The sequence below is a fragment of the Blennius ocellaris genome (genome assembly GCF_963422515.1).
Source record: "Blennius ocellaris genome assembly, chromosome: 5".
Classification (NCBI taxonomy): domain Eukaryota; kingdom Metazoa; phylum Chordata; class Actinopteri; order Blenniiformes; family Blenniidae; genus Blennius; species Blennius ocellaris.
Window position 1 is genome coordinate 5077363 of NC_137654.1, and position 72089 is coordinate 5149451.

Sequence of the window (72089 nt, forward strand, 5' to 3'; positions counted from 1 at the left end):
CTGAGCCACCCAGGCCTCCCCATAGTTTGCACCCTGTCTGTATCGAGGCTTAGTTTTTTAAGATGCAGTTTAACAACTGCAACCTTAGAGCCGTGCCGTATATATTCTGTTACTAAAGAATGGTTGATCTGAGCTTGTGTTGATGTATGTCCGGTTCTTCCTGTACTAATGAGGCAAAAAAAAATGCCTTTAACAAAATCTAGTCTGGACTAGATCCAACAGACATGTTGTTGGTTTGGATCAGAGGTGGGGGATCTTGGTTTTCAAGGGGCAGAGTCCTGCACATTTTCAATGATACCCTGCTCCAACATGCAGGGTATCTGAATTTAATGAATGTATCACGATGAAGCACTGCAGAAAGCCTGATAATGAGCAATCATCATGATCAGGTGTGTTAAAGTGGGGGCACCTTGAAACAGTGCAGGCATGTGTCCCTCAAGGACCTGGATTCCCCAACCCTGCTTTAAACGAAGCCACAATTGAGGAGAGTTCAGATAGACCCCTCCCGCCCCTCCTGAGCCGCCAGATGGTGGCCCAGAACCTCTTTGAGGCCAAACAAAACTCCCTCTCCATGGCCTCAACTCCTCCTCCTATGCCGCAGACTTTCCTCCTGCATCTGCTGCATCCCTTTTAGCCCATGGATACCAATCTGCTGAGTCCAGAGTCCCCTCAACCAACCAGGCTCTAAAGGTCTCCTACATGACAGGCGCTAGCCTCCTCCTGACCACAGCTGTGTAAAGCCGCTTCCGCAGTGGAGGTCTGAACAGGGTCTACTCGGACTCCATGTCGCCCACCTCCTCTGGTACTTGGGAGAAATTCCCACGGTAGTGGAAGTTGAAATCTATTCGAAGAGAGTCCTCTTCTAGCCGTTCCCAGCATACCCTCACTATGCGTTTGGGCCTACTGGGTCTGGCCCCCAGTCTTCCACTACCTGATCCAACTCCCACCAGACGGTGATTAGTTGACGACTCTGCACCTCTCTCCATCTGTGTGTCCTGAACATCCGGCTTCAGGTCAGATGAAACGACAAGGTCGATCGTCGACCTGAGACCCAAGGAGCTCTGCTACCAAGTGCAGCGATAACTCACTGCTTGGGTTCAGATCCAGCAGGCTGTGCCTCCAACCCCCCCCCCCCTTCAACGTTAACCAGTTCTTACCAAAGTAAGCGTTAAAGTCGGCCAGTAAGACTATGGAATCCATTGGACACACTATCCATGGCCTCACCCACTCGCTCCAAGAAGCCCGAATACTCAGGAGCTGCTGTTTGGTGCATAAGCACAAACGACAAACTCCAGACCGGTCCGCCTTCGGTGGCCCTACCAAGGGCATGTGCTCCAGACGGCAAAGCTCTTGGAGATCACGAGAGCTTTGCACTGATCAACTTTGTTGTGATTTAAAAAGAAAGATGTCTCTAGAAGGAAACTGAAGTGTCTGTTACTCTTTATAATTCAGTCAGTCCTCATGTCTCCATGTTTCCACAGGATGAAGCGTTTGCCTTGTGGGTTGAACAGTGGGCCAAACTTTATGAAGACGAGTCACCTTCAAGGATGATCATCAAGTATATTCACGACAACTACTTCTTGGTCAATCTGGTGGACAATGATTTTCCTCTGGAAAATTGCCTGTGGCAGATCATTGACGAAATGTTTGAGCTGCTCAACGGGTCTCTGGATCACCTCAGAGAGCCGAGGGATCAACTCGTAGAGCCTGGAGATCAGCTCTTAGAGCCTGGAGATCAACTCGTAGAGCCTGGAGATCAACTCGTAGAGCCTGGAGATCAGCTCGTAGAGCCTGGAGATCAGCTCGTAGAGCCTGGAGATCAGCTCGTAGAGCCTGGAGATCAGCTCAGCCACACAGAGATAAGTGAATACAACTAACCTTTTACCTTGAATATGTAGTTTATTGTGGTTTTGTAGTTTTGTATAAGATATTTTATTATTTTGAGATAATGTTGCCATCTGAAGAAGATGTGATAGTTTTTGAAAGTCTCTGGCCTCCAGCTGAGTAGTTTGGTCATTTTCCCCACATATGAGAAGATTTGTTCGCCATTTGAAATGTTTCTGAGGTGTGATTCTGATTCTTGCTGTCTGAGCCTTAAAGCAGTGGACTGGAGGGGACACCTGACTGTAGCACCCAGGAAGTCACAGCATGTTATCAATGAGATCAGAACGACACAGAAAAGCAGCTTTTACTCATCACTGAACCTTTCTCACCCAAGACCTGATGCATATGACTGTCCATTATATACTTTTGGGGATCTATATTGGAGAATCCTCTGAATGAGGAGTGGGGATCTGCAGTGTTCAGTAGACCCCTTAAATAGATAAGATAAGATAAGGCGTATCTTATCTTATCTTATCTTATCTTATCTTATCTTATCTTATCTTATCTATCTCCAATCCAGTTTTGAACTCACCACTTGTTTAATGTGCCTGTTTGCCTTTTTCCAAAGCATCAACTTTAAAACAGCCTTGTTTGTATCACTTAGTAACTAAAACCATTGTACCAGACTGAAACTGTCATAATGTTTATACAGGACCATCAATCACAGTTATCTGCTTATTTATTGGAAATGCCTCCTTTGTTATGAAACTTTTTTTTCTGGAGTGTGTTAACATGTATCGGGAATCAAGTGTGTTTTAATAAAAATCTTGTAGTGCCTCAATGAACATTATTGCTCTCTCATGGAACGTCACAAGTTTTGCATTATTCACATGCCGGAAATGACGTCCTCGCTATACACGTGTGGCAGGGGTGTCAAACATCTGGTCCACGTATCAAAACCTGGCCCACCTGAGGATGCACATGCAAAAGGTAAAAATGACAAAGAACTTAACTGTAATTTCTTTAACTTTTTTCAATAAAAGTAATTTTCAATGCTACTTTTTTTTGTCTGAGTTGGTCTCATAGTTTAACACCCCGTGGTGTCAACTCTTTATGGGATTGAAGCCAAGACTTTACAAACTTCGTCATTTTCAAATCCGCCTTCCTGGGATTTCTCCTGAAATTCCTCCTGAGCACGTTCCTCGAATCTGCAAGATGCTGCAGCAGGGATGTCATGAAGAGGACACTTTAGTTGGACTGACCCCTATAAGTGAGTATGTACAGGGTTAGGGTGGAAGAACTGGGAGGTTGGTGCTGTGAAATCTACCTTTAGGAAGAGAGGCTGTGGAGATAGTATCTATATTGAAATGTCCTGGGGCCTCATTTAGAAAGCTTGCGTACACACAAAACGGGTCCTGAAAGAAGATGTGTACGTCACTTCCCATGCAAAGTTTGTGATTTAACAAAATAAACTTCGCAGGAGAATGTGCTTTCCAGTAAACAAACTTTGAACCTTGTACACGCACATTTTGAAAACCGGGAACTTGGCTGATGGTGAGGTGGAGAATAGAAGCCAGATTCATTTCATACATTTAATATCTTGAAATATCAGACACATTACTACTGAATCAGCAGCACCATGTTCATATGTCAAACCTTCATCTTGAAATGATCCAGAGCGGGGGATAGAACTGTTTGATTATCAAATCAAAGTGACAAAATGTGTAATGATCAGTAGCGGCGGCAGGATTTTGATTGTGGGTTTACCTCAAAACTGGATGGGCCAGTTAAAATAAGCCCCAAAACAACCCCGGGTTCCCCATACTCTCCGTTCCAGCACCCTGAGGACAGCAACACAGTAGAGTTGTCGCCACAGTGTGCCTGTGTGGCTTCACATGCGCTCTGCAGGACTCCTCTGCGGACATTGTGCAGGTCGCGGGCGGTACATGATGGTCCGTGTGAGTTTCATAACAATGTAAAGATCCCGGACATATCTCCACTTCTTCTGCCCGACGTTCTCCACCTTTCCTAAAATAGTTTAGCTTTCATTTCAGAAGTTCTGGGCCATGTGTCTATCTTTGTTTGCTTCTAATTTGTGGTTGCTCAGACGGGGTGACAGAGGATCTTGAGCGCCAGAATGCAGCCTGCGGAAAGGGACGGATGACGATTTTGACCTCACGGCGTAGAAGCTGCTGATTACCTGAGAACCTTTCACTCAACACTTTCCTCAGGTTGCTTATTGGATGAACTGCTTGAATGAAAATCACTCACTACTCACTGTAGGCCTGGGTCAAAAGCAGGGTCAACACCGGTGGGCCTGGCCCAATGAAGGAGAAGGGCCCAGGCCCACTCGCACCGCGGGTGGGAACAATCGGTCTAATGTGGGAGTAAGCATATACATAGCGCCGTAACAGCCGTGAGTAAAGCTGCAGTGTCGGGAGCGCACACTGACTGGCTGTCACTGGAGACGTCTGTTCTGCTCCAGCTGCTTTTATTATGATTAACAGCTTCAACGTATAAATAGACTCGATGTATGTATGTACACAGTAACAAAGTGAGTCTCCAGGAAAGTCTCATGCAAAAAAGAACTCCAATTGAGATGATTTACAATAGGTTCCATGTAAAGTAAAGAAATTATAGATTTTGTATTGCTTGTTTTATTAATATACATACGTGATACATAATAGTTTAGTATATTATTACCTTATGGCTGTAAATCCTGATAAAAGCCGCTTGCGGTATGGTCATGCGCTCTGGACGTACTGGGCTGCAGGCAGACCTCCTCACCCTCCACCTCCACCCGTCCATTGACGGAGGATCAAACACAAAGTCCACTGACATTTTTACAGTCCCTGTTCAAATATCTAATTCATACATTTAATAAACAGATAAAACTGAACTTTATCGGTCTGCTGTGGTCTCCACCAAAATGTCTCTTCCCTCTCCGACACTCTCCCCCATGATGTCACTCTCCTCCATGATGTCACTCTCCTCCATGATGTCACTCTCCTCCATGATGTCACTCTCCTCCATGATGTCACTCTCCTCCATGATGTCACTCTCCTCCATGATGTCACTCTCCCCCATGATGTCACTCTCCTCCATGATGTCACTCTCCCCCATGATGTCACTCTCCCCCATGATGTCACTCTCCTCCATGATGTCACTCTCCCCCATGATGTCACTCTCCTCCATGATGTCACTCTCCTCCATGATGTCACTCTCCCCCATGATGTCACTCTCCTCCATGATGTCACTCTCCCCCATGATGTCACTCTCCTCCATGATGTCACTCTCCACCATGATGTCTCTTCCCTCTCCGACACTCTGACACACGCTGGCCGTCACAACCATGGGGCTGTTTTAGGTCCAGTGGTGTGACTGGGTGCTGCCTCCATGATGTCACTCTCCTCCATGATGTCACTCTCCTCCATGATGTCACTCTCCCCCATGATGTCACTCTCCTCCATGATGTCACTCTCCCCCATGATGTCACTCTCCCCCATGATGTCACTCTCCTCCATGATGTCACTCTCCCCCATGATGTCACTCTCCTCCATGATGTCACTCTCCTCCATGATGTCACTCTCCCCCATGATGTCACTCTCCTCCATGATGTCACTCTCCCCCATGATGTCACTCTCCTCCATGATGTCACTCTCCACCATGATGTCTCTTCCCTCTCCGACACTCTGACACACGCTGGCCGTCACAACCATGGGGCTGTTTTAGGTCCAGTGGTGTGACTGGGTGCTGCCTCCATGATGTCACTCTCCTCCATGATGTCACTCTCCTCCATGATGTCACTCTCCCCCATGATGTCACTCTCCTCCATGATGTCACTCTCCCCCATGATGTCACTCTCCCCCATGATGTCACTCTCCTCCATGATGTCACTCTCCCCCATGATGTCACTCTCCTCCATGATGTCACTCTCCTCCATGATGTCACTCTCCCCCATGATGTCACTCTCCTCCATGATGTCACTCTCCCCCATGATGTCACTCTCCTCCATGATGTCACTCTCCCCCATGACATCACTCTCCTCCATGACGTCACTCTCCCCATGACGTCACTCTCCCCCATGACATCACTCTCCTCCATGATGTCACTCTCCCCCATGATGTCACTCTCCCCCATGATATCACTCTCCTCCATGATGTCACTCTTCCCCATGATGTCACTCTCCTCCATGATGTCACTCTCCCCCATGACGTCACTCTCCTCCATGATGTCACTCTCCCCCATGATGTCACTCTCCCCCATGATGTCACTCTCCTCCATGATGTCACTCTCCCCCATAACGTCACTCTCCTCCATGATGTCACTCTCCCCCATGATGTCACTCTCCCCCATGATGTCACTCTCCCCCATGATGTCACTCTCCCCCATGACGTCACTCTCCCCCATGATGTCACTCTCCCCCATGACGTCACTCTCCCCCATGACGTCACTCTCCCCCATGATGTCACTCTCCCCCATGACGTCACTCTCCCCCATGACGTCACTCTCCTCCATGACGTCACTCTCCTCCATGACGTCACTCCTCTACCTTCAGATCAGATTCTTCTCCTCCACCTCTACAGTCACTGATCCATCTCAGACTCATACTATTTCCAGTGGTGATGACATGCTGGTGATTGCTTGTTTTTCTTTTCTTAGTGATTCCACTACTGTGACACCAAATATCATCTCCTGACCTCCACCTCCTCCATGACTATTTCACGCTCTGTAAAATCTGTCAAATCTTTTCTGTCAGGATTTAGTGTCAAATGCCGGCGATCAACAGGCTGATTGAGATGCAAAAATATTGACGAGGCACTTTGTGTTGACCACTTATGGTAGAAAGTGGGCGTGTTGAGGGTGAGAGGTGAAGAAAATAGAAGGAAAGTGCGTGTAGACATGCGTACGCACAGTTTTGTTGATCCACATTTTTTTGGGGGGGGCACCATTTTCAGTTTAATTTTTTCTCAAGAATATTTTTATTGAGTTTTCACATGTTTACACATCAAAAGTAAATATATTCAGAGATATGCAGTCGATATCTCCGAACTGTACAGATCTGTAGTGTATATAAAGGTCTGTATTAGTTACATGCAGTATGAATGGTGGAGAAGCGTCACATAGTTCACAGTACGCATTCACAGCAGCCGCTCATATTCTGTACCTCACACACACACACACACACACACCCTAAAAGAAGTCATATCACACAACTTTTCAACACTTTCACATGGTTCTTATTTTCACCATTTTTTTAAGAACAATTGAGGAGATTAAAGACTCTTCATCTCTCCCCCCACATATGAACTGTGCAAGTATCAGTGTTCTTTTAAAACCGGATAAAGATCCTACACTACCATCTAGCTATCGCCCAATATCACTAATCAATGTAGATCTTAAAATAATCAGTAAAACATTAGCAAGCAGAGTAGAAAAAATTACACCCCACATCATACACCCTGATCAAACTGGGTTCATTAAAGGACGGCAATACATGTAGATTAATTAATCCTATAGACCACGGCCACCACAATAAACAAAAGGCCATTATCACCTCCTTACATGCAGAAAAATCCTATGACAGGCTAAATTGGTCACTAAATAAGTCTACTTGCTACACTACAAAAATGTGGATTCAGAGAAAATTACCTCTCCTGGATAAAAACATTGTACACCTCACCCAGTGCCTGTATTAAAACAAATGGTCAAACGTATTCAAGCTTCAATCTTGAGAGAGGCACCAGGCAGGGGTGTCCACTCAGAGAGGTAGTGGGAAAGAAAACGCAGAACTGAAGGCGATGGGCGGGGTGGCTTCGCAGCTACGTAGTTTGAAGAACACACTTTAGTCTTAAACCTGAATCACAAGAATTGAGTGAGGGAGGGGTTGAAGACCTTACAGGAAAGGTTCTTTAAGGTTTGTTTGGAAAGCTTTAGGGAAGAAATTGATGCCATAGTCCAAAATCAGAAGCATAAAAGTGCTAATACCTGGGAAGGCGACAGCTAACAGTCGCCCTAATTTACATGTGCTTGCAACATGTAATTATTATAATTAACATGCATTAATCACATGTTCTCAGACATCCCTGTCTGGCGCCTCTCTCCATCTCTCTTTGCATTTTTTATCGAACCACAAGCAGCAACCATGAGACAGAACAATAACATAAAAGGAATACGAACAGCAAATGTAACCCATAAAATATGCCTTTATGCAGATGATGTGTTAGTTTTCCTACAAAACGCACAGGAGGTGTGTGACTTGTGTTACCAGCAGCCAATCTGCCTGGCAACACACGGCTCCTTTGATTGGCTGGACCAGTAACATGATGGTTGACCACACAGTGCTCACACACATACGGTATCTTAGGTAGCATACTTTTCAATGCCTTCTAATGCTGATGCTAATGCCTCAGCATTAACACTTGCTAGCATGCTAATTAACATGCTATAAAGTTTGTTCAATTGAGCGGAAATTTGGAGGGTGGCCTCATGGGGGCACTGCAATCACGGATCACTAGCTAATTAGCCTGCCTGCTAAGCTAGTTAGCATGCGAGATAACACCAGATTCCAAGTCAGTGACACCTGGGATGTCTCCTCTGCGATTTTCAGGCAAATTGCAGGTGTTAGCATAGCATGCTAACAAGTTTGTTCAAATGAGTGGAAATTTGGAGGGTGGCCTAATGGGGGTGCTGCGATCAAGAACCGCTTGCTAATTAGCTGGTTTCCGTGCACTTTTGACCCCGCCGTATAGGCTCACGTTTACGGGACCAACCCCACATAGTATATAGCAAGGGGAGGCCTCGTTCGGCAGCAGGTGGCAGGCACAATCAAATTCCCTGCGGGAATTTTCTAGTTAGTTTCGCAAAAGAATGTGATGGACTCAGGTACATATTTGCAAAAGTCTGGGTTAGATTATAGAAGAGACGCCAGGGTCTATATTCTTTAAGCCTGTTGCATGCCCAGCATGTAGTAGTTCAGCTTGGTTTGTGGGTGGGTTTATTTTCCCTGCTGTGCTTTTCTCTCCCTCCTCCTGTCTGCTCTCAGGTGTGATCAGACAAATCGCCTGCACCTGTGGTTTGTGTTGTCTCCCGAACTGGCCAATCATGGCCAGCAGCCGTCCTTATAAAAGGATTAACCCGCTCCAGCGATGAAGGAGGCTCGTCTTTAGTTTGTCTTTGTTAGGCGTGTGTGTGGAGCGCTGGTCACTTGGCATCTTCCCCCAGTAGTTTGTACGTTTGTGTTGTAGTATGACTTCAGCACTAAGGTAAGTTTACTACACCATTACCAGGTGAAAACAGGAAGTAATCAGATTACTACACCATCACCAGGTGAAAACAGGAAGTAATCATATTACTACACCATCACCAGGTGAAAACAGGAAGTAATCAGATTACTACACCATCACCAGGTGAAAACAGGAAGTAATCAGATTACTACACCATCACCAGGTGAAAACAGGAAGTAATCAGATTACTACACCATCACCAGGTGAAAACAGGAAGTAATCAGATTACTACACCATCACCAGGTGAAAACAGGAAGTAATCAGGTTACTACACCATCACCAGGTGAAAACAGGAAGTAATCCGATTACTACACCATCACCAGGTGAAAACAGGAAGTAATCCGATTACTACACCATCACCAGGTGAAAACAGGAAGTAATCAGATTACTACACCATCACCAGGTGAAAACAGGAAGGTATAAGATTACTACACCATCACCAGGTGAAAACAGGAAGTAATCAGATTACTACACCATCACCAGGTGAAAACAGGAAGTAATCAGATTACTACACCATCACCAAGTGAAAACAGGAAGTAATCAGATTACTACACCATCACCAGGTGAAAACAGGAAGTAATCAGGTTACTACACCATCACCAGGTGAAAACAGGAAGTAATCCGATTACTACACCATCACCAGGTGAAAACAGGAAGTAATCCGATTACTACACCATCACCAGGTGAAAACAGGAAGTAATCCAATTACTACACCATCACCAGGTGAAAACAGGAAGTAATCAGATTACTACACCATCACCAGGTAAAAACAGGAAGTAATCAGATTACTACACCATCACCAGGTGAAAACAGGAAGTAATCAGATTACTACACCATCACCAGGTGAAAACAGGAAGGTATAAGATTACTACACCATCACCAGGTGAAAACAGGAAGTAATCAGATTACTACACCATCACCAGGTGAAAACAGGAAGTAATCAGATTACTACACCATCACCAGGTGAAAACAGGAAGGTATAAGATTACTACACCATCACCAGGTGAAAACAGGAAGTAATCAGATTACTACACCATCACCAGGTGAAAACAGGAAGTAATCAGATTACTACCAGATGCATTCAGACTCTGGTTCATCATGGAGGTTGGTTCTCCAGTGAGAGAGCTAAAACGTTCTCCACTGGCTATGAGGACCTGGGCCTCCAGCCTTGTTCATCATGGAGGTTGGTTCTCCAGTGAGAGAGCTAGAACGTTCTCTACTGGCTATGAGGACCTGGGCCTCCAGCCTTGTTCATCATGGAGGTTGGTTCTCCAGTGAGAGAGGTAGAACGTTCTCCACTGGCTATGAGGACCTGGGCCTCCAGCCTTGTTCATCATGTAGGTTGGTTCTCCAGTGAGAGAGCTAGAACGTTCTCCACTGGCTATGAGGACCTGGGCCTCCAGCCTTGTTCATCATGGAGGTTGGTTCTCCAGTGAGAGAGGTAGAACGTTCTCCACTGGCTATGAGGACCTGGGCCTCCAGCCTTGTTCATCATGTAGGTTGGTTCTCCAGTGAGAGAGCTAGAACGTTCTCCACTGGCTATGAGGACCTGGGCCTCCAGCCTTGTTCATCATGGAGGTTGGTTCTCCAGTGAGAGAGCTAGAACGTTCTCTACTGGCTATGAGGACCTGGGCCTCCAGCCTTGTTCATCATGGAGGTTGGTTCTCCAGTGAGAGAGGTAGAACGTTCTCCACTGGCTATGAGGACCTGGGCCTCCAGCCTTGTTCATCATGTAGGTTGGTTCTCCAGTGAGAGAGCTAGAACGTTCTCCACTGGCTATGAGGACCTGGGCCTCCAGCCTTGTTCATCATGGAGGTTGGTTCTCCAGTGAGAGAGCTAGAACGTTCTCCACTGGCTATGAGGACCTGGGCCTCCAGCCTTGTTCATCATGGAGGTTGGTTCTCCAGTGAGAGAGCTAGAACGTTCTCCACTGGCTATGAGGACCTGGGCCTCCAGCCTTGTTCATCATGGAGGTTGGTTCTCCAGTGAGAGAGCTAGAACGTTCTCTACTGGCTATGAGGACCTGGGCCTCCAGCCTTGTGTGACCTGAGCCCATCAGGATGTTGGTGATGATGTGAAAAACACTGACAAGCTGCATGTAGATGGTTTCAAAAGACAGCACAGTTTGTTTCACTCACCTTGATCTGCTCTCTGGAAAACACAGTGAGGATCCTCCTCCTCCTTCAACAGCCTCAATGATCCTGCAGAGAAAAATACGTTGTGAAAACCAATGAAAAGACTTATTCTAACTTATCATATAAGTATATACATCCACAGCTGGATGACTCGTCCAGATGTTTGTGGGATTTTAAGGCACGACCAACATGCAGCAGCCTTTGCAAAGTTTGCACTGCATCCATTCCAGCATTTCTGTGTCTGGATTAAAAAATCCTGCAAAACAAGAGATGTATTCACAATATTTTTGTTTAATTTCATTTAAAATAGAAGATTCACTCTGAAAAAAGAACAAGTCAATCGTCATCATTTATATTTGTTAGAACTTTCTGTTCATTTTACTGTGTTGATTTCACTGCAGTGTTTACATTATTTATCTTTTTATACTTCTCTTAACTTATCATATTTATATATATATGTATATATATATATATATATATACACATACACACACACGTATATAAGATGTCCTGAGTGGACCAGACTGGTAAAATATTGCTATAATAACCTTTAAATTTATACTTCAAAGTTTTTCTTAGCTGTGGTCGCAGTGTATGTAATGACATTTTCTATATTATTGCAAGATCAAACAATTAGTACTACTTATTAGTTGTTATTATTCCCTCCTGAAGTAAAAGAGATAAACCATGAAATTGTCAATGTGATTCACACAAATGATTATATATATATTCTTTTACCATTTAAGGTTTCTCCAGACACAAATATTCTTGTGTATTTTAATAATAAGATATCATTGCTCTTACCATTGCAGATGTGTTCTAATATGATGAGCAGTGGCCAATATAGGGATGTCAAAAATGTGTCATTTAAGAAAGACTTGCTATTTTGTTTGGTGATTGTGTGATTGTGTTTTTCATGAGCAGTTTTGGAGGAGTCATGGATACAATAGTTGAGAGAACAAACTTGATTTGAACTCTTTGGTATTTAATAAAAGAGGAGTTCTACTAAAAGAAAAAAGAAAAACACAAAACAAAGAAGTTCCAATAACTGCAGGAAAAGACAGCAGCTGGTAACTGAATGAAAACCAGATACCGTTGATGGTGTTATAGGGGTACGGTCAGTAAACACAGAGATCACTGACATGTACACACATTTGTGTTTGAGCTCCATAATGTAACACCTTGCACAAGATTAGAAACTTTGTTTGAACTAAGTAGTGAATGTGTGGAGCTGAGCCCACGGTGAAGGCAGCAGAGACCCAGTGAGCAGTGGGACAACTTTTGTCTGAGCTTCCTGGATGATGCAACACAGGGCTCTCCGTACATACAAGGAGAGTCAGGATGGAAACAAACCAACAAAAAAACCCAGAAGCCACTCCTATCTTAAGTGAGCCTGAAGAAAAGCGTGTGGAAGTGGACACAGTGAAACCACTGCACACTGAACCACCACAGGGGGAAGCAGCACGCCGACCTCTGGCCATGGAAGAAGTCCTGGCTCCAGTGAGGCCGGCTGTGAAGGACCAGGTGAGGGATTCTGCAGCGTTCACATTGGAAACACACTGTGGTTCCATCTCAGCCAGCAGGATTTCACTCTAGCATTGAAAAATAACATTATGTTCTTCTATTCAATCTGGTTTGTTTTCTTCTGATCTCCTTTGATCTGCCATCAAGTTGTAAAACCAGCATCAAGGAGTTTATCCTCGCCTCTGTGTGCAGCTGCAGTCAATTGCAATTGAAGTGAAACTTTCAGCAGTTTGGATTTCCAGTTGCCATATAGATTTCCTTACATGATAAAACCTTATGAAGTGGAGATTTAAGATTGAGATGTATAAGGCTGGATTTTCACTTCATAAAAGTGAAATCACTCTTGTTCATAGTGAATCAACACAGAATGTGTCTGCAGGCGACTTGGTGCATCAACTGAAGGAGAAATGTGCCTCAGAGCAGGAACTCAGCAAAGCCGTTGCAGCTGAAAGCCCGGAAGAAGATTCTTGAAGCAAAGGTCAGGAATGTATACTATTAAAATAATATTAATATAATTCTGCTACTTTTATTTTCAAGAGTATTTGTTTCCTCCATAGGAACTGTCTTTACAGTCCAAGGATGATACAGTGGACAGAGTAAAGATGGAAGACACCCTGAAGAGGAGATTCTTTGGACTGTGGGTGATAATCCACGGAATTGTCACAAAGATGTTAAAGGCACGTATTAAACTAGCAGCTTCATCCAGTTAGGAGCCTTCCAGGTTGTGGTCAATCCAGCCGGGGAAGTTTCGATTTTCTTTTGGCTGTTCAGGTCCCCTCCGACCTCCTCAAATGACTTTCCACAGGGATGCAACCAAACCAAGACATGTAGCCTGATCCGTGTCAATCCCGAGTCCCCTCGCCACCACCAGTCCCGTGCGTAAAGATATGGTTCCAGACTTTTGTGGAGCAGCCTGCATTGTTGAGTGTCAGAAGTCAGACTGGAGCACGGAGTGTGTCCCACTGTGGATCAGCCTGAGAGGGCGTGTTAAAGGCTCCACCAAGCACCTCGCTGAAAAGTGACGATCAGTCATCGACGCGCACTCACAGTAAAGATGGTAGAACCTGAAAATAAATGGCACAAGGCGAGATGGAGATAGAAGAGGAGGCTACCCTTCAAACTCACAACAAGCGCGCTTTCTTTTAACCGCTGCAAAAATACTTGAATCATTTAAAGTCATTTCACCCCCACACACACTTGTACTTTTTTTGCCAGCTTGACGTATTTTCCAGGGACTCTTTTAGATTCTCTTAGTTTAGTTACAGATAATCGTTTTCCAGTCTGAGCTTCGCGCTGACTAAACTTTCCTTGCAAAGTTTTTCCAGGTGAGGAGCAGAGACACCTGAGACACAGTGCGTCCATCTGCCTGCAGGATCTCTGCTGTGGACACTGCGGCACTGACACTAATGGTGATACTGCCATCTAGTGGTGATGCTACAGCGTCGCCATGTTTGGACCGAGCGCACCAACCAAATATACTAATCATATACAGTATATCACCAAAGATAATACTGTGTGTGTGTGTGTGTGTGTGTGTGTGTGTGTGTGTGTGTGTGTGTGTGTGTGTGTGTGTGTGTGTGTGTGTGTGTGTGCGTGTGTTCATTGCTCCATAAAGCCATCATTTGGTGTCAAATTTAATGAGGAATACAACCAGTGTTTAGTAAAAGCCTAATATAGCGGTAATGCAAAGCAGATGGGTGATCATCAGTGTCTCTGCAGAGGGTGTGACCAGGAGCCTAACATAGCAATCTTCAGTCACTATTTGAAACATCACGTTTTTGAGGTACAACAAACGGAATCATTTTCTGCTTTGTTAATCAAAGCCTCATTTCACTGGTTCTGCCATATTGAACGTTCTCTGAGGTTTTGTCCTTGAACTTGACAGCCCCTTTTAAAGGACATGAAGTGTTGGATTGTGTCTGCAGGAACGTTCCAGTCCACGACGGTCAGCCCGTCCTCAGTTCGGAGAAGCAGGCTGGTGCTTCCGGAAGGAATCTTCGTCTCAATGGTACTTTCCTGTTCTGCTGTTGACGGCGGCAACAAACTGGCATATTTACACCGAAGACTCCAATTACATGAAGACTTGACAAGTAGTTTAGTGGGAGAAATAATTCAGGAATATTCAGTACTTTACCCTTTATCGGGCATTTATTGACAAACCTCAACCAGAGTGATATCTAAGGATATGTCAATTCTTCTCATTGTAAATGAAGCCTTGATGTACCATTCAGTCAGGTGAATTGACAGCAAGGAAAACATGAGGATAAAACACACCAGCAGCAGCATCTGTTGTTTAGTGTCACAATTTATTTAGGTATTTCACAATTGTCAGCAACCCACAATGACCTTCTCAGCGGTGTGGCTCTTCCAACCTCTGAATATTTACAGGACATCCACAAGCAGACATAAAAGAAGAAGAAAAAACACTTGCTGCAGACATCATGGTGGCAGGAGGCTCTGTTGGTGACATGATTATTTATGCCTTAAATAAGAGAAACAGAACAAAGTTAGTGATAAAGCAGGAAATAACTCTTCACACATCAATCAGGACAAAAAACACAGTCGCAGAGAACGAATAATCACTGATTTATCAATTTATTTAAAAAGTAAAATGTCTTTTTCTGAAGCTGGGAGAGCGAGGAAGACTTCCAGTCATAATGGTATACTGCACCCGAGGAGCCTCAGCTTGATGGAGTGCTTCTGAACTTTGGTATGGACATTTCCACACAGTTCGGATAATTCAATATCAGGTGTCTAAAAAGAAAAACACCCGACAGAAAAATAAGTCAAAGATCAATCATATGAGACTTTTGTAAATGTGCAGTTCAATCTGAGTTGAACTCACCAGGTCAGTTTGTGTTGTTTTGGCTGGTGTCTCAACCTCAGGAGTCCTCGGTGTCTTCATAGAGGAGACACTGGGACACGCTTCCTCACTGGGGGACACATTTGGGCTCGTAGCAAGTTTGTCCAGTCCGGTGGTGTTGTTGTTTTTGTTTTGAGGCTGCAGGAGAGAAGGAAAGGTCGCAGGCAAGTTACAGGAGCATAATATCAGTTCAACAGGATCACAACATTCCAGGTGACCTAAACACTAAAACTGTTTCATTAAAAGGTTGCTACTGTTGTTATACTCCAGAAGGACCTCCATTTTTAATTTTTTTTAAATTCATGTCCTATCCTTTTATGGGCAGTAATTCTAATTTCCCTACTTACAGCATTGTAGTGTTTGCTTATGTTCGTCTCTTTCCTTGAAATCTAATCTGTGAAATTCTTTTTTAAAGGCAGATGTGAAGCGAAATGCAATTTCAGTCCTCTGTATGTGTGGCACAGACTTAAACATTTAACTTTATTGACAAACATCTAAATTATTCATTGCACTATGTTGTACATTTAAAATTTCTCTCATAACCTTTAATAATTTTCTCATGTGAATACACTGATAAAAGGTTTCATCCCAGATAGATGCTTCCTATTAAGATGCCTGATTATAATTAATTAATTATTAGTCACATTTTAGTACAATATGATATGATTACTGGTGCAGTTCAGTGTCGGCACATTCGTCTCTTAACACACCAAAAGTTACTGCAGTAAGTTTTCACAAGGCAAGAAATGACACTTAATACACCAAAACAAGGAAGGAGGATAGAAAGAACAACTTAAGCTTTCATTGCTCCTAACTTAACCACAAAACTCCTCCTCCTCTCATTAACAGTGATAAACTACTGCTTCTTATTAGAGCAGGATGATCGTTTCTATAGAGACAACAAGGCAAATCTTTACCTGATGAGAAGACAATCCTCCTTCTGTTGACATACGAAAGACTGGAAAAAAGAAACGATAAATGTGCGTCTTTTCAGCGAAGGACTTCTTTTTGGCGTCATATCCGGCGAGTGGTTCCGCTACGCCACTTCTCAAGTGTTCATGTCGTCTACGTACCTCCTGCGTGTTCGGTCGGAACGTAACTTACTGTGGGTCGTAATTCCATACGTCACTTCCTGTATGTCGCTTATGTGAACGTCACTTCCTGTGCGGCATTTTGCGTCATTTCCGGTCACACATACACCTCGCACGATTTCAAGATGGCGGTGACCTGTAAATGAGTATGGTGGGTGACGAGAGGAGAGCATGGGGAGAGGAGAGCATGGGGAGAGGAGAGCACGTGGAGAGGAGAGCACGTGGAGAGGAGAGCATGGGGAGAGGAGAGCATGACGAGAGGAGAGCATGACGAGAGGAGAGCATGTGGAGAGGAGAGCAAGCGGAGAGGAGAGCACGTGGAGAGGAGAGCACGTGGAGAGGAGAGCACGTGGAGAGGAGAGCATGCGGAGAGGAGAGCATGTGGAGAGGAGAGCATGGGGAGAGGAGAGCATGTGGAGAGGAGAGCATGCGGAGAGGAGAGCATGTGGAGAGGACAGCAAGCGGAGAGGAGAGCACGTGGAGAGGAGAGCATGGGGAGAGGAGAGCATGCAGAGAGGAGAGCACCCGGAGAGGAGAGTACCCGGAGAGGAGAGCATGCAGAGAGGAGAGCATGGGGAGAGGAGAGCATGTGGAGAGGAGAGCATGCGGAGAGGAGAGCATGTGGAGAGGACAGCAAGCGGAGAGGAGAGCACGTGGAGAGGAGAGCATGGGGAGAGGAGAGCATGCAGAGAGGAGAGCACCCGGAGAGGAGAGTACCCGGAGAGGAGAGCATGCAGAGAGGAGAGCATGCAGAGAGGAGAGCACCCGGAGAGGAGAGTACCCGGAGAGGAGAGCATGCAGAGAGGAGAGCATGGGGAGAGGAGAGCATGCAGAGAGGAGAGCATGTGCAGTGAGTGATTCCAGTGTGACATAATCAAGTGCAATCCAACATGGCGCCACCAGCTTGTAAAGCAAACTTTTCTGACTACAGAGGGGAAAAACCAACAAACTAAACTAAACAAAGGGTAAATGAAGCTAAACTATAACGCTGGAAGAGGAAACCATAGAAGACCTTCAAGCATACTTGGACGAGAGCTACGACCGTCTGGTCATGTCGAAGACTCCCAGACGTCATCGTGGAAGAGGAGCCGTGCTGAAAGCTCCCCAACAGCAGCTCCTTCACCATCTAAACAGTTGGAGGACATCCTGGACAGCATCAACACCAAGCTGTCCAGCTTCCATGTCCGTCTCGCCCTGGTGGAGGAGCTCCACCGTGAATTCCAAGCTCTTCGGGAGTCGCTGGAATTCAGCCAACAACAGGTGGCGGATCTCACAGCAGAGAACCAGGGGCTGAGAGGTGAAGTGGACCTGCTGAACCAGGGACTGAAGGACTGACCCAGGAGAACAAGAAGATGAAGGACTCCATCCTGGACCTTAAAAGCAGGAGTATGCGGGACAACCTGGTCTTCGCGGGACTTCCAGAACGCCAGGAGGAAAACGCAGAAACATCGCTGTGAGGATTCATGCAGGAGCACCTGAAGCTAGTGATTGTGTTAGAATATTATTACATAAAGTTACCATATTTATGCTTAATTCACATTCATGCCAAATCATCTGAAGCGTTTAATCTTGTATTTTGAATACTTGCAGGAACACGCTGACCGAGACTGATAAAACAGGAGACCAACGTCCTGTCGAAACTGCCACACACATACTGAATGTTCCCACTTGTGCTTGTCTAGTGATTTTCCACTACGGTGCTTTCCTTTCACCTTTCTTCCACTCCCCAGCTTCGAACCGCTAATAAAAGAGAGGAAGTTGGAGAGAGTCTTCAGAGTGGGTTGGAGGTTGTGACTGAAGCACTCTCTTGTCCATTCTCCTCGCGAGTCAAAACAAACTTACCCTTGTTGTCTTGTTCTTTCTTGCAGATTTAATAAATGTCTATAGCCTAAACCTGACAGACGGCCAAATGAAGCTCCAATAAAGCTTCATGAACCACTTTCTATATTTCCTGACTCCACCAGATGGCGCTCTTGGTTTGCAGATCCAGTCTGAAAGACTGGCAATGAAGTGTTTTGTTGTTCAGACAGTGCCGTCTAGTGGATTTAGAAAATAAAGACAGTGGTGCATGAAGCTTTATTGAAGCTTCATTTGGTCATCACTATTAAAATGGAGAAAAACATGCAAGACGACCTAAAGAGGAGCTAAAATAATTAAATCAGCTCAAAGCTGTAATGTGACTTCCCACCACCACATGCTTGACATAGGATGGGTGAATGTGGATTAATAAAGTATGTCTTTCTTCCCAGTAATTAATAAGGGCGGGAAACAACATATTCTATAAGGGAAACAAAACATTTTTTACATATCATGATAATAACAATCCATTACATATCAGTCTGTTCATACAGAGCAAGCATGAGCTGCTTGGTGTTGCTGCTTTTGATCTTGTAACCAACCAGTGGTTCTCAACAGAGATCACAGGGGAAATCAAGGCTGCCTGCTCTGATGGAGTCAAAATCACTTCAACATGTGTCAAATGAAAATAATAAGTCACTGGCTGGAATTTGGTGCAGATCTTGGACCAGCTTGTGTGTTCATGAGGGTGTGGGGGTTTTCCACACGCCTCCTATATATTCCTCTTGTTGTTCTCTATAGTGTCGCAATATCCAGATGTGAAATACAAACTAAAAGTAGGGAAATTGTGTAATAGATTAATTCTTTGTTGTATAAAGGAAGGAATGCTGTGGATAATGTACCACTGGTGATACCTTTGAGTTAATCTAATTGACATTTCTTAGAGGAGATTTAAAAAAACAAACAGAATGACTCTAAGCGTAAGTCACTTGGTTTTGGCACCAGCCTCCATGAAGTGAAGCAGGATGCAGCGATGTTATAATTCAAATTAGAATGAATGAATGTGGTTCAGAGAAAATACAATTGTGAATGAAGTTAAAGCGCCACACTGAAGTGTAGTTGTTAGTGTCCTGGCCACGATGTTCCAAACATCACAAGGCTGCATGTTGGAGATCAGAATGGACATTTCCTTCCATATTTCATTCTCCTGAAATGGAAAAGTAGTGAAAAAGATACGCAAACAAAAACATAGTTAATATCTGAGTTTACCAACCCAAAGTGGACGGACCTTTCATTAACTCTGCTCCACATGAAATACAGCTCCGGTTTTCAAATCCTGATTCAACTGGAAATCAACATACAGCCTTTGTTTGAGAGCTTTGGGATTTTACATATATATTCTACTCAGGTAGCTTTTTTTTAGCACCACAGTGTCATTCTATGTCTGAGAAGAAAATGATTTTCTACATGCGAACATAGGTCCAATAACTGGCCTTCCTTCTTTTGGTTCCGTTGCTCTGTTGAATGTGTTGTTGGGTGGTCCGTCAGGAGAAGAAGTCTAGTGTAGTGGCTTTATGAGAGTCTGCTCTTGAGTGTGCTGCACTGTCGCACTGATCAGCATGGAGAAGGAGACAAAGTGCCTTGAAATTAGCAGTGGCAAGAGGGATTGAAATCAATGGTACTCAGACTGTATTGGAACATACTTGTGTGCGTGTGCATGCGCTGTACTATCGGGACCTGTGGGTCCGTCCAGCTGCTTCTGCTGTTCAAAAGGCTCCTGCTGGGTAAGATTCATACTCAAGCCTTTATTCATGGCTTCTGTCGGCCTTTTCCTGACTGTCGGCTGCTTCCAATCTCATTTCTTTTCTTCCTGTTGCATTGGTTTTGCAATCCCACCACTTCTCCACATTCTTTCTGCTACTTTAACGGACCATGACCGTAGTACTTTAGCATCTTTGTGTCCGTTGTCCCTTTTAGCCTCAGAATTGGCAGCAAAGTTAACATGAACATCTTCTTTTGTCCACTCCTGCTCCATTTTCATCAACTCACTAAACTCTTTATTTGACTCCATAAACCTCTCTAGTACTCTTTTCAATGCTCTTCCTCTTTCCTTACATTTTCCTCACCCCATATATGTCATTCTATACATTAACATGTCCCTGGTGTCCAGTGTTTCAGTTGAGTGAGTCATCAGTCTTCAGTGCTGCATAGCTCTTGATGTCAATAGTAGGCCTTCTGTGATTTTTTCTTCTTCCACGGACCGGTTCACACATTGTTTTATCCTAAAGTTGTAACTCCGTTTGCATAAAATAGCTGCTGGTTACTAGGTCCACACACTAACTACCGCTTGTTAGGACAGGTAGCGGGATGGAGGTGTGGCTATTTATAGAGTTGTAATAACCAGATCGAGTTTGCTCCATTCTTTGTGTTTTGTTTCTTTTTCTTTTGTTTCTTTTTTTTTATTTCATTTTCAATTTGGTTGGCGAGCTACTTATTTAGGGCTCGCGAGCTGCCTGTTGGAGACCCTTGATTTAGGGCAACAGGAGGCTGGAGCTAACCCCACTGGACATCTGGCACAAAGCAGTGTTCCACCCTGGAGAGGTGCTATCCCATGTCGAGAAATATGTGATCACATATTTGTTATTGAACTTGTTCATATTGTTTTAGAAACCGTATAAAAACCTGTAAATGGAGCATTTTTAATGTGAATGTATCTGTACAGTTTGGTTTTGGATGCAATCCCAAATGCTGCCAGTAGGGGGCTCCTGGGGACAGCAGATCTGTGTGTGTGTGTGTGTGTGTGTGTGTGTGTGTGTGTGTGTGTGTGTGTGTGTGTGTGTGTGTGTGTGTGTGTGTGTGTGTGTGTGTGTGTGTGTGTGTGTGTGTGTGTGTGTGTGTGTGTGTGTGTGTTCGTGCGTGTGTGTGTGTGTGTTGAGTGAAGTGTATCATTGTGCAACAGTCAGTTTCTGTTCAGTCTGACTGAAGGAGGTTTTTGTACGACGGTTTTTCACTGTGTGAACACACTCTGACTGTTGATTTCATGATAACTCTGACAGTAATAAACTGCAGCATCTTCAGCTTGAACTCTACTGATGGTCAGAGTGAAGTCAGAGTTTGATCCACTGCCTGTGAAACGATCTGGAGTTTCTGAATCTCGAGAGTCGGTCCAGTAAATTAACCTTTTAGGAGGTTGTCCATCTCTCTGTTGGTACCAGGCTAAATAGTGGTTACCACCACCATAATAAGCGTCCTCACTGGTCCTACATGTGATGGTGACGGAGGCTCCCAGAGCAGAGCTGACTGCTGCAGACTGAGTCACTGTGACCTGGCCTCTGGACTCTGAGGAAACACAGACAGAAACATAAAGCAGCCTCATGGTTTTGTGGGCTTCATTTCAGAGGGACGGATGTTCACAGAGGAGAGGAGTTTGATTCTCTGGACTTTACCTGTGAAGCAGCAGCAGAGGAGAGTCCAGACGAGGACGCAGATCACACTCATGTTTCTGATGAGGAGGATTTCTCTGTCTTCTGTTGTCATGAAGGACGGCTGTCAGTCATCCAGTCTTCAACCGTCAGGACTTTAAACTCTCCCAGAGCACTGGAGCATGGTGCTGCTGATGCAAAGTGGCTCTATGGAAATGTTCTGACTGACTCCAACAGGGACCTGGATCAATTTCTGCTCTCATTTTCACTCTTGACTCAAACTTTTATGACAATATTAGGAAAGAAATTGAAAATTTAAACATATATTTCTATTCTTTATATGTTTTTTAAATGTTTTTTTTTTCTGTCAATGTCGTTTATAAAAACATTTACATAGACATAATGGACAGAATAGAAAATAATCTTTAGAAAGAATATATGTAATATAAATATATGTATTTCAAGTAGACATTGCAGATGAAAGAATTGTTCTATTGTGTTCCGTTAGAATCAGGTGGTAAAAGTAGTTTTGGGGAGTTTGTTTGTTTCAGAATCAGAGAGGCGTCTCTCTACAGTCAGAGGTTTTTGTACAGCGGCTCAATGAGTTGGTATCACTGTGGTACACGTTCGGTGGAGGAACCAGACTGGATGTTGGAAGTAAGTTTATTCTCCTTTTAATACTGACAGTTACATATTTTAAATCCATTTCTTAAACCTTGTTTTGAATGATTTGCGATGAGAAAGAGGTTTTTTTAATAATAATTACTGTCGTGATCAATGTTTTAATCTCCATTGATTTCATGTAGTTTAGCTCAGCTGTGTTTCACTTAAATTTGATCACAGAGAAAAGTTATTGCCTATTAGTTAATAGTTTTAAAATTTAAACTGGATTAAAATCTCCTCAGGATTAAATGACAAAACAAAAGATATGATCAGTCTTTCAATGTGCTCAGTTAGAAACTGATGGCTGTGTAACACACTGTTTTCACTCTGCCATCTCATGTTGACGGTGTTTTTACACTGACCATTGTATTTATTGCCTTTTTTTGTGCACTGATCTGTCTTTGAGTTTTAGTCGCCATGTTCACTGTTTGAAATGTGTTTGTGTTGTAATGTGTGCCGGCTTCATTCTTCTTGTTTTATTGAGCGTCGCTTCATCACAGCTGGATTTATTCTCATTTCCCAATTCTGATTCTGTTCATACTTTACAATTCATGTTATTTTATAGTAAAATACAAATGCTGCTGATAAATGTTTGAAAATTATGAAAACCTCTTAATATAATTTTCAATTTTTTTTTTACATTTTGCTCCGAATAATTGAAAATATGAATATAGATTTGAAGTTCATGTTGTTAAAGTTTCCACTCATAAGTTATAAAGTGTAAACTTTCTGATAACTATGCAAATCAACAGTAACCGTTGAAACGTTGAGATATTCATCTTTCTGTTCCTTCCAGTGTAGTTTTGAGGTATTTCAGGCCAAAGTGTTGGATGATTGTCTCTGTGCTGATGTGCATGAGAGGCTTCTTAAAGGGAAGTGAAACAATGTGTGAGTGAGTGACTGCTGGAGCAGAAAAACCTTCTGACAGCAACTTCTTCCAGGACAAAATCAGCTCTCTGCCACTAAAGCTGTCCAGGTGTATGCTGCTCGATTGACAGCTGGGTGCTCCCTGTCCTCTAATTTGATTGGTGTCTCCTAGGTGATAGCCGCCCCACCCTGACGGTGCTGCCCCCCTCCAGAGAGGAGCTGCAGCAGGGGAAGGCCACGCTCATGTGCCTGGCCAACGAGGGCTTCCCCTCAGACTGGAGTCTGAGCTGGAAGGTGGACGACAGCAGCAGCAGCAGCTGGGAGCAGAGCAGGAGCCCCGCGGTGCTGCAGAAGGACGGCCTCTACAGCTGGAGCAGCACCCTGAGGCTCCCTGCAGACCAGTGGAGGAAGGTGGGCTCTGTGACCTGTGAGGCCACCCAGGGCTCCCAGACTCCCCTCAGAGAGACACTGAGGAGAGACCAGTGTTCCCAGTCCTGAGCGGACTCACTGGGACTCTCACCCTGATCTCACCTCTGTCATTCACCCTCTTTCACTTTCTTCCATCGTCAAACCAAACTGACTTCACCAGTATTCATCTTCTTTCATCATCATTGTTTTCAAGCTTTGAAAAAATAAAGACAGTTTTCATATCAAGTTTTTGGTCTTTCATTACTTTTTACAGCGATAAAATCATCAAAACACCTTCTTTACAGCAGAAATGTGACTTGATGGATATTCTCAGTATTCCACCTCTTGGTGCTGAATTACTTTTATATGAAACAGACTAAACACAGTCAGTCAGAGGAAGCTGTGCCCTTCATTCATCATGAACCAATGTGATTAATACAAATTCTGATTATTTTGATAGTTGATATTTTTATATATGAAGTGTCATCAAGTCTTAAAATGGTGATTTGACTTTGGTTAGTCGAGTGACTGAATTCTTAAGATAAAAAACATCATCATCAGCATAAATGTTGATTTTATGACTAGTTACTGCAGTAAATGAGCAATGTTGGACTTTCTGTCTCTTCCTGATGATATCAGGTTAATCAATACTCTGATGAATTACTGTGAATGTCCAGACTGTTCTGATTAAACATTTCAACTCTTTGTTTACTACAGAAGATTTTAGGAGACGTAGATGCAGAGTAAAGCTGATTAAAAGTAGAGTGATGTTTCAGGTACTTTCCTTTCATAAATAACCTAAAAATTCTTCAGTTAAACATGAAACTGAATAGAAAAATTTAAATTGTACATCTTAGCATGACTTATTTCCTTTTGCAACTGATAAAATCTAATCTTTTAGAGATGCTTTGATTTAGTCTGAAGATTTACCTAAATTATAATGTAAGAATTAAAAACCATCTGTTATTATTTAGAAAGTACCATATTCCACTTCAATTGAACTTTAATTCTATTTCGCCAAATTTGAGACAGTCATAACCAGGTCCTTCAACAGAGGGGGAAAAACACCACCACGTTGATAGAAGGTGAGAAAATGATAGTAGAGACAGAGAGAGACATGTGAGTGACATGATTTGGAGGACAGGGAGCCAGTGGAGGTTCAGGAGGACGGGGTGATGTGTTCACAGGAGTTCCATGGGTGAGCAGACGAGAAGCAGAGCTCTGGATACACCAACGTTTATTAAAGGACTTTTGAAGATGAGCCGAGGAGAATGTTGTTGCAGTCGTGGATTTGGGACGTGATGAATGAGTGGATGAGGGTTTCAGCAGCAGAGAAGGAAAGTGAGTTGTGAAGGTGGGCCATGATTTTGAAAGAAGGCGGTCCGAGTGATCTGGTTGATGTGTTGTTCAAAGGTGAGGTTGCTGTCTATAACAATAACTCCATGATTACTGGTGTGAGGTGATGGAGGCAGGTGGAGTTTCCAATGGTCAGGGTGAAGTCGTCAATGTGTTTTGTGGGGGTCTGATGATTATCATGTACGATTTGTCATAGTTTAGTCCAGGTGTCATGTTTTATCTATGATTTTATTTCACTGAGGCAGTTGGTCAGGGGGGAGCAGGTTGTTGGGGGGAAAGATTTGGTTGAAATGTAGATCTGTATATTGTCTGCATAGCAGTGGAAATTGAGATGTTGTTTATTTATGATATTGCCAAGAAGGAGGGTGTAGAGGATGAGTTCTGCAAGAGATTATCTGGTTTACGTCACTATTTCAGGTTTTAAAGTGTGCGTGCGTGTGTGTGTGTGTGTGTGTGTGTGTGTGTGTGTGTGTGTGTGTGTGTGTGTGTGTGTGTGTGTGTGTGTTCAGTGAAGTGTATCATTGTGCAACAGTCAGTTTCTGTTCAGTCTGACTGAAGGAGGTTTTTGTACGACGGTTTTTCACTGTGTGAACACACTCTGACTGTTGATAACATGATAACTCTGACAGTAATAAACTGCAGCATCTTCAGCTTGAACTCTACTGATGGTCAGAGTGAAGTCAGAGTTTGATCCACTGCCTGTGAAACGATCTGGAATCCCTGATGCTCGAGAGTCGGTCCAGTAAATTAACCTTTTAGGAGGTTGTCCATCTCTCTGTTGGTACCAGGCTAAATAGTGGTCAACACCATTATAATAAACGTCCTGACTGGTCCTACATGTGATGGTGACGGAGGCTCCCAGAGCAGAGCTGACTGCTGCAGACTGAGTCACTGTGACCTGGCCTCTGGACTCTGAGGAAACACAGACAGAAACATAAAGCAGCCTCATGGTTTTGTGGGCTTCATTTCAGAGGGACGGATGTTCACAGAGGAGAGGAGTTTGATTCTCTGGACTTTACCTGTGAAGCAGCAGCAGAGGAGAGTCCAGACGAGGACGCAGATCACACTCATGTTTCTGATGAGGAGGATTTCTCTGTCTTCTGTTGTCATGAAGGACGGCTGTCAGTCATCCAGTCTTCAACCGTCAGGACTTTAAACTCTCCCAGAGCACTGGAGCATGGTGCTGCTGATGCAAAGTGGCTCTATGGAAATGTTCTGACTGACTCCAACAGGGACCTGGATCAATTTCTGCTCTCATTTTCACTCTTGACTCAAACTTTTATGACAATATTAGGACGTTTTTCATGAATAATTTGCAAATCGTATTTTAGAAAATATTTCTTAGTATTTGGAATCTTGATATTTTAATCACTTTACGTGGAAAATAAATGATTTGGCATCTGAAGAAAACGTGATGAATGAATGTTTGGTGCTTCTGTTCATTATTTAAAGTTTGAAGGCTGAAGCACAAAGTTTGCTCTTTTTCTCTTTTGCAGTGAAACCAGTCTGTTCCATGGTTCACCAGTGAAGTCTCACTGTTGTCTTGGTTACGGTGTTCTGAGACGGATGTGAAACATTTCATAGCAGTTTCATTCAATCTTAGAACAAACTAGTGGAAGTGGAAGCTTCTTCAGCTGCAGTCTGCAGGAGGGAGTTTGACTTCCCAAAGGAAAGAGGAGGAGGACTTCCTGTCAGACTGGACTCTGACCTGTAGGATAAATTTCAATCTTTACTGTGATTCTTGATGTCAAGCTTTTAACAACCACAATCAATAATACTGATATTTTCTTGGACTTTTTCAATCCACACCTCAATGTATGAACAGAGGTTAAAAAGTCCCGTTTTATTTAAAGTCCTTTGATTGAAAAACACTTTATGCATATAAGTGGAAATATTTCAAGTTGGATTTCATTGGACAATTTGAAATGGAACGTGTTTGTGGCAGAGAGGTGATGAAGCCCCTGATGTGAATCAGCTGAGCTGCCTCACCTCTCTGCCCATAAAGGAGGAGGCGCCCGGACACACCAGGTGACAGACGGGAGTTAACACTGAGATGCAGGAGAGCCTCAAGGAGGTTGTCGGTCTGTGTGTGGGCGAGTTTTGTTTGGACTTACAAACTTTTTACTGTTCAAACAATATTAAATCATTATTCATTCAAATTCTGTTTGGTGACACATTGTGGGGTTTTTTCTTTAAGTTCTCTTTTTGTTTATTTTTAACCACCAACATCTACAGCCATTGTCATTCAATGTCATAATGAAGCATGGTTGTAAAAAGTCCAGCTGGTTTAGTTCATGTTGTCTTTCCAGGGAGTTAAATCTCTTTAGATCTGTGTCTTAAATCTACAATGTCTTCTATTTGGTGTAAAGTCTGTATCAGGAGCACACGACCTCATGATATTTTCTGCTTGTCTTAATCTACAGACCTTCACTATTTCCTGCCAGGACCTCAGACAACTCCCTGATATGGAGTCTTCTGGAATGTCCTGTTCTCCTTGGACTTTTCTGTGGCTCACTTGAAATGTTGTTGGAACTTCATTCATCATTGTAGATTCTATTTCCTTCCATGATGCTGTATGTTGGTGAACATAGACAGACTCCAGGTCTCAGTTGAGCTGCATGGTAGTTGTCCTGTAGGCAGGGAAGGCCCATTCCATCTTTTCTTTTCTTGAGTCTGAAAAGTCTTTATCCTGATTGAAGGTGGGGGGTCACAGTTAAACTGAATGCTTGAGTTTTATCAATGTCAACTTTTTAACCAGAAAAGTGGCCAAGTTCCTGGAGCAGTTTCATCAGTTTTAGAGTGTCTGTGTCGGTTGTGTTATACTTCTCAGTAAATCAACAGCCAATAGTGCCAGCTTTACAGTTTTTTATGAGTGTTTACACACTAAAATAAAAATGTCCACACAATATGCAAAATCTACTCCAAGAAGCAAAACACCTCCACAGATTTACACAACATGACACACAATGTCTGCTTCACTCTTTTTGCAAACCATTACACACAGTGATTTGTAAAACTCTACACACATTTTCACACCGTAGACACAGAGAAGGATTGTGAGCTTACTTCCTTGTCATTACAAAGCCTCAGATTGCCAATGACCACACTAATGAACATATTGGATAATCACATTCACCAGGTGTGGAAGCACACTTGTACTCATTTGAAACCGCAGCACTCAGGTGTGCTATAAGAGGAAGCAGGTGAGTTCACCTGTCTTCAACAAAAATGGAAGAAGCTAGAAGAAGAAGAAGAGTGAGGAATGTAATTGGACACAGGGCAATCACCAATGTGCCAGGGCAGCGAGGGGTAACGTCAGCCTTTGCGCTGCTATTCCACAACATGGGGTCCTCCACCACCATGCAAATGTGGGACCCTATAATGCAAATCTAGTACTTGCATTTCTTTACAGATGGCGCGAGATTGTCACAGCATTAAACCAAGTGAACCAGATGGTACATTGTCGTTTGGGACAGTGTCTCATTCCATCGGGCCGCTCTGGTCCAGAGTTGGTTCCATGAGCACCCTGAATTTGAAGCCTTATACCTTCCCCCATAGTCCCCCTTCCTGAATCCAATAGAAGTGTTTTCTTCAGCATGGCGGTGGAAGGTACACGACCTGCGGCCCCATGACCGTTTGCCCCTCATTCAGGCCATGGAACAGGCTTGTGATCATATCAAAGCAGCTTCTGTGGCAGGGTGGATTCGTCACACGAGGTGATTCTTCCAACGGTGCCTTGCCAATGAAGACATAGCCTGTGATGTGGATGAAATCTTATGGCCTGATCCAGCCAGACGGAGAGATGAATAGTTACAGTATTCTGCTGGCTTTTACAGTAGTTTTTCATCAGTTAAGTGTATGTACTTCATGCAGTGATTTTTATTTGTCTACAGATTTCATTTGTGTCATTGATTTCATTGTTGGTTGATTACTGTAACTGATTATGATAAGAAATACTGTAAGTATTGAAATAAACACTCTAAATATTCAGTCTACAGCATCAGTGTTGTGCAGTGCCTGGTAAGTTTATAGCAGGCCTATTTGTGTACATTCTCCCTATATCTCAAACTAATCATGAAGAATGTTGTGGGTTTTTTTGACATCTAAATCATCCCTTACATAACAATGTCTGGCCAAAAATCTAGTACATGCTATTCCCAATTTTTTTTTTTTTACAAATGTATTTTTTATTGATCACAGCAGTGTGAAACTGGCTGCAATAGTGTCTGATCGTTGAGAACTGTGTTGGTTAAATGAAAACTAATAACATTTTCACAAATATGTGTATATGTTTTGACTGAAGTGTGTCATTTTGCAAACAATCTAGGAATTATGCGAATTGAGTGTGGTGTTTTGATAATTGTGAGTCTATTTTGAAAAAAAGAACCCGGTTTTCAAAATTGCATGTAAACAATTGAAAAAAAGTGTAAATGGTGTTGAACTCTGCGCTCATGAGACCTGATATAAAATCTTACCACCAAGTATTTACATGTTGAAGCACCACTGCCTCTGGTGCACAAACATCTGATCTCAGTGAATGAATTCATAAGTTCACTTTATGTTCGAGATTTCTAAAGTGTGTGTGTGTGTGTGTGTGTGTGTGTGTGTGTGTGTGTGTGTGTGTGTGTGTGTGTGTGTGTGTGTGTGTGTGTGTGTGTGTGTGTGTGTGTGTGTGTGTGTTCAGTGAAGTGTATCATTGTGCAACAGTCAGTTTCTGTTCAGTCTGACTGAAGGAGGTTTTTGTACGACGGTTTTTCACTGTGTGAACACCTTCTGACTGTTGATAACATGAAGACTCTGACAGTAATAAACTGCAGCATCTTCAGCTTGAACTCTACTGATGGTCAGAGTGAAGTCAGAGTTTGATCCACTGCCTGTGAAACGATCTGGAATCCCTGATGCTCGAGAGTCGGTCCAGGAAATTAACATTTTAGGAGGTTGTCCATCTCTCTGTTGGTACCAGGCTAAATAGTGGTCACCACTACTGTCAACATAAGCGTCCTGACTGGTCCTACATGTGATGGTGACGGAGGCTCCCAGAGCAGAGCTGACTGCTGCAGACTGAGTCACTGTGACCTGGCCTCTGGACTCTGAGGAAACACAGACAGAAACATAAAGCAGCCTCATGGTTTTGTGGGCTTCATTTCAGAGGGACGGATGTTCACAGAGGAGAGGAGTTTGATTCTCTGGACTTTACCTGTGAAGCAGCAGCAGAGGAGAGTCCAGACGAGGACGCAGATCACACTCATGTTTCTGATGAGGAGGATTTCTCTGTCTTCTGTTGTCATGAAGGACGGCTGTCAGTCATCCAGTCTTCAACCGTCAGGACTTTAAACTCTCCCAGAGCACTGGAGCATGGTGCTGCTGATGCAAAGTGGCTCTATGGAAATGTTCTGACTGACTCCAACAGGGACCTGGATCAATTTCTGCTCTCATTTTCACTCTTGACTCAAACTTTTATGACAATATTAGGAAAGAAATTGAAAATTTAAACATATATTTCTATTCTTTATATGTTTTTTAAATGTTTTTTTTTTCTGTCAATGTCGTTTATAAAAACATTTACATAGACATAATGGACAGAATAGAAAATAATCTTTAGAAAGAATATATGTAATATAAATATATGTATTTCAAGTAGACATTGCAGATGAAAGAATTGTTCTATTGTGTTCCGTTAGAATCAGGTGGTAAAAGTAGTTTTGGGGAGTTTGTTTGTTTCAGAATCAGAGAGGCGTCTCTCTACAGTCAGAGGTTTTTGTACAGCGGCTCAATGAGTTGGTATCACTGTGGTACACGTTCGGTGGAGGAACCAGACTGGATGTTGGAAGTAAGTTTATTCTCCTTTTAATACTGACAGTTACATATTTTAAATCCATTTCTTAAACCTTGTTTTGAATGATTTGCGATGAGAAAGATGTTTTTTAATAATAATTACTGTCGTGATCAATGTTTTAATCTCCATTGATTTCATGTAGTTTAGCTCAGCTGTGTTTCACTTAAATTTGATCACAGAGAAAAGTTATTGCCTATTAGTTAATAGTTTTAAAATTTAAACTGGATTAAAATCTCCTCAGGATTAAATGACAAAACAAAAGATATGATCAGTCTTTCAATGTGCTCAGTTAGAAACTGATGGCTGTGTAACACACTGTTTTCACTCTGCCATCTCATGTTGACGGTGTTTTTACACTGACCCGTGTATTTATTGACTTTTTTTGTGCACTGGTCTGTCTTTGAGTTTTAGTCGACATGTTCACTGTTTGAAATGTGTTTGTGTTGTAATGTGTGCCGGCTTCATTCTTCTTGTTTTATTGAGCGTCGCTTCATCACAGCTGGATTTATTCTCATTTCCCAATTCTGATTCTGTTCATACTTTACAATTCATGTTATTTTATAGTAAAATAGAAAAGCTGCTGATAAATGTTTGAAAATTATGAAAACCTCTTAATATAATTTTCAATTTTTTTTTTACATTTTGCTCCGAATAATTGAAAATATGAATATAGATTTGAAGTTCATGTTGTTAAAGTTTCCACTCATAAGTTATAAAGTGTAAACTTTCTGATAACTATGCAAATCAACAGTAACCGTTGAAACGTTGAGATATTCATCTTTCTGTTCCTTCCAGTGTAGTTTTGAGGTATTTCAGGCCAAAGTGTTGGATGATTGTCTCTGTGCTGATGTGCATGAGAGGCTTCTTAAAGGGAAGTGAAACAATGTGTGAGTGAGTGACTGCTGGAGCAGAAAAACCTTCTGACAGCAACTTCTTCCAGGACAAAATCAGCTCTCTGCCACTAAAGCTGTCCAGGTGTGTGCTGCTCGATTGACAGCTGGGTGCTCCCTGTCCTCTAATTTGATTGGTGTCTCCTAGGTGATAGCCGCCCCACCCTGACGGTGCTGCCCCCCTCCAGAGAGGAGCTGCAGCAGGGGAAGGCCACGCTCATGTGCCTGGCCAACGAGGGCTTCCCCTCAGACTGGAGTCTGAGCTGGAAGGTGGACGACAGCAGCAGCAGCAGCTGGGAGCAGAGCAGGAGCCCCGCGGTGCTGCAGAAGGACGGCCTCTACAGCTGGAGCAGCACCCTGAGGCTCCCTGCAGACCAGTGGAGGAAGGTGGGCTCTGTGACCTGTGAGGCCACCCAGGGCTCCCAGACTCCCCTCAGAGAGACACTGAGGAGAGACCAGTGTTCCCAGTCCTGAGCGGACTCACTGGGACTCTCACCCTGATCTCACCTCTGTCATTCACCCTCTTTCACTTTCTTCCATCGTCAAACCAAACTGACTTCACCAGTATTCATCTTCTTTCATCATCATTGTTTTCAAGCTTTGAAAAAATAAAGACAGTTTTCATATCAAGTTTTTGGTCTTTCATTACTTTTTACAGCGATAAAATCATCAAAACACCTTCTTTACAGCAGAAATTTGACTTGATGGATATTCTCAGTATTCCACCTCTTGGTGCTGAATTACTTTTATATGAAACAGACTAAACACATTCAGTCAGAGGAAGCTGTGCCCTTCATTCATCATGAACCAATGTGATTTATACAAATTCTGATTATTTTGATAGTTGATATTTTTATATATGAAGTGTCATCAAGTCTCAAAATTGAACAAAACTTGACTTTTGCATAGTGAAGTTGTATTTGTGGAGGTTTAAGAGACTGCAGTTCTTTACGCTATGTTTCTATCAGCTTGTCAAATTTTATTCACACAGTTTCAGAGAGTTTTTCCTTCTGCACGTCAGCGTAAACACAACGGCTAGGAAGCCAACAAGATTTCTTCTTAACCTTGATTTCCTTCACTTTCCATTGCAGCATGTTGCTGAAGAAATCTGAACTTAAAGATCATTGAAGTGTTGATCAGTTTCTGCACCGACGTCTCTGTGCATTGAGATTCTTCCTCTATTTAACAGTGACCTTTCTCTGGGCCTGCACAGTTTAATTACAACAGAACCACATAGTGGTTTCATCTTCATATCAACCAAAGCTTTTGTGAAAAGAGACTTGTTTTCGCTCCCACAGGGCCGCTGCTCAGCTTTGACGTCCACGACGCCACAGTGGCGAAAGGCAAGGCGAGCTTTGTGAAACAGGTATGAGACCTGCAAAGAGGAAAGTGAAAACTAAAAGTGATGAATAACCAGTAGACGAGTGCGCTCAACATTAGACTGCTCTTTAGACAGGGCAGGTTTAAAAAGTCTTAAAAGTATTGAATTCACAAATTTGCAAATCTAGTTGCAGCGCCAATCTAATTCAGAGAATTAGAAAAAAATTAATATATATATATATATATATATACATATATATGTATATAAATTACAAATATAATGTATTATTGCTGTTGTTGTGTCTTTCAGCATCATTGATGTCTCTGGAATCCATTTTCACCATGCACTGTGAGGCCAAAAGCCTTTAATCTGAAGTTAAACCTGACTCTGACCAGGTTTAATTTTAATCTTGATTTAGACCTGGATTAGCTCAAAAAAGGAGATTATTTAACTCAAGACTAGAACAAGTCTGAGACTATTATAATCCATGTTTGAGAAAGCCATTTCAGTCAGTCCCAGTTTAAAATGTGATTTGGTCTAGAACAAAGCTTAATTCTTGTACGGGTCCACGTGTCTCTTAAACTCACATTGGATTTGACAATTTTCCATATTTAAGAGGCTGTAATGAGACATTGATATATCAGATTAGTTTACAGTGAAAAGGTCCAATTCAAGAAACCGGTTGACTTAGCTTACTTAGATTAGTTAAAAGTTGCAATGTACTTTTGAATGTTTCTCTTATGCAGGCTGATACACCCTATCCAACCATACAACTCATGGAGGATGACTAGAGGACTACGATCAGCAGAAGAGGCTTCAGTGTGGTGAAGTAGATGGAGTGTCGGTGTGTTAGTGCACCAGCCTTGATGAAGCTTTCATGACAGCTTCAATATGCATTTTGCTTTTAGCATTGCTTACCCACTGCACCTGAAAAATACAATGACCTCCCTTCAGAGGTGCATTGTGAGTAGTGATGACCAAATGAAGCTTCAATAAAGCTTCATGAACCACTGTCTTTATGTTCTAAATCCACTAGATGGCACTGTGTGATCAACAAATGCTTGAAAACACACTTCACTGCCAGTATTTCAGACTCGATCTGCAAACCAAGAACGCCATCTGGTGGAGTCAGGAAATATAGAAAGTGTTCATGAAGCTTTATTGGAGCTTCATTTGTCCATCACTAATTGTGAGTTCTGTGCAAGAAGGAGACAAACACCTTCCAGTAACTTTACTCAGAAAGATGAACCTCCTGTACAAGGTCATTATGCCTCAACTGCACTCGAAGGACATTTACTCTTATGAAGTTAATTCAACACATTGGACTTGCAATGAATCAAATGTCAGTATCACCTGTGGTTTAGCTGGTTTCCACTCATCTTTCTCTTGATTCCATTCCTTTAGAAAACATGTGTCCAGGAAGCATAGACACTTTGTATTTAGACTCTTGGTTAATAAAAATAACAGTCCAAGTGAAGACTCTGCCATACAGGAACATGTTTTGCCCCAAGATCAGCAAAGGCCAGAGACTGATCCCGGTGGTGGAGATCCTTAAAGAGTGGAGCCGACTTTAGATTAGAGGATTTTACACATATTCTGATTGGTCCTTAAATGCAGAGAGAAAACCCATTTACATTTGTCAGTCCAACAAGGTATTAGTGATGATGTCACATTTTCTTTCTTCAAAGAAAACTATGATTCATTTATCATCTTGAAAAAAGTGGATTATATATTTCAAGTGCCCTGAACTTCAGCAAGTTCTGCACTCATCTGATTTCTTTGATAAAGCTTTGAATGTTGTCTGTTCTCCACGCATGATTAAAGAACACTTGTAAGGCTAAGATGGACTATATTGAGCCTGTAAACGACACTTTGAGAGACTCTTCTGGAAAGAAAATGGGAAACTATTCACACGTTCCCATCTCTCAAGTTTTTGTGAAATATTGTTTCATCACACAATAAGGTTTAATCACAAGTGTGTGTGGAACAGAGCACAAAGTCTAATGCTACCTTGACAACATTTTTAGCTTCTGAAGGTTTTTCCAATCTCAGCAATTTTGTTGTTACTGTTTGACAACCCATTCAGAAATTCATCACAAATTCCAAGAAGATAGCTTTATTTTACACAAACGATAAGTCCAATTGAAATGTATTAGTTTGAACTTCGTATTGTGGGACATGAAAACAAGAGGCAAAAGTGTCCCAAGACACGAATCTATACATCGGGTTGAAGGAGCAATCAGACTTTTTCTTTTCTTCTCTTTCAAACCTGAAGATTACCAAATTTATATGGAAAGTGCCGAATCTGATGACACTACATTTCTCACAATTTTCACAAAATACAGTATCGAGGAGACGACGGTAGATTCTCCCACTGCGATTCTCTTAAAATGTCTGACCATTAATCCTTATTAAATCCTGCATGGTGGTACTCATATGACTTCACACCATCATCACTTTGGTTGATTATGTGCAAATGGCTTAACAACCTGTTGCAACAAGGATTTTCTGTGTACATCAATGCAAATGTCGGGTCGCTATATTCAGTTTGGGGTTTGACACATTTCATTATTTTCTGATGGATTCATGATCTCTGGCCATCACCTATCAAAAGATCTGTGATGAGCTGCTGCTGCTGCTGTTTGGTTCATTCAAGATCAACTGGTTCTGAAGGGTGGACACCTGAGCATTTACTGTCTTAGATATAAAACCACACTGATATTTTTTTTTTTTTGAAAGGAGGCCAGATCTCAACATGGGACTGGAGACCTTTTTCACTCTGAGGCCATAGTGCAAGCAACAGTGTGGCCCGAAGGGAAAAACACACATTATGAATGAGGAGCAGATGAAGGAAACGTCACTCTTCTGCTGCTTCTGTATGTTGGTAAGCCTGAATGAGTCCAGCAGCATTTGGCTTCACTGTTTTGGACATTAAATCATGAAGAGGGGGTCTGCAGCCTCTCTGGAGGAAAACACACTGGGAACCACCAGTCTATTACTTATAGATCCTCAATGCATTGACAATTCTGGCCACTTCTCACTAGGCTGCATGTCTAATAATCCAAAGTACACATGTGCTTTTCAGACAGAAAATATATTTGTGCTGCAAGTCTGTGCCAAATACTTCCTATTCCGATTAATTGAATATCCACAGTGAGTCCCACTTCACATTTTCCCTTGTTGCGATATTGATAAAGATTTAAAACCATCACAGAGTGAAAACATATTTTAAGAACAATATTCCTCACAAATGTTAAAAAAGGTCTAATATAATTTAGAGGTTACAAGCCAGGCCATGGGCAGCTTGTCGGATGCAAGGCATGCTGGGAAACAGAGGTCAATGTGAACATTGATTGAAACAATTCACGAGCTTCAAGTGATTGAACGGTTCGCTGGGCTCTGCAGTGAACTTTAACTGCACATTATGACTCATGACTTCAAGGAAGCCAAACGATCTTCTGCTTTCTACTTTACTCATTTTGTGAGGAAATGATTCCAGTGTGAGAATATTGTTTAATACATTCAGTTTCACTTTGTCCCCAGTTACTGGGAAGAACACAAGTTCATCAGAAATATGAGGTCAAATAGAAGCAGTGGGGCTTCAGAAGAAAAGATGATGTGGCTTCATTGTTTACAGGAGATCAGACCAATGGCTTCATCTGTGGAGGGAAAACAAAGCAGTGCAACGTTCTTACAGCACAAGTGAAGGAACAGAAGAATTAAAGTGATGACATTGTGGAAACGCTCCACACACGACATGGGCTTCAGGAGCTTCATTGGCTTTCAATGACAAACGTTATATCATGAAAATAAGAATCAAGAATGTCATCACACAAAATTCTTGGAATTTTTTTTAAATGCGATTCGTTTTCAGATGTCAGTGAGGACGGCGCGCCCCAGACGTCATGACCTGGCGTGCGTGTTGACGATGACGCCATCCTCCGGCAAGTTTTTGACGGGCAGGTCGCTCAGCACTCCGGTTCCATGGTCTGTGCTCTCGAAGCTGCTCTGCGGAGACTCTGGAGGAGGCTTGTACAGGATGCTGGCTACCAGGAAAAACAGCGTCCCCAGAACCTGCAGCAAAGGACCAAATGGAGGAAGAGTGTCAGAGTATCCAGAAAAACTGCACAGAAAAAGATTTTCAAGAATCCATGTAACAATTGAAAAAGTCAATAGCGACAATCAGAAGACTTTACAAGACAAGGCATGAATGAGTCAGTAAATCAATGTTTTTCATATTTCTTAAGATAGCTGTCACAATTTCTTGCCACCTAACTAGATCATGATAATGAAACAAGCTCATAGACACAAGATAAACACCAAAACAGGTCCAAAACCTCTCAAAAACAACAAAAACAAAAAACACCCTGAATAACAGGGGTGTCAAACACATTTGAGTTCAACAGTTCCTATGGAAAATGACAACAATCTCAACAGATAGATAGATAGATAGATAGATAGATAGATAGATAGATAGATAGATAGATAGATAGATAGATAGATAGATAGATAGATAGATAGATAGATAGATAGATAGATAGATAGGTCAAATACATACATACATACATACATACATACATACATACATACATACATACATACATACATACATACATACATACATACATACATACATACATACATACATACATATATACATGTTTTTTTGGGGGGAAATGGTGAATATAGCACTGCTCGCCCTGTCAAATTATTTTTCTTTTCTTTCTAATAATTAAAAAGTGATTCTGAAATCTGTGTCTGGAATCAATTAGTGACTTTAGCAACTATATCCATAAGATGACTGTGGATCTTAAATCTCCTATGTCCTCTAAACGCACCACAGCTCCTTTCCTCTGCTGGGGGCAGCAGGAACTTCATTGATACCCTCTGATGGAAGCTGGACGCTGCTATTGGGTTAAAATGTTGAGTGACAGTATCCAATGATGACCACATGAAGCTTCAATAAAGCTTCATGAACCACTGTCTTTATCTCCTGAAGCCACTAGATGGCACTGTCTGTTCAACAAATGTTTGAAAACACTTCATTGCCAGTCTTTCAGACTGGATCTGCAAACCAAGAGCGCCATCTGGTGGAGTCAGGAAATATAGACAGTGGTTCATGAAGCTTTATTGAAGCTTCATTTGGCCGTCACTAGCAGTATGGTGATGACTCTGTTATTATCTGCTACTCTGGAGTGATGGCGGATAATTTAACAGCAAGATTGATGATACGATAGCGGACCTGCTTCAGGACCTTTTTCAATTGTGAGTGGAAGAAGAAAAAGACCGACACCAGAAATGGATGAGCTCTCAGACCAACAAAGGCTTTGTGCTGCATTTTACAGTACGATGGATTTAATCTACACGTGATAGTGAGTGCTAGTTTTCTTTTACTTTCTCTGGATTAGAAAGGCGTTGGCATTTTGTGCAGTTTTTTGATTGTAAAGTGGTGTTTCCCATACAATCGTGCACACATACAGACAATCACACATGCATGACAGTAGTGCGCGAGACTCACCCCCCCCCCCCCACCCCCCCATGCAAACCTTTTGGAAACACTGGAAATCGATCTGATGGCGAAGCTGCATAGTGGTGTTTTAATGTGTTGTGGTTGTTGATCAGCTGTTATGTTGGTGTGGATTAAGTACTGATGCATAGTTGTGGCCTTATATTGGATTTGGATTGTGTTTTTACTGTAGGACATAATGTGTGGCTGCAGGGCTTAACTGCTGGCCCTGACTGAAACACCACCGCATACTACTGCTTATAAGAGGAGACGTACATGAAAGACCTGTAAATTACAGTAACGCAAGTAAATGTCATTCTTTACTTTCCACCTCTTGATAATATTGAGAGCCTGACCAGAGGAGAGGATGGTGGATTTGGCAAGGTCAGAGGTCAATCTGTGGTTGATCACATCAAATATATTATCTCTTCAAGCAAAATGTTTTCAGATTCCCAACCAGTCAGGATGATTGTCACATGACAGCTTTCCAATACAGCAAGAGTGTGTGTGTGTGTGTGTGTGTGTGTGTGTGTGTGTGTGTGTGTGTGTGTGTGTGTGTGTGTGTGTGTGTGTGTGTGTGTGTGTGTGTGTGTGTGTGTGTGTGTGTGTGTGTGTGTGTGTGTGTGTGTGTGTGTGTGTGTGCGCTTGCATTGGGTGACATTCTCAAGCCCGGCTGCCAGCAGATATTTGTGACTCTTCTTTTTCCTTGCTGTTTTATGACGAAGCCTTTGAAAATAAGTTACTCAGGCTGAACTACAGCTCTTGGCATGTGCTTAAAGAAAGGTATTAAAGTGGACTGATTTAATTTCCAATCTTTATTTATTTTCCAATCTTTATTTATACAGCACTTTTTTGTACAGTGAAGTAACACAAAGTGCTTTAACAAGAATTAAAAACAATGCAAAGATAAAATAGATGAATAAAAAGCAAATGAATAATGTAGCTGAATGGGAGGTTGTTTAGTCCTTTAAATCAGGGGGAGTGAGCCAGTTCCTTGTCTCTGACCTTTACCTTCTCTTTGTTTAAAACAGCAAATCATACTAGCAGCGATGCTCTGGTGTAACCTCCACCACTCCACCAATCAGGGCTTCATGTTGAGCACATTAATAATTTCCTGCCTGCTATTCCATGACACTGCAGTGTGTATCTTTCCTCGATGATGAATTAGGCTGCAAGTGAATGAAGAATGTGTCAAATGCACAAACTCAATGGGCCATTGCATGAAAAAACACTTCCTATTTCTTTGTGAGGGGAATAAAAGCAGCTTCTCTTTAAATTGTCTTGGCCGCTGGCCAATGAATGAAATGTATATACTATTCATAAATTACACGATGAGGGGGAATTTAGTGAGACAGTTTGAATTTTAAAAAAAATGCTTCAGGGATCACCTTATTGCTTTGCTTTTTTTTTTTTTTGTTGAGAATTCTTCTTCATTTATCTGTTCCACCTCCGTTGGTTTTATTATTGCTATATATATGTGCCAAACACAACTATAACATTTTTATTGAATTTAATTCATTTATTTTTCATTTTCCCTTTTCCCTGCGCCGGAGTCCTTGTTGTCTTTGCTCGTGCCGGGATCCAGAGCCTGCCTGTGGTTGTCGCAGCTCCCCTGGTCGAGTCGTGCGTCCGTGCTGGCGCAGCAGTAGCGCAGCAGTAGCGCAGCTCGCATTTCCCGCAGCAGATGATCGCGTCCTCCCCGTCAATTTTCTCCGGGCACTGGAATCACTCTTTCCAGACTCCCTGGGAGTCGTGCCAGCCGTGACAGTACTCCCCACTGGCTTTCACGTCTATAATGAGCAGGAGCAGAGTCACAAGCACGGTGACGGACATCTGGAAACCTCCTCCCCATATGTTCGGCCCGGTGGCCCCCGGACGCACGCTGGCGCACTGGAAGAGACAAGAGAGGCTTTTTACTCCCCGAGTCGACCCTGCTGAGGGGAGTGATCCGCCGGGTCGGTGCGATGGAGGGGAGGAAGAGAGGAAGCAACAAACCGCGTACAGGCTGTCATTTGTTAGCGGAATCCCGCGTAATTCTCATCCAGCGTCTCCAAAAAGTAGCGATCCCGGACTGTGGGTGATAATCCACGGAATTGTCACAAAGATGTTAAAGGCACGTATTAAACTAGCAGCTTAGTCCAGTTAGGAGCCTTCCAGGTTGTGGTCAATCCAGCCGGGGAAGTTTCGATTTTCTTTTGGCTGTTCAGGTCCCCTCCGACCTCCTCAAATGACTTTCCACAGGGATGCAACCAAACCAAGACATGAAGCCTGATCCGTGTCAATCCCGAGTCCCCTCGCCACCACCAGTCCCGTGCGTAAAGATATGGTTTCAGACTTTTGTGGAGCAGCCTGCATTGTTGAGTGTCAGAAGTCCGACTGGAGCACGGAGTGTGTCCCACTGTGGATCAGCTTGAGAGCGCGTGTTAAAGGCTCCACCAAGCACCTCGCCGAAAAGTGACGATCAGTCATCGACGCGCACTCACAGTAAAGATGGTAAAACTTGAAAATAAATCGCACAAGGCGAGATGGAGATAGAAGAGGAGGCTACCCTTCAAACTCACAACAAGCGCGCTTTCTTTTAACCGCTGAAGAAATACTTGAATCATTTAAAGTCGTTTCACTACCACACACACTTTTTTCTTTTGCCAGCTTGACGTATTTTCCAGGGACTCTTTTAGATTCTCTTAGTTTAGTTACAGATAATCGTTTTCCAGTCTGAGCTTCGCGCTGACTAAACTTTCCTTGCAAAGTTTTTCCAGGTGAGGAGCAGAGACACCTGAGACACAGTGTGTCCATCTGCCTGCAGGATCTCTGCTGTGGACACTGCGGCACTGACACTAATGATGATACTTCCATCTAGTGGTGATGCTACAGCGTCGCCATGTTTGGACCGAGCGCACCAACCAAATATACTAATCATATACAGTATATCACCAAAGATAATACTGTGTGTGTGTGTGTGTGTGTGTGTGTGTGTGTGTGTGTGTGTGTGTGTGTGTGTGTGTGTGTGTGTGTGTGTGTGTGTGTGTGTGTGTGTGTGTGTGTGTGTGTGTGTGTGTGTGTGTGTGTGTGTGTGTGTGTGTGTTCATTGCTCCATGAATCCATTATTTACTTACCTTTAATGAGATGTTTGACACTGCATGCTGTGGACCAGGGCTTTATAATGTGGTGTGTATCCTGAGAGGTTCACTCTGATGCAGTCATCCAGGTGGGCATCGGTGAGACGAGTTCAGAACTTTGACTTGATGAAGTTCAAGTCAGAAAAGGCAGATTCACAAAGATACGTTGAGCCAAACAGAGCAGCACAATTCATGGCTCCTGTGCAGATATTGAGGAACTTCTTTGTATCCACAAGTTTCCAGAAGTCTTCAGCAGACTTGTGTGACTTCAGCTGGATATCATTTTGCTGACTGAGAATTTCCATCTCCAAATCAACAGTACTGAGAGTAAACGCCTCACTCATTTGGTCAGAAATCTCAGATATGTCCACATCCATGAAGGGGTTTGAAATAAACGTGACACAGGGCTCCAGGCTCACAAAGTCTGTGAATCTGTCCTCAAACTCCTGACCCAGCCTGGTCAAGAGGTCTGTGTATTTCTGGAGGTCCATGGCCCCGATGCAGCAAGATTTTCTTACAGCATTTTGTGCACAGAAGGGAAGTGCTGCATTTTCCTTTTCTTCACTTGTTGGAGCAACAGGCCCAACTTTGCCTTGAAAGCTTTGACAGCACTAATCATATCACTGATTGTTTTCCCCTTGCCTTGCAATTCACAGTCCAGGTCATTGAATTTCTCTGTGACGTCTGTGAGAAATGTCAGGTCCAGCAGCCATTCAGTGTCAGACAGTAGAGTTGAACCCTCATCTCTTGTTTCCATGAACGCTTTGATTTCAGGCAGAAGTGTTAAAAACTGACGCAGGATTTTTTCCTCTGCTCAGCCATCTGATCTCTGTGTGCAGCAAAAGATCCATATTCTGATGATACTTCATCCAAAAAAGAATTGAAACTTCAATGTTGTTTGGCCTTCGCTCGAATAGAATGTATAATGTTTATGACAGGTGTCATGACATGGTCAAACCTCATGACCGTCACAAATGGCCTGTTGGTGGAGAATACAATGATAGTTCAGACATTTAGGAAAGTCTGGATCTGCTTTGCAGTTTGCTATGAAGCCATTATGCCTCCCTGTCATAACTGGACAGCCATCACTTGTTATTGACACTGTTGAGTCTCATGATCACTTTGTAAAAAAGAAAAGAAAATAATTATAATTATAGTAATAATAATGTAAAAATAATGGGTCTAAATAACTTAATTTAAATTCATGTATAATGGAGATAAGTGGTTCAAGCTTTATAATTGTTCAGGTATATCTGGCCATAGTGTGATTGTTTAGATATATCCAGCGATAGTTTGGCTGTATGTCAAAGTTCTAATGTCATGCTTGAGCGCATGCGCAAGTATCACGGTTCACTTGAAATACCTGATGAGTTCCTCTTTTACCTGGACCATTGTCAGGAGCACACAGCCCGTTGGTATGTAGTTGATCATGTGACTTGATAACACTGCATGTTGATTTCTGTTCATTAACGTATGCCACAATGTGTCTCTGTCTCGCGCTGCCGTGTGAGACGTAGTAGAAAGTTATTTATAGCTCTGGATGTTCGGTGAGAATGTGTGACTTTAGTTAGCATTTGGCTTTTAGCGTTAGCTCGGGCCGAGACCTTAGTTATTTAGCGCACTTGGCGGCTGACATTAACACGATAGGTTTGATGTGTTGTGTGTTTGAGTAACATAGTTCGTCCCGTTAATTGTGTTTGAAAGACACGGGCGCAGTTTGTAAGCACGAGCGTGCAAGTGTTTACATCACGTGAGCGATAGTGTCGCTTTGAGAATGCTCAGTAGGAGCGGGGCATTCTGGGTAATGTAGTCTTTTGAGCAATCTCCGCTATAGTGAATGTGAATGACAATCTAGACTGAAGAAGGTTATTTCTTAAAATGATGATGTTCAATGAATATGTTGTGATTGTTTGTATTTTATCACTTCCAGGTTTATGACCTGTGTACCTGTGTACCTATGTAGCCGTGAGAAGATGTGCAGTATACAACTAAAGAAATAAAACAGAAAAAACAGGAGTTATACCATTGTGTGCTGCTTGACAAGCCTTTTCGGAGGGCTGGAAAGTCAAAAGTCCGAACAGACACCAATTTTTCTAATGACACATTTTTGTTGCTAAAGTAGTTCTTCACTGCATCATAAATATCCACTCGTCTGGTTGTTGTTTTCAAAGGTAGCAATGTGAGGAATTCCTCTTTAACAGAGGAGTCTTCAAACACCATTCTTATGAACACTGCTGACTGAGCAGTGTCGCTTCAGTCCGTTGATTAATCACACTGAATTGAAAACCATTTGCAGGTGCTTCTGTCCTGATCCAACTGTCCCTTTGCGTCCTCTGAGAGCTTTGAGATTTGAGAGATTTGGATTTCATCCAAAACCAAACTTTACAGATGCATTCACATTAAAAATGCTCCCGTTTACAGGTTTTTATACGGTTTTTAAAACAATATGAACAAGTTCAATAACAAATATGTGATCACATATTTAAGTGTGTCACATCTGTCACTGACTGGATTATTATTATTATTTAACTTAATCAAATTAAATTGTGGCTGGCCTCTGTGGGTGAACGTGACGGTGACGTGCAGCGGCTCATGAGAAGTCAGCTGAGGAGGCGTTCCCTCGGCTGCGCATGGACTTCACCTGGTGTGTGTGTGTGTGTGTGTGAGAGTGTGTGTGTGTGTGTGTGTGTGTGTGTGTGTGTGTGTGTGTGTGTGTGTGTGTGTGTGTGTGTGTGTGTGTGTGTGTGTGTGTGTGTGTGTGTGTGTGTGTGTGTGTGTGTGTGTGTGTGTGTGTGTGTGTGTGTGTGTGTGTGTGTGTGTGTGTGTGTGTGTGTGTGAAAATCTCTCTCTCTCTCCATGTCTTCTCAGCTGAGGAAGCGTCCAGTCTCCTCTGGCCATCCTTCAGGTGACACACACACTTCCTCTGACCAGTGACGCCAGCAGCTCCGTTCTGATTGGTCCTCCTCTCCGTCCCGTCAGGAGGAGCAGACGTAGGGTGAGGAGCAGCGGTTTGATCCCGCCTGTCAGCGAGGCGGTGCGCCGACAACGTCACCGTCATCCTGCTTTCAATTGGCTATTGAGCGACACGCATCACTTCCTGTTTTCTACTAAAAGCTTCTGCTAAAAGGACTGTGGAGTTAGCGACTGTGGGAACGCTCACACACTGCTGGAAAGAGGAGCGAGGTGGTTGGACTTTCAGCTTTGATGAAGAAAACTTTGTGGTGCTTCATGCTGCCTGTTTCCTGTACAGGTGCTACGGGAGCTCGCCACAGACAACAAACAACCAACAAAACCCACATTCAAACACCTGAGAGCTGCTAGCACAGCCACGAGCTAACAGAATAAATCTGGAGATACAAGCTTGATTAAAAAAAATACTTTATTTACACTGATTGCTCATATTGCTCCTCAGAGGGGCATCCGGTTCCCGTCCACGCTGATCTTGTTTGCGCTGGTTTTTGTCAGGAACCGGATGGAGCGATAGCGACGCATCGCCCTCTTTCGGGGAGAAACACCCTGACTGACCGGACCCTGCAAGAGGAAACAGAAGCTGGTTCAGAGGCTGGTTCCTCAAGGAGCCTCACCCACCCTGCCAGAGGCGGCGCCGGGGGGATTGGGTGAGCTGCAACTCCCCCGAGGAGAGCCAGGACATGGGACTTTAGTTGTTTTGTGTGAAGATTATAATTTGTTGCCTGGTTGATTAGTAAGTACACAAATAAAACATGTATTTTTTTTATTTATTTTTAAAATAAAAAGCGATGTGATTCCATTGACCTTTGAACTTACAACTTCCTGTTATTGAGAGTGCATTTTTCCTGCTGACAGCGTGGCTTATTAATAATAATGAAACATGGAGGCTTTTTGCAAAAAACATAAAAGGGAAAACAATCCCGTATTATTTTATTCTGACGTCTCATGGTGACGGATGATTATTGCCTGTTTGGTTTTTAAGATCTGAATTCTGAGCCTTGGTTCTCTGTACAGTGTTTATTAATGTCATTAGAGCCACTGAACTAAATATGTTTCTTCCAGTGGAGGTTTTGGTGACAGCAGGAGTCAGTGTCTTTGTGTTTGAGGCCCAAATGAAAACTTGCAGTGTGTTTTGCTTCCTGCTGCTGTCGAGGCTCCATCAGTGACATTCTGCTGTTAAAGTTTACATTCAGTGGTGAGTTGAAGTGGCAGGATTGTAAACCTTTCATCTTTATCTCGTTTTGTGTTGCATAATATTGTTTTAAATAGCAGAGCTTTTAATTTATTTGTACGACTGTCACGTGCACGGTGCCACGTGCGCGTATTGTCAGTATTACAATAGAAAATGAAGGACAGACCCTTAAATTTCCAGCACCGTCACTGAAAGACCAAGCTCCCCCAGAGCACTCGCAAAAATCAAACTTGTGGAGTGTCACTCACCTTGCTGGAGTTTCCCGCCACATTCCACTTGGGTCGGGCCAGGTAGACCCTGGTGGAGGGCATCGGGACCCGGGCCCGGTCAGTGTCCTCGGGTCTCAGAGCTCTGTGGGGGGAGGGGGAGGAAGAGGAGGTGAGGTTCTGGTGGTCTTCAGGGAGCTTCAGGTGTTGTCAGGTGGTCGGAGGTGGACTTACTTGTCTTTTCCAGTGATCAGTCTCTGAGGCGTCTGGACCAAGAGGATCTGCTGACACGCCTCCCTCAGCCTTTGTTTGAGGCTGGAAGTCATGTCAGAGACTGACGCCGACTGGGAGCCAAGCGAGGTCTGCACCTCTGCCTCCTCCTCGTCCTCAGACTCACTGTCGCTGCCGAACAGGGCCTCCTTCAGCTTGTGGCGTTTCGCCGCACGACTTTTGTCATAGCTGTCGCCACTGTCCGAGTGAGACCGCTTCAACGCTGAGAGACAGAGACAGACAGAGAGACAGAGCTTTCTCAAAAACTCCACCAGCTACTGACGTCGTTTCACCAGAAACTCAGTGGGAATAAAAGAAAAAAAGCTGCTCCAGATATTTACCTGGCTCGTCCTCATCCTCGGACGTGCTGACCCGACGACGCTTTGTGGGAGCGTCAGTGTCGGCGGGCTGCAGGGCCTCTGCCGCTGAGCCACTGTCAGCCGGGAGGATCTGGGGGACGGCGTCCTCGTTGGTAATGCCAGAGTCCTGTCACAAAGAGTAAAAAAAAACTTTATTCACATTAAGTTTCAATCTTGTGTGAAACACACACAGATAGGAAGTGATGCGCCCTGACCTCAGACAGAAGCCCAACGCTCCTGACCTCCTCAGCGTCCGACCACTGGGGTTCCTCCATGACCGTCCCTTCAGCTGTGGGACACAAAACACTGAGTTGAGACGATGGAGCTGATGGACTGAAGCCTGGCGGCCGATCTGGCTGATGGTTTAACGCCCTCCAACAAGTGTTACAGTGAAACACACACACACACACCAGCCAGGGGTGGACAGATGTTCACATGTTCAATTCCCACAGAGCACAGGTGACAGGGAGAAGTAACTTTAATCTGATTACTGGTTTGGAAATAGTAACGCGTTAGATTGCTCACTACTGAATAAAGTGTTTATATAAGAGTAACAGGTAACTAATTAACACGTTACCGGCATCACTGGATGGAAATGCAACATATGTGGGTGCAAACTGCCGTAAAACCAAAAGAAGAGGAGGCAGAAGAGTTTAGGGCTGCAACAACCGATTAATAATAGATTAAATTCGATTATTAAAAGAGTGAAAAACGAATTTAATTATCGATTCGTTGTGTCGCGTGATTTATGCTTCACTCGACCGGTAACGGCAAAGTTGTGGTACGGCACTCGAGCTAACCGGCTAACCGCCGGAGCGCGCTCCCAGGCGGGGAGACGTCACCGGAGCCGACTGGCGTTTGCTCCGGAAACAACGCGAAAGTTGCGGCGCAGCACTCGAGCGAACCGGCGAGCCGCCGGAGCGACGTCCCCAGCACCGGAGCCACCTCCGGCGGCGAGCCGCTAACTGGCTAGCCGCTAACTGGCTAGCTGCTAACCGGCACCGGAGCAGCTCAGATGCGGGGAAACAAACCAAAACAAGCAGTGCAAAGCGGAGGATGTAATTACTGCAACGTCACATATAACAAAGAAACACTTGGAAGTGTAAATTAAAAGATTATTATAACAATATTTTACCAGTCTGGTCACTCAGGATGAAACTATACTATGTGGTCCTTGAAGTACATTAAACGTTATTTAACAATTATCTTGTTTACATCTTATATTCACGTGTATATATGTAGATATATTGTATACATCTTTGTATTGGTTCAGTTATGTGCTTAATAATCATATTTGATGTTTGGTTCTTTCAATGTCAACTGGTCCTACAATATGAAATGTTTTTTTTTAACGATTCATTGATTCATCGAAAAAATAATTGACCGAGGATTAATCCATTATTAAAATAATTGTTTGCAGAGCTAGAAGAGTTAGTGAAACAAAGTGGGTACTTACAGGAGCAGCTCCCTGACACAAAGTTGTCCTCACAGTTCATGAGACCCTGGAGACGGTGCATGGATGTTCTGTGTTCTGTGCAAGATGCATCTGTTGCCATGGAGATAAAAGGAGATTAGCTTGCATGAGCCTTTAGCAGTCACACCTGCATTTATTTCTGGAAATGTAAACCTCTGGTTCAATATAATTATTCTTTGATTGATCACTTTAGAACTTAAAGGTTCATATAAACTTCCTAAAACATGTTCAGGGAGTTTATATGAACCTTTAAGTTAATGTCGAGTCCCCATAGGACTGATAAAGTATCCATCCTCCATCCATCCATCATTCTTTATTTGTATGAATCATCTCACGTTGTTGTGCTTTTATTTTAAGAGCCACTTGTTATTTCTGTCTTTTTCAGTTAATAAAGTTTTAAAAAGTCCCCCATGTGAGTTGCAGCAATACAAGTTGACATGAGTGAGCAACCTTAAGACGAAGGAGATTGAATATTTTTATATTTACATATTCTTTTTTTGTGCTCTTTTTGCTCTTGTTTAGATATTTACATATGTTTACATATTTTAATTCCTTAGTTTTATAAGTTCTGCACCTTTTACCTTGAGCTGCTGTAAGTTTGTGTTTCCCCCTGGGGAGGAATAAAGCTCTCTACTCTCTACTTAACTAATCTCGGACCACAAACACTTGTTGGGGAACTCTGCATCCCCTCCCACTGCTAACACACTAAAGTGACATGCCTGATGGCACAATTATTTAAAGTGACGCATACAGAGCAGGGTTGGAGACCCCAGACCCTTGTCTGCTGAGAGACTGAGCTCAACAATACAGATACAATCTTTTTTACTTCTGGTGGGTTGGGTGAGAAAATGTCTGCCTGGATTCTCTACACTTCCTGTCCCACTTCATTCACAAAACTGAATTCAAATACTACCACTGGTCTCCAAAGCTCTGAATGTTTTTTTTTTAACAAGGTATGTGTCCAGAACTTTGTTTGCAAAACCAGAATTCCAGTAGTAGTTTTTCGTTTCTGCACTAAATGTTGTGAAGAAGCTCCCAGAAACCAGCCGTAGAGGCTCCAGCTCTCTGACTTCCTTTTAGTCAAGGTTGAAGACGTTTGTGTTTGTCTCTTGTATTAAAACAATGATTTATTCCATACTGCACAATCTCTGCAACTCTGCTTTCCCACTTATATTGCATTCTCATGTTTATCCCACATGAGAATGTTTTGTTTCTTTTCATTCTTATTCTAAAAATGACAATCAGATGCAAAGAGGGAAAGCCAACAGGAAGGACAAGTGAGTAGCAAAATAAAACAATTATGACAAAAAGCAGGTATAAGATGATAAAATGCCACCCCCCCCCCCCCCCCCGAAGACATCAGAGGAGACAGAAACAAAACCTCCCTTGGCACTGACAGAGTGAAGATGTGAATAAAATGACGGATAGTGGCTGTATGAAAGAGGAAGGTGGCACAAATGGAAAAAGGATCATGAGGTGTTCCACAGTTGGCAGAGTTTGCTGTGCCCATGTGTACTCACTTTTCTAAAATACCTTAAGATATATACGGCCCAAGTATGTTTGTATAATAAATCAACTTGAGCCCATTCAGTTAAAAATGCTCTTTTTCTTAAAATGACTTATTTTATAAGCCTACATGTCATAACTATTGTTGTAAAGTGTTCTACCTTGTGATACATATGATGTGATTTCACTGTTATTTAAACTGTGTACACTATTACTTTAATGTCTATTACTCCATTTTCCATTTGATCTTTTCTTTTGTCTTATTCTGTGTTAGTGGCCATTATTCATTAATTATTGTGTTGTTTTGATGCTCGTTCTGCTGGATCATATAGATTTACACCTGGAGGAATGTCAATAAATATACTACCTTCACTCTGAGATCTCCACATTACAGTTGAAGTAAAACATAAAGTACTCCATAAAGCAGCAATACAAAGGAGAAAACACAAAAAGTCAAAACAATTGTTTTGTTCTTTATTCAGTCATCTGTCTGGCATTCTAAATAACCTTAATGTCTTTTGTCAACAATTTCTTCACAAAATGTTCACATCTCCAATATTATAGAAAACTAATTTAAATGGCTTGAAATGTGATTTATTTTCTGACTCGTCCAGGATTATTTCTCTACACGAGACTTTGTACTGTCCAGTACTGAAGGACCTGTTCCTCCATGTCCAGTACTGAAGGACCTGTTCCTCCATGTCCAGTACTGAAGGACCTGTTCCTCCATGTCCAGTACTGAAGGGCCTGTTCCTCCATGTCCAGTACTGAAGGGTCTGTTCCTGCTCCTCATGTCCAGTACTGAAGGGCCTGTTCCTCCATGTCCAGTACTGAAGGACCTGTTCCTCCATGTCCAGTACTGAAGGGCCTGTTCCTCCATGTCCAGTACTGAAGGACCTGTTCCTCCATGTCCAGTACTGAAGGTCCTGTTCCTCCATGTCCAGTACTGAAGGACCTGTTCCTCCATGTCCAGTACTGAAGGGCCTGTTCCTCCATGTCCAGTACTGAAGGACCTGTTCCTCCATGTCCAGTACTGAAGGACCTGTTCCTCCATGCCCAGTACTGAAGGACCTGTTCCTCCATGTCCAGTACTGAAGGGCCTGTTCCTGCTCCTCATGTCCAGTACTGAAGGTCCTGTTCCTCCATGTCCAGTACTGAAGGACCTGTTCCTCCATGTCCAGTACTGAAGGGCCTGTTCCTCCATGTCCAGTACTGAAGGACCTGATCCTCCATGTCCAGTACTGAAGGGCCTGTTCCTCCATGTCCAGTACTGAAGGACCTGTTCCTCCATGTCCAGTACTGAAGGACCTGTTCCTCCATGCCCAGTACTGAAGGACCTGTTCCTCCATGTCCAGTACTGAAGGGTCTGTTCCTGCTCCTCATGTCCAGTACTGAAGGTCCTGTTCCTCCATGTCCAGTACTGAAGGACCTGTTCCTCCATGTCCAGTACTGAAGGGCCTGTTCCTCCATGTCCAGTACTGAAGGACCTGATCCTCCATGTCCAGTACTGAAGGGTCTGTTCCTGCTCCTCATGTCCAGTACTGAAGGGCCTGTTCCTCCATGTCCAGAACTGAAGGGCCTGTTCCTCCATGTCCAGAGGAACCCCCTCAATCTTCTCCCTGCGGGTGTTCCAGAACTGCGCCTGCAGTGTTTCCTCTCTACCGCTAGATGGCGGTAAACAAGGGTACCTGCAGTGTTTCCTCCCTGCCGCTAGATGGCGGTAAACAAGGGCGCCTGCAGTGTTTCCTCTCCGCCGCTAGATGGCGGTAAACAAGGGCGCCTGCAGTGTTTCCTCTCCGCCGCTAGATGGCGGTAAACAAGGGCGCCTGCAGTGTCTCCTCTCCGCCGCTAGATGGCGGTAAACAAGGGTGCCTGCAGTGTCTCCTCTCCGCTGCTAGATGGCGGTAAACAAGGGCGCCTGCAGTGTCTCCTCTCCGCCGCTAGATGGCGGTAAACAAGGGTGCCTGCAGTGTCTCCTCTCCGCTGCTAGATGGCGGTAAACAAGGGCGCCTGCAGTGTCTCCTCTCCGCCGCTAGATGGCGGTAAACAAGGGTGCCTGCAGTGTCTCCTCTCCGCTGCTAGATGGCGGTAAACAAGGGCGCCTGCAGTGTCTCCTCTCCGCCGCTAGATGGCGGTAAACAAGGGTGCCTGCAGTGTCTCCTCTCCGCTGCTAGATGGCGGTAAACAAGGGCGCCTGCAGTGTCTCCTCTCCGCCGCTAGATGGCGGTAAACAAGGGTGCCTGCAGTGTCTCCTCTCCGCTGCTAGATGGCGGTAAACAAGGGCGCCTGCAGTGTCTCCTCTCCGCCGCTAGATGGCGGTAAACAAGGGTGCCTGCAGTGTCTCCTCTCCGCTGCTAGATGGCGGTAAACAAGGGCGCCTGCAGTGTCTCCTCTCCGCCGCTAGATGGCGGTAAACAAGGGTGCCTGCAGTGTCTCCTCTCCGCCGCTAGATGGCGGTAAACAAGGGTGCCTGCAGTGTCTCCTCTCCGCTGCTAGATGGCGGTAAACAAGGGCGCCTGCAGTGTCTCCTCTCCGCTGCTAGATGGCGGTAAACAAGGGTGCCTGCAGTGTCTCCTTTCCGCCGCTAGATGGCGGTAAACAAGGGCGCCTGCAGTGTCTCCTCCCCGCCGCTAGATGGCGGTCAATAAGCCGTCGTAACGCCAGCAGTGCTATTTATAGCCACAGTTCTCCCGTCCGGTGATATTTATGTTCACACAGCGGTGAGTAACTAATAACCCTACTGTTGATAGGTGAGTTTTTACAATTAAGAGGAATGGATCTGTGCAAAACATGTGCAATTCAAAGTAAAACCATGAGTCCAGTCTTAGTCAAGTATTTTATTCCTCACACACACAAACACACACACTTATACACTAATGTGCAGTGAAGTGCTTTGATTAAATAAAAACATATTACAATTTAGACCACAAATATAGATAAGAGCACACTATAGTACAATAATAAACTTCTATTTACACACAATTATGCTTTGTATAACGTTTACTGTACAATTAAAATTCAGAACACAAAGAAATTTGCAAACTATATTACAAACTTATATTACAAAACTATAATACAAACTATATTACAAAACTATATAACTATATTACAAAGTTTGTGGGGGGAGATTTTAACATCGATCTATTAAACCCAAATAAACATAAAAAAATGGACGAATGTATTAATACTTTATTCAGTATAGGTCTGTTTCCTCTAATAACTAAACCGAGTAGAATAACAAGCCATAGTGCTTCTTTGATTGACAACATTTTCTCAAATGAAATAGAATGTGATCCAGTCAGTGGATTAATGATAAATGATATCAGTGATCAGCTTCCAGTTTTTGTAGTGTACAAAAATGGATGTTCAAATAATGAAGAGGAAAACAAATATTGGTTTAGAAGGGTAAAACTATTGATGCATTTAAAAAGCAGCTATTAACTCAAGACTGGAGTTTTGTACTCAGAGAGAATGATACTAATAAGGACGATGAGTTTGTAAAAATATTCCAACAATTATATGATAAACACTGCCCAGTGAAAAAATACTGTATAAACAGAAAGTGTAAAGAAAACCCATGGATGTCTACAGGATTGTTGAATGCAGCCAAGAAAAAAAATTCACTTTACAAAATATTTATAAATAATAGATCAAAAGATGCAGAGGACAAACATAAGAAATATAAAAACAAATTGACAGGTATAATTAGAAAATGTAAACAGGATTATTATAATAGGTTGTTAGATAACAATAAGAATAATATTAAAGGCTTATGGAATGTCTTAAACAGTATCATTAGAAATAACCCAAGAACAATCAATTATCCACAGTATTTCAAAGATGAGGATAAAACTGTAAATAATATGAATGAAGTGGTTGATACCTTTAATAAATTCTTTGTAAATGTTGGACTGAACCTGGCTGCAAAAATAGCAAATGATGAGAATTATACTTGTGAGCTCATAGACACAAATCCTCTGTCCTGTTCCTCAATCCTGTGGAGGAAAAGGAGCTACTGGACGTTGTTAGAGGGTGTCAAAATAAAACCTGGATAGATTATTATGACATGGACATGAAGACCTTAAAAAGTGTTATTGAAAGTCTCTCTAAGCCGTTAACATACATCAGTAACTTATCATTACAAACTGGACAATTTCCTGATGGTATGAAAGTTCAAAGTGATTCTTCTGTTCAAGGCAGGAGAGAAACATTAAACATCTCTTCACAAACTACAGGCCTGTCTCCCTCTTACCACAATTCTCTACAATCTTAGAAAAAGTCTTCGGAACACTGGAATGTTGCTGTAGTGCAGCAAGAAAACCAAGACTTGCCGGTCCTTCTTTGAATCTGTTCAGGGTAGACACATAACTGAAATAAGTGGTTAATAGCATAAAAATGAGCAGTGTACATCTCACATGTGTAAACAACGTTATAACCGATCGGATTTTCGGTTGAATATAATTGGGCAAAATTTAAATGCAGTGTCATATTCATAGTGCTATGAAATCATAGCGACAGCAAAAAAGCAATCATCAGGATATAAGCTTATTTTTTTTAAATGAGTGCTTTCACTGCAATAAACCAAAGTGTGTCAAACAAGGGATGGACTCGTTTTATAAACAGCTTTAAGTATTCACGTAGCATGACTGATTTCTCGTGGTCATTGCTTTCAATGGCTATAAACAACTATTATACTTATCGTGTCAAGATGTTAATGGGACAAAAGCACTTATTCATATATTTTCTTCTAGGATGATGAAGCTGGTTGATCAATTTGGTAAGTATTGTACAAAATATCCCCAAATTATTTCCGGATTATACGAGAAGGGGACATAAAACTGAATATTATTACAAATATTTATGGGAAAAACGGTTAAATCAAAGTTGATATCCGACCAGGTACTTTGTTGTTGCTGCTCATCAGAGCACATGGATGCTACTCAATCAGCTATTTCAAAAATATGTGAAGGTCTCACAATGTCAGTGACCACTGCAATGGGAAACTGGCATTACTGAATTCATATTGAGTAATGAACTTCAAATGTTCAATGTTTTAAACAGTAAATTGTATTTGAAAATTAGAGGGAGACAGCTTATTAATTAATGTCAGTTTGTGGTATTAATCTGTGAGAGGCTGACAACCTGTCCAGGGTGAATCCTGCCCTCGCCCACAGTGCGCTGGGATGGGCTTCAGTGACACACAACCCCAACAGGATAAGTGGGGAAGAAGATGGATGTATGGCTGGAGGTTATTAATTACCGTTGAATGGCACAGTGGTTTCACAGTGGCAGTATGGAACATGGTTGCATTTTGCAATGATTGCTCCGATTCTTCATTCAGGACCTATAAAAAAGGATTTTCACTTCAAGAAAAACTCTGAAAAAAACATGAATTATACAACTTTCCAAAGATTTTAATTTGTTACTTTTCTTCTGATGTTTAGTGAAAATCTGTTTTTTCAAAACAAAATGCACTCATTTGTAATCTTGATCTTAACCTGAAGTAAACTCCAGGTATCCTCAAAGTAAATCCATTCCAAGCCAAAGGCATTCCCCTACCTGATGAAGAACTTTCCCTATCTCTCCATCGGTCACATCCTCTACAGTGGCGCTGAAAGTCCAACTCCCTATCATGTGGTTCAGCACATTCTTTGCCAGGAAATGCGGTGCTGGTCCTCCATGTACGAAGGACACAGCAGTCATCTTTCCTGCTAGAAGGTACTCGTCGTCCTCGGAAGATGTTATACAGAACACTTGATTGTTATGGTTGTTACAAATATCCTTTTCCCATCATTCGTGGCACATTTCTAACATTTGTAATGTGACATTACATATCTGAACGTCACATTAAGAATGTGCCACGGATGATGTGAAAATGATTAGGTCTTGTCCATGTGTAAATCCTGCATTAGATCCACTGATAGAAAAAAAATGCAGATGTTAATTAAAATTTTGATTTTAATGGCACAATCACTTCTTTAAGTGGAAAAAAGACCCACCTCTTGAATTGTACACAAGATGTGGGTTTCCCGGAGGTCCATGGAAGATGGGGCGATTCCTCAGATGACCCATAAGAAGGGTTAAGAATCCCCGCCGTGGGCCACCTGTATCCAACCCTTCTTCAAAGCAGCCAGCATCATCGGTAAACTTCACTACAAATCATTGTTGTCTGAGTACGTGCTGCGTCGGAATCCCGTACAGCTCCGTCCCATATATCTGACCGTGTAATATTAAACTTGCTGACCTTCTTGTGGTCAACTTCCAGGACCAAATGTGCAATAACTTCATGCACCTGCACATTTGTGTCTCGAGAAAAAACCCCCAAAAAACTTATTTTAGATTAAGCAGGCACATACTTCTTGCATCATTGCTCACATTTTGCATGACTTAAACATGTACAGACACAGATGCTGGTTAGTTGGTTAAAAATGCCTAAGTTGCTAACACAGGTTCTTCTGGGGTCCGATCTTTGTTTTCGTCCCGAGTGAGGTCTTCCATGCCTTCTTCATCACTGATCACAATCGGTTGAAACAAGTTGGTGTAGTTTCTTCAGATTGAAAACATTATGTACACAGATTATAGATGCAAACAAACAAAAGCATAAACATGCAGATTGAGCTTTCTAGAACTAAGCATCTAATTTGATTCAAGACTCAAATGCAAAATAATCCAAATAAATGCATTTATAGCAATTGTGTGTATTTTGTCCAACACCCTAGAATAATATATGAATTAAATATGAGACAGAACACACTTGTAACAGGAACCCTCAACAGTTGGACATTCACTGGTGCCTGGATTGTTTGTGATTGTATCCAAATCTATAACCTGAAAATACAGAAATAAGGATGAATGAAAATTATTATTTGACCTATTGATAATTATGTTTATATCCCAACAAAATACTTAATGTTTTGAGATTATAATCTATGGATTACGATGTAAGGAGACGAATTCAAAGAAAGACTCTTTCACATTCAGCATTTTCCCTTGTTCACATAAAAAAAACAACTTGTAAATGTAACAAATCCAACACAATTACCAAAGATTATATAAGGCACATATACACATCATTGCTGAGGGCAGATCATTATTGATCAAAAACATAACTTTTATCTTTACAACCTCAAAATATTTTATATTTGTCTGCTTGTGAACAATACATTGGATGAAAGTCAGAGATGATAGAAAGGAAATAGAGCAGGAGAGCTGACGGAGGTTGATGGGAGGACTTACTGTGGCTACAGATGGAACAAGCTGCAATGAACTCCCAGACCCCCCGGGCCATACCAGGCCACCAGAAACGTCACTGCAGGAAGGAGAGGGTGCGGCCGGCTCCAGGGTGGCAGGTGAGTTTGGAGTGGTGCCCCCACTGAAGAACCTGGGAGCGCACGGAGTCCGGAACGTAGATGCAGTCCAGGGGTCCGGTGCCAGGATTCGGGTCTGCCCCCTGAGCTCCCCGGATGGTTGCTTCAATGTCCCAGGCGGCAGCACCCAGGATGCAGGACGACGGGATAATGAGGTCTGGTAACTCGGAGGAGGAAGGGGAGGAGTGGAGCAGAGATTATGCATCGGGTTCGATGTTCCGGGACATGGGTCGGAAGGACAGAGTTTGGTGGAACCGACTGAGGAAGAGGGACCAGCACGCCTGGAGTTGAGCCTGCGGGCCACGCGAAGGTACTCCAGGTTTTTATGGTCAGTCCAGATGATGAATGGGACTGTCGCACCCTCCAACCAGAGTCTCCACTCTTGCAGAGCCCAAACCACCGCCAGCAGTTCCCGGTTCCCCACGTCGTAGTTTCTCTCGGCCGGAGAGAGCCTGCGTAGTAGCTATCAGAGCGTCTACTTCCATCATGAACTGTCATGAGGGGTCGTGATGGAGTAGAACTGGGACGCTGGTGAAGAGGGTCTTCAGCCGGGTGAACACTGCAGCTGCTTCCTCAGACAACCGGAACGGAACCTTGGTGGAGGTCAGTTGAGTTAGGGGAAAGGCCACCCTACTGTAGTTCCTGATAAACCGACGGTAGAAGTTGGCGAACCCCAGGAATCTCAACAGCTCCTTCCTGGTGGTGGGGACGGGCCATTCCGCAACGGCTTGAACCTTGGCTGGGTCCGGTTGGAGTTGCCCCTGGGCCATAATGAAGCCAAGATACTGCATGGAGGTGGCGTGGAACTTGCATTTCTCTGGTTTCACATATAGCCGGTTCTCCAGGAGGCGTTGGAGAACCAGGCGGACATGCTCCCGGTGCTCCTCCAGTGAGCGTGAGAAAACTAGGATGTCACTCAGGTACACGAAGATGAACTTGTTCAACATGTCCCGGAGAACATCGTTCATGAAGGTGTGGAAGACCGCCAGTGCATTCGTAAGTCCAAACGGCATCATCCGGTACTCGAAGTGTCCCAAGGGAGCCCCAGGCAGCGGAGCCCCAGGAAGCCGGTCGATGGAGCAGTTATAGGGCCGGTGAGGAGGGAGAGTCGAGCGAGGTCCTTACTGAAGACTGGCGCAAGCTCATGATACTCCGAGGGAACCGCAGCCAGATCAGGGGGAGCCGGAGTCGGAGAACGGGAACCGGAGATGGACTCAACAGACCAGAGGCACTGGGAGTGACACTGGAGGCTGATTGATGAGCTCCTCCAGTTGAGGTGTTGGTTGTGCTGGTGCAGCCGAGGGTAGTCGAGGACGGGGGGCATGACCGGAGAAGGGATCACCAGCAGCTGGAGAGTCTCTCTGTGGTTCCTAACAATGACCAGGGTGAGAGTTGTCTTGTGGTGAGTAACCTGGGCAATCAGCCGACCATCCAGGGCATTGGCACTCTGGGGAGAAGGCAGGAGCTCCAGCAGCAGGCCGAGCTGGGCTGCCACCCCTGCATCCACCAAGTTGTCGTCGGCTCCTGATTCCACCAGGGCTGGAAGGGTCACAGAGTGCTGATCCCAGTGGAGGCTGGCGGGCACCTTTATCCGGGCAGGGGAACTCAGGATACTGGAAGTATGGCTCGTCAGAGGGTTCCTGGTCACTGACGAGCCGCACCTTTTGGTTGACTCGGGCAGGATCCCCGAAGATGTCCGGCTTCACCACAGTAGAGACATCGCTGGTTCTGGAGGCGCTAGGCATCGTTCTCAGGGGTCCAGACGGGTCCGGCCCAGCTGCATCGGCTCATCTGCTGACTCGATATCTGCTGACTCGTTGGTCGCTCCGGGACCCTTTGGGAAAGTGGAGGACCTGGGAGTCGGCTGGGAGGAGAAGGGTCCGGCGGGAAAGGATTGGCGAGCAGCACGCTCCCGCTGCCTCTCCTTCAGCCAGTTGTCCAGGCGGACGGAGAGCACAATGAGTTGAGGATCCGGTGCTGCAGCGAGGTGTGGATTCTCACAATTTTTAGATGTAGAGAAGGCGTATGACATGATGTGGGTGGGGGGATTATTAATAAAACTGTGGAAGTTAGGGATTAAAGGTTGTATGTACAGGTGGGTCAACGATTTTTTAAGTGGGAGAGGAATACAAGTGAGAAAAGGAACTAAATATTCTAGGAAAATTAGTATAAAAAATGGAACACCTCAAGGGAGCATAGTGAGTCCACTGTTGTTATCTATAATGATAAATGATATATTTATGGGGATAGAAAATGAAATGGGGGTATCACTCTTTGCAGATGATGTGGCCATTTGGAAGAGGGGAATGAATCTGAGAGTTAATGTTAAAAGGGTAAAAAGTGCAACCACAAAAATGGAGGGTTGGTCCTATAGATGTTTTGAATTCTCAGTGGAAAAGACAAAGGTGATAGTTTTTACAAAGAAGTGGGCGCACAGTTAAAATGAAATAATACAATCAAGAATTGGAAAAGGTGAAACACCAAGTTTTTAGGAATATGTTTTGATGAGAGTCACATGGGGAGTACATATTCAAAAGGTGGTGGATTAATGTAAAAAGGTTTTAAATATAATGAGGTGCTTACTAAAGGCAATATATTGTTTATTGATTAGATCAGTTATTGATTATGGGTGTGTAGTATATGGATCAGCAGCAAACACTCTTCTGGAAAAACTGGACAAGATTCAGTATGAAGCACTGAGGGTTTGTACAGGGGCATTAAAACAACTCCAACAGCAGCACTGCAGGTGGAAATGGGAGAAATGCCATAGAGATTAGGAGGTTACAGTAATCACTGGTGTACTGGGTAAATCTACAGGGGCATACTCAAAATCATTCAACAAAATGCAGTTTGGAACTGTGCTGGGAAAAAGGGAAAAGGGACACAACGTTTTGGATGGACAATGACAAAGAAAACAAAAGAAATTGAAATAGCACATATATGTATCAGTCTAACAGTACCACTGCCAATTGTACCACCACGGAGACTGCCAAGTGCTACTGTTGACCTCACACTGTTAGGGAAAAAGAGTAAAGATAAAGAATTTGTATATAATCCAGAAAGAATACAATCATATGTCAACGAGTATAACAGTTACGTACAGATATACACAGACGCATCAAAGAATTCAACCAAGTCAGGGGTCGGTTTTATTGTACCAGAGTTTCAGGTGGCAGTAAGGAAAAGGATCAGTGGGAAAGCCTCTGTGTATACTGGAGAAATGGTGGCAGCTCAGTGGGTGGAAGAGACGATACCATTAAGAGCAGTGATTTGTTCAGATTCAAGTGCAGCGATAAAAAGTCTGCAGTCCAGTAAATCAAACAGCAGGCAAGACATCTTGATAGAGATACAACAAACATTATACAGGACTCAAATGATGGGGATCACAGTGGTGTTTTTATGTGAACCGGCACACATTGGGGTGAAAGGGAATGAGGCAGCAGATAAGGCAGCAAAGGAGGCAGTAAACAACAAGGAAATTGATTTGGTAATCAGTATTAGTAAAGCAGAAGTTAAGAGCATAATTAAACAAAGATTGAGGGATAGGTGGCAAGAGCAATGGGAGGAAGAGAAGTCGGGACGGTGGTACTGTACTATACAAAGGAAAGTGGGAGAAATGCGAGGTACAGGACGGAGCAGAAGGGAAGAAACAATAATATCAAGACTCAGGTTTGGACACACTGCACTTAACAATACACTAGCCAGGATAGGGAAACATAAAACAGGGGAATGTGGGAAGTGTGGGCAACCGGAAACAGTGGAACGTGTCTTGGTACATTATTAGGGGTAGGAAACAGCAAGGTGCAGGTGGATTAGGAAGTTGGGAAAGAATAAGGAACTTTTTATCATCGCAGATATACTCCAGCAGCACTCAGGGAGGAAAAGATATCAGTTTATGTTTGAGTTTCCTCGGGAGAGCAAGTTAGTTGGGAGGATCTAATTGTATTTATTTATCGAAGTACATTTTTATATATTTTTTTTTTGAGGGAGGGTGTAGCCATTATGATCTACACTCCAAACAAGTAGGTGGTAGTAATGCACCGTGTCGTTGCTTGCCAACCTCCATAAAAAGAAAGACGAAGAAGAAGTCGGTTGTTTTGTCACGTGACCGGAAGTGTGTTGATGTCCTGTGTTGTTCGGAAGTGTTTTTTTTTTTACCATCTTACTGATACTTTTCGGAACTCTCGATTCACGACAGTCAGCTTAATCCTCGGATACTGCCCTGCAGGAGAACCGGGACTCACTGGAGCCCCCCCCCCGAGCCGCTCTGAGCCGCAGACGGCCTCCAGCCCGGAGCTCCCAGCAGGAGGCTCGCTGTAGCTGAGCGGCTAACGACAACCTTGTGTCGTCCGTTCCAACACGCGGAAGCTCTGAGCCGCGTCTGGTGGAGCGTCTGGGCCGGTGCTGCTGCTTCCGGTACCGGCGCTGGACCTCGATCCTGCCGGGTCACCTGCTGATTGTCCACGGTCCACTTCCAGCTCTGACAGGACAGACTCAGTCAAGTCGACCGAGAGACATGAAGGCAGAGCTGCCTCCGTAACACTGCTGCTGTGACGGGCGGTGAGTGTGAGTGTGTGCGTGTGCGTGAGTGTGTGCGTGTGTGAGGGTCAATGCCACACAAAATGTTTGTCGATATCCCGTCTATACCTAAAATATATTCCTTCATAAAAACTTAATGATTTTTGGCTTTGGGGTGACATTTATTAGTAAAAATCAAAAGTTGATGCATTTATATGATAAAAGTGGGATCTTTATGCAGAATCATGCAGTGGTGAGTTCTCATCTCAAACAATATTGAAACTAAATCCAACAGCAGTGTGGTAGAAACGGTTGAACATGTGACTTTGAGCATCAGTTCCAGCTGGACCAAGAGGTCTCCTGCTGATCACAAGTTGACATGTTGTCTGAGGAGGTGTCAGTCTCTTCCTGAAAGATGGCCCTCAGGTCATTGGGCTTCTGGTGGAGATTGAACATAGTGAGAAGGTCGTGGCTTCAAATACAACTTGGGGCCTTTCTGTACGGAGTTTGCAGGTTCTCCCCCGTGTGTGCGTGCGTTTCTTCTCGGGACTCCAGTTTCCCCCACAGTCTAAAAACATCCACTGGAGGTGTCAAAACAAGAGCCTCGGCCTCCTCCAGCTTCCTCCGAAGCGCTGCTCTGTGTGGCTGCCTCCCAATGTGTCAATTTATTGAAGAAACGTCTTCTTCTTCGGGCCAATTCATGCTCCATAAGAACAAGAAGAAAGTTGGGCAGTGCGGGCTCCTGCCCAAATGGCGTCATTTCCTTCAGCCAGCTCCTTCTGACCCAAGAACTTTGTTTTGGCTGTGCCAACCATCCTGATCGAACTCCCAAGACTTCGGCACTGACGTGGGCTATGCATGCATATTAATAATAACTAGCAGCCATATTTTAATCATATTTAGCTTGTAACGTCGCGACTGTGTGAGCGCTGCAGCTAGTTAAAATGTCGGAGTGCAGGCTTATGTGATGCACCTGAACGCATCACTCAAAGCTGTAAGTTCCTGTAGTTAAAACCAGACCAACGTCACGGCTCGGACAAAAGCTCTTTATTACTGAAACAGTTAAGTGAAAGGGATTTCTGAAAGCACTGGAGGCGAGGAATAAACTGTGCAGTTGAAAAGTTAAAATGCCACTTCACATATGTGTTGCTGCGGTGAACTGGCATGGCCAGGAAGGTCACAGCTTCCTATCGGAGGACGGACAGTCCTGCCGAAAAGCCTTTTTTTTTCAGCAGCTGGCTGACGTCACATCTGGTCAACCTGTTGATGATCTTCTGAGACGCTCTGAGCTCAGTGGTTTCTTCTGTCTGAGAACTTCCTTGTTGAAGCTTCAATAAATGAGGTTCTGATGATCAGTTGTTAGGTGTGGTCTCTGTCCCCTGTTTTCAAAATGTGAACGGCATAATGAGGAGGACTGTTTCAACACCAATTCTAATGAAGCAGCACCTTTATTGGTCCATTCATAGGTCAAACAGCTGCTGGACAGCAAGTTGAGCAAAAAGTACTGAAACCTTGAAGTTCAAAAGTTTTCAGAAGGTCACATTAAGCTCACCCCAAAGTCCAGTATCAACAACTTTATGAGTAGTACAGACATATAGGTATATATGTAGAATTGTGTGTGCAATTTACAACAGCGTTAAATTTACTTCAGGCTTTGAGGCCTTCAATTTTATTGACATCACTGTTTATTACTTGAGTGTTGTAAACTCTAACGAGCAACGGGACCTCACTCTGCTTTCACACTGACGTGTGAATGAGTTGGGAAATATTCAGTTTCAGTTTATTTGTTTGTTTCAGTCTAACAAAAAACAATATTCAAACATAAATCACGATTTAAAAATATATATAACAAGACTGAAACAAGCAGAAGCAAAAACGCTTGTATGCCTAACATTAAGAAAATACATTCAATTAAGTTACCTTTTCTAGTAACTTCATAATAATACACAAAAGAAATGCAAGCATTCAGCATTTACATTGGAGTTGCCTTTTTACAAGTAATGCAAACACACACACACACACCCACTTTCTTTTATGAATAGATATATGTGATATACGTATATATGTGCCTTATTTTATATACAAATTTGAGATATTTGTAGCAAAAAAACCCCCAAATACTCATGCATGTTTTGAGAGTCCTTTTGAAACAATATACATATACATACATAGCTCATATGTGGTTGTGGATGAAGAGGCTGTTCATCATGCTCTGGCAGGATGACTCCTCTATGCAGGCCACAACAAATGGGTTTTACTTTATTAGCACTCTGACTTAAAACTAGGATTAAAGTTCGTTCATATTTTCACTGCAGATCAAATCAAGATTAGGTTTGCATGAGCACACAGTGCGCCAGGAAAGCAGCAAGAGGTCCTAGGTGTAGAGGAGACGACGGCTCTCCCTCAGGCTCCGGGGTCAGTCTTTAAGCGGCATGGTTGGATCGGCGTCTGACATTGGCCGTCTCCACGTTAGAACACGGGAGGATTTTCAGCCTCAATGAAGTGTCTGGGCTCTTCATGCCGCTGTGTTCATGTCCTTCAGGTCCTGAAGAGCCTCACAGTTCCCGCCCCCCCCACGCTGAGAGGATGTTGGAGAGTCTCGCTGCCTGGGTTCTGAACACATACCTGGGCAAATATGTGAGCAACCTGAACACAGACCAGCTCTCCATCGCTCTGCTGAAAGGTAAGAGCTTGTGCTGTATGCATGTGAATTATTATGACTATACAAGATGCAATGTTGATCACACTGTTTAAATGTTTTGTTTCTTCTCCACTGTGTGAAAAAGTGACTTTTTAATAAATCCATTATGTTACAAATGTGTTGCGTAGGAACCAGGACAATAAAGGGGTTTCTGGGCCCAGACCAAGGCTCTTTAAGCTGCAGCTGTGCAGCCACATGTGGCTCTTCAGCCCCTCTCTAGTGGCTCCATGAAGCTTACGCACATTGAGATAGTTTGAACTTTGTATTCATTTTACTTGCAGACTATTTTACAGACTATTTTTCAAAATGACTTCGATTATAAGTGTCCAGTTAAATTGGCTAAAAACAAAAGTAGATGAAATTACTAGAAAATGTAAAATTCCTACAATGCATGCAATTACAAAACAGCTTGAACTGAACTGGCTGGAAAAAAGGTTGAATTACTCGACATTCTGAAATAGCTGAGACACTAAAAACAACCTAAACCAGTAGAAAAGATAAAAAGTACAAAAAGCCAAAACAACAATAAATAAATAAAACTTCTAGATGAGTGAACATGTGTGCAACATCATGTAATAAAATGTCTTCTGTTTCAAATCGTAGTTATAAAACTTCCAAAAAAGTAGCTGGACAATATTCACAGCTTTATGGGCTGTATTGTTTTCATACTTCATAAAATGTTTTGCGGCTCCAGATTTCTTTGCTGCAAATTCTCAAAAAAGCCATGGCCTCTGACCTCTGACCTCTGACCTTGGGAGTTCCTATGGCCAGCCTCCCAGCTGGTGGGAGAAGCCGTCATTGGGGAATCCAAGAATCCTGACAATATGTCCGCTTCCTGACGACCGCCGCCATCTTGTTTTGCCATTTTGATCCGAATCCCCACCACAGCGCCACTGTTGGTGGGAGGCAGTACTACATGCAATATGTTTTGTTCCGAGGCACAATTACAGCGTCACTGTCGGTGGGAGGCAAGAGAACATGATCCGCAATGCAACCGTGCTCCTCCAGAACTGAAACCTCGCCAGTGTGGTATCACAATGGTGGCTTACGGGCGCCGACATACTTGTTTGCGGTTGTCGACATACTTGTTTGTGGTCGCAACCATACGTGTTTGTGGTCGCCGCCATATTTAAAAGGACAACTGACGTCACCGCTTCAGTTCCGTCACGGTTTCATGGATCATGTTCAGTTGGAAGAAGCACAAGAACACTGGAGGAACATCCAGGAGATATTATGTGAATAAAGCTCAGAGTATCTATAAGGTCCAGAACCCCCCCCCCCCCATCATATTCCATATTCAATTTATACAAACACAGCCTAGAAAAAAGAATGCTTTGAACAAAACTATAATGGAGGTTTTGAGTTTCTTTATCAACCTCTATGCATCTTCATAAAAAAATGCTGAATCACTTCAATTAGATAAATGATCTGATTCTCGTACACAAAGAAAACTTTACAAATGTAGAAGAGGATGGAACCAAATGTTGAACAATTTAATTCAATGTATCATAAAACCAGCCTCTGATCTCCAGGCTCTGATGGAAGAACTACAAACATTTCTGAAAATAAATTAAAACATTGCTATTTGAGGCAATAATGTCTTACTGGTGAGGAATTATTGACAATGAAATAAGGCAGAATTATTTCAGACCTCCTGAATCAGCTTTCTTTCTATTCGTCATGTTTCCTTCCCTTCAGGACGACATAGTGTCTCATCTAACGCCACTCTTGTCTATTCTAAATGCGGGGGATAGGGATGCTTGAGCTTCTCTGCTCTCTATATTGGCACCACAACCCCAAACTGACCAAGTGGGTAAGAAGATGGATGGATGGATAAAGTTCCCAAACCAATGATAGATTTATAGTGTAAGAATAGGAACCGTTGTTAGTAATGGGTTGCTACAGGGACAGGTTAGTGTGCTACACCTGGGATACCCGACCATACTTAATGTAACCTCAGGTGCAGAAGTTAAGAAATAAAAGTTTTACACCTGCTGGGTGGAAACGAGACGAGTTTTTCTGTGAGTCAGGAGAAGAGTGTAGTATCTAGCGCCACCAAATGAATATATTCACAAGCTCTCCATCGATCCGTCATCTGGGATCAATCTGTTCTGAATTGATGTGCAAGGGAATCAATCAGGCGTAAGGATCTGCCCTCTGACTTTGATGGGGGACATTGACAGATAAAATACATTCATGAAGCAACGCAGGACCATGAACATCTGAAGACCAGTTACAAAATTCCAAGAATTTACATTTTGCACTATTGGATCTTGAAACAATTCTAAGTAGAGCTTCAATATGCAAAAAGAAGAAGTGAGAAACAAAGACAAAAACATTTAAGCAGATCACTGTAGAGAACGTCTCAGATGGTGAAGGAGTCTTGGTCTTTGAAGACGTTGTTTCTGAAGGCCTTCCTCGCAGGTGGCCTTCCGTCTGATGGTTATTGGGCCGCATCATCCAGTGCAACGCGCTCAAACTCCGGTTCTCGAGGCCCGCAGCCCTGCATGTTTTCCATTTCTCTCGGCTTCCACACAGCTGGTTGCAATTAGCAGCTGGTTGTCTGGCTTTGTGTTTAACGTGGCGATGAACCATCAGGGCATTCAGGGGAGGGAGACGTGAAAAGCTTGCAGGCCTCGAGGATCTGGGTTTGAGACCTCTGATCCAGGGTCTTAACAGACTCCGGGTCGGTGCCGGTCAGATTTATGTGGGTCGACCACTTGAATTGTTTGTTCCACAACCTTCAGGCTCTTTTTATCCGTTCACCCGTCCATCCCACTTATCCCGTTCACGATAGTGGGGTGCTGGAGCCGATCCCAGTGACTGGCAGGGTGCACCAGTCTATCACAGGGCAAACACAAGTGCACACACTCACACTCACACCTTGGGACAATTTCGCGTCACCAGTTGACCTGTTCTTGGACTGTAAAGTAAGCCGGAGTACCCGGAAGGAAGCCCACGCACACATGGGGTGAACATGCAAACTCTACAATGGTCATACTGGAAACCATGACCTTCTCACTGTGTGGCCCTCGGGGTCTTTTATGAAATTCAAAATGACTGTCTTACTCTTTCCAACCTCAGCAGCCATGCAAATTCTTGCATTTTTATAACTGGTCGTACGATTTTGATCAGTAGTATATAAAACTTTAACCAGCTTGTTGCCAATTCATCAGTAGTTTTTGTTTTAAACCTACTCCAGCAGCTTTTATCTGTGTGCTTGTTCTTTTTAGGAGCAGTGGAGCTGGAGAACCTGCCTCTGAGGAAAGATGCCCTCCGAGAGTTCGACTTGCCATTTGAAGTCAAAGCGGGTGAGACTGGCTCCAGGTTTTGCCATAATTATGCCTCATTAATGTCACAGTATTAGTGATATGTGGGCTTTAACACACAACTTCTGCAGGATTTTTATGAGCCTTTCATAAAAAGCTATTTGTCATCCTTCACTACACTTGCGGTGGAAAAAAATAAATCTGTGAAACTTTTCCTGGTTTATTGAATATAAAATGTGATCCATTCAATATCATAGTATTAATAAAGACTGTTCCCAATAAATGGATTAGGCACCTCTATTGGTGTGTGAATATATATATGAATGGGTGAATTATATGTCCCTTATATAGGTGAAATCCATTTACTGAATGAACTGTGTCTGTGACCTTCGATAAAACCAACAGTCAGTGATACCCGAAACTCATTACTCGGATACGACCACTTTTTTAGTAACAAGTGATCTAACGCATCACTATTCCCTAACCAGTAATGAGGGACGGAGCCCGGAAGGCCAGGACCCTATTGTATTTGTAATGTTTCTTATAGTTTTTTCCCACTCCAGACGCATTGAGCCCAAATTTGACCCCATAAACATGCTCAAAAACACCAAATTAGGCACGCTCATCAAGACTGGCAAAGAATTTAAGGAAATGTAAAAATTAACCCTCAGGCTGCCCAACTGAACCTCTAACACCACCTACAAACATCACCGGTCACCACGGCCAGTTGGAATTTGGTAGGGAGATCAAACCAAAACTCAGTTGTTTGTCTCAAGACCTAAAAATCACACGTTGATTCCCCTGACTTAACATCAACAGGAAGTCTGCAAATTTGCTTTTTAAAATTTAATTTACATACGCTATCTCCTCTGGGGTGAAATATCTTATCGGTTTCGGAACACTATTAAATTACAGGGGAGACTCTCCTACTAAATAATTCAGTTGTCTTTTTTGTGTGGTCAAACGATTTTGTTTTTAATTAACTGTCAAAGTTCCTCCCGCCGCCTCCCTCCTCTCATTCAAATACATGGGGAAAACCAAAATGTCTCCTCAAAAAAGCCATGACAGTACACGAACAAGTGGCGACTGTGGAAACCATGACTCTGATCGACAAAACCAGCAGATCAGGAGTGTGAAATTGCCGAATAAGACGATGAAACTTCCATAAAACATGACCTTTTAGACCAGCCAAAACAATGCTGTCATTTTTTTTGTTCCCGCGATTTCAAACGACATTTATCATTGAGTCAGATAGAGCAAAGTCGTGCGTTTGCGTCAAACTGAGCTTCCTAGTGTTTAAAGTTTACATCTGACTGCTTCCAAACCCACACAGACTGAAAGACACATTTTCCTCGCAAGAAATGAGAATTTGATGAAAATATTGGCCCGGAAACTGTGGATTCCGAGGAGTTGTTTCCAAAATATGTGGATTAAATCGTCCTCTCTCCCGCTCTGATGACATTAACTACAAGTGGTCAGAATACTGTTGTATCATTCACCCCCAGGATTATCCTTGTTTATGAGCTAACCTGCTATCATGTGCTACATAAACAAGCTAACATGCTAATGTGTGCTTTGTGGACTAGCTACCATGCTATTGTGTGCTACATAAAGAAGCTAATGTGTGCTTTGTGGACGAGTGAACTCGCTAACATGCTACTATGAGCTACATAAACTTGCTAACATGCTAATGTGGACTTTGTGGACTAGCTGACATGCTAATGTGCATTTTGCGATCTTGCTAACATGCAGTTCGTGGACTAGATAACATGTGGTTAGTGGAAGAGCTAACATGCTAACAAGGGGTTTGTGGACTTGCCAACATGTCAATGCCCTAAACTCCATCATAATAAAAGTCCTTGTTTTTTATAGTGACAATATAAACCTTCAAAGTGGATAATAAGTATTTAGCTAGGCTCAGGGTGAGCGGACTTTCAAATTAAAAGCCCATAATTTTTTCTAATTAAAAGTCCTTGTTTAATGTTTATTAATATGTAGATAAAACCCATCTTCTCTCCCACTCTGATGCAGCTGCATCATTCACACCCAGGATTACACAATCCCATGTCAATCAAACTGTTCCAGTTAATGTGCATGTCCTGACTTTCCAAATAAAAGCCCCAAACACCTTCAAAATAAGTCTGTTTATTAAAAATGACACCAAAACCCTAAAGAAATTATATTTAGCTTGTTTAGAGTTTAGTTGGCTTTCAAAATTAAAACCCCTGACATTTTTCAAACTAAAAGTCCTTTTTTATTAAAGCCTTCAAAATGTATATTTGATCAACATTTCAATGGGCCAGAGGCCATGATTTGGCCTTAGGCCCTAACAGGTCATCCCCGATGGGCCAGAGGCCAGAGTCCGAGGTCAAGGCTGCTTGCAGCTTTAATCAGATTAAACTTCTACACGTTACTGTGGGTCACTATTGTAGCGTCCTGCAGGACGTTGGAAAGGAAGACGAGTTTCTTGTCTGTAAAGTCATGTTATTTCTTAACGAAACTGCTTCTTAATTCTCCTCCAACCGGACACACACACACACACACACACACACACACACACACACACACACACACACACACACACACACACACACACACACACACACACACACACACACACACACACACACACACACACACACACACACACACACACACACACACACACACACAGGCAGTCTCTGCACACTCACCTGCTACGCCAAGCAAATCGCAGGCCAACTCGCTCTAACCAACATCATCACTAAACCTTAACATTGCATCAACAACTGCAGACATGCTCCATTATCTTTATAATTTTATTGAGTAAAAAGAAATATTGGTAGGAAGCCCCCCCCCCTTGACAAAACCGATTATTTTGATTGAGATTGTGGGGTTGTCAGCAGTTGTTGAAAGCATCCAACTTGGTTACTTTTAAAAACAAATAATCAGTAAAGTAACTGCGCTACTTGTAACCAGTAATCAGTAAATGTGGCAACACTGCCAACAGTACAGAAACATGCTGAAGGTAAATGTGATGAATTTAAGACTCTTTCACATCTCCATCCTCATTTGTCTTGCTGAAATATATATTGCATTGTTTTAGCTCAATTTTTCAGTTGTAGATGCTGTGTGCAGTTTTTCTGTGTTGATCCAGTTATTTAGTCACTACAGCTTCATGGTGTCATTTCGACCAGGTTTCATTGGAAAGATCACCCTCCGGATCCCCTTCTACCGGCCCCACAGCGACCCGTGGGTCATCTCCATGTCCCAGCTCAACCTGATCATCGGCCCATTGCAGCTGCTGGAGTATGACGGAGACAAGGAGAGAGAGGAGGAGAGGAAGCACAAGAAACTTCTCCTCAAGGCTCTGGAGGACAAATTCAGGGTGGGTGGATTGACAGGGCAGGAAGTAACTTAAGAAATTAAACAGGAACACATTATCCAGCATCACAGTTGAGATGAGATTCTGTACCGAAGATACACAGACTTATTCTTCAATATGAAATCTGTGCAGCTCATTAAAAAACTCTCTGAGGTTACACGGACCATAACAAATTCCATTATAACTATGTAAACACCTCAATCAGATCAGATTGGTCAAGTCTAATTGAAATGATGATGGGATGGTCAATGGTGGAGGAACTGTGTTTACTACCTGATCAGAGTCCATGGAACCAGAACATTGGATTACTTCTGACTATCTCACCTCGTGTTTTTGTGACGTCATGATGTGATGCTTCACATACGGTGTGGAACCACTGAAACGTCTTCTGGGCTTGCTCCCGTCTGATCAGACTCTAAATAAGGAGAAAGTTTGTTCAATACTTCAGAGTAAAGCTAGAAGTGGGATCATGTGTCACAGACGTCTCGGTGCAAAGCATCATAGGATTGATCCGTACATAAACCTGCGCGTCAATATGATTACTTCAGTCAGTCTTCATGGAAATGGGACAATCCATCAAACTGGAATTTAATCCTTCAGAGAAAACAAAGTAAATGCAGCTGCAGCTATCTACTATTTTCAGAAAGATGTCAGAAAACACTGTGTGTTGTCGAATTTCCGCTGCTTCCTCGGTGATGCTCAGGTTAAGAAGAATGAAGAATAGACATGCAATGCAAGAGTTAATTCAAACAAACAGTTGGAGGCCTGACAGTCATGCAGACACAGACGGATCACAGACTCATAACAGACTTCCCCGTGCCTCCTCGTGCCCTTCACTATGTTCTGTTTCCCTCAAGAACGTCTGATATTCACATTTGCCCAAGGCCTTGGGACCATCTGTGGAGCATTTGATATTGTTGTAAAGGGGAGCTGGTGTCGACATAGACAATACATCAACTCTTCTGGAGTCAGAGACATCGGCTAA

The 72089-nt window shown here is 43.2% G+C and overlaps 2 protein-coding genes and 2 gene segments (V, D, J or C); all 4 read left to right on the forward strand.

The window, feature by feature from the left end:
* Nucleotides 1-2693, forward strand: part of mthfr (methylenetetrahydrofolate reductase (NAD(P)H)) — a 43699-nt gene extending 41006 nt beyond the window's left edge. The window contains exon 12 of the mRNA XM_080496690.1: nucleotides 1482-2693. Within this exon, the coding sequence (XP_080352816.1) occupies nucleotides 1482-1877 (396 nt within the window). The 3' untranslated portion in view covers nucleotides 1878-2693. The remainder of the gene's footprint in view (nucleotides 1-1481) is intronic.
* Nucleotides 2694-14451: 11758 nt separating this feature from the next.
* LOC308130140 (Ig kappa-b4 chain C region-like) lies at nucleotides 14452-23970 on the forward strand. The segment is given in 4 exons: nucleotides 14452-14491; nucleotides 14695-14777; nucleotides 22470-22599; nucleotides 23645-23970.
* A 4862-nt stretch (nucleotides 23971-28832) lies between these two features.
* On the forward strand, nucleotides 28833-33334 carry LOC308130141 (Ig lambda-2 chain C region-like). The segment is given in 3 exons: nucleotides 28833-28845; nucleotides 32111-32365; nucleotides 33261-33334.
* Nucleotides 33335-61428: 28094 nt separating this feature from the next.
* The window catches only part of vps13d (vacuolar protein sorting 13 homolog D), an 88460-nt gene continuing 77799 nt past the window's right edge, over nucleotides 61429-72089 (forward strand). For all 3 annotated transcript variants that reach the window (XM_080496590.1, XM_080496592.1, XM_080496591.1), the window contains exons 1-4: nucleotides 61429-61812; nucleotides 64313-64453; nucleotides 67705-67782; nucleotides 70917-71107. In XM_080496590.1, coding sequence (XP_080352716.1) covers nucleotides 64357-64453; nucleotides 67705-67782; nucleotides 70917-71107 — 366 coding nt within the window. In that variant the 5' untranslated portion in view covers nucleotides 61429-61812; nucleotides 64313-64356. The remainder of the gene's footprint in view (nucleotides 61813-64312; nucleotides 64454-67704; nucleotides 67783-70916; nucleotides 71108-72089) is intronic.